General features: G+C 42.1%; 1 protein-coding gene across 1 annotated transcript; it reads left to right on the forward strand.

Moving 5' to 3' along the window:
- The first annotated feature begins 10,263 nt into the window (after window positions 1-10,263).
- On the forward strand, window positions 10,264-52,348 carry LOC114023183 (FXYD domain-containing ion transport regulator 6). Its single transcript, XM_027835726.1, has 8 exons — window positions 10,264-10,789; window positions 40,679-40,744; window positions 41,873-41,911; window positions 42,064-42,138; window positions 46,645-46,681; window positions 48,360-48,409; window positions 48,770-48,822; window positions 50,522-52,348. Exons 2-7 carry the CDS (start codon window positions 40,687-40,689, stop codon window positions 48,796-48,798), a joined length of 288 nt encoding a protein of 95 aa, XP_027691527.1. The 5' UTR covers window positions 10,264-10,789; window positions 40,679-40,686; the 3' UTR covers window positions 48,799-48,822; window positions 50,522-52,348.
- Window positions 52,349-72,089: the final 19,741 nt, after the last annotated feature.

The raw sequence follows: 72,089 nt of genomic DNA on the forward strand, positions 1-72,089 counted from the left end.
ATCAGGTTAGTACTGTGATCGAGAGGAATTTATGCATATGAGGAAAGCCAGGAAGCAGAGAGGGAAAGCATCTGGGTAAAGATCAATGGAGGCAGAAACAGAAGTGATATTGACATTGTTGTTATTCTGCTGTGTTCCATGGCAAAAAAACCACTGAAGGGGTTTGCCATTTCCTTCTCCAGTGGATTGCCTAGTGTCACACTTACCCAGGTGAATGTCTGAGGTTGGATTTGAATTCAGCTCTTCCTGACTCCAGGCCCAGCACTCCATCTACTGAGCCACCTAGCTGCTTCCAATGATATTGATGTTAGGATCTATTATAAACCTGGACAGGCCAGTTGAGGATTTTTGGAAATCGATCAAAAGCCAAGCTTGGCACAAAGATATGGTGTGTGTGTGTGTGTGTGTGTGTGTGTGTGTGTGCACATGCACATGTGTGTATATGATATAGGCGTTTATTGATACTCTCACTCAGCCAAAAGCAGGTTCACTAATATTTTTTTGACTTGCCTTAATGATAACTCCATTCATTGAAAGGTGGAAGAGCTAATGATAAGAACTGCTATTCTGGATCTGATTTAGATAGAAGTAATAATAACCTTGAAGGGAACATTCAATCTCAGAATTTATAATAGAGGAGAGATGAACACAGTCTGTTATGTACCCTAGGTTTTGGCAGAGATGATTTCAAAGGGTTGAGAGAAAGGATAATTAGGATCTTATGGGCTAACATTCTACAGAGGAAACCAGCCCAGGAGAAATGGAAACAAAACCTGATGATGTTTAAGAGGAGTTATATAAAAAGACCTAGATGGATTCATAAGGATTCCAACTTAGAGTTTTGGACAAAATATACAAACGATAGAAAAAAGAATATATATACATATATATATATAGATAGATAGATAGATAGATAGATACACACACCCACACATATATATGCAATATATATACACATATATACATACATATGCATATATGCACATGCACACAAATACAACTACATGCATATGTAGGTAGGTAGGTAGGTAGATAAATAGATACATAGATAGAGATAGATAGTTTTATACTGTTTTGTAAGGACAGTGTCAGGACAGAAGGAATACTACCACAGACACCAAAATACCAGTAGCAGCACTTTTTGTGGTAGAAAAGGACTAGAAACACATGAGATGGTCATTAATTAGGGAATGGTTGAAAAAATTGTGTTATATTAGTGTAATGGGGTTATTAATATGCTGTAAGAAGTGAGAACATGAACAATTCAGAGGAGCTTAGGAATACTTATGTGAACTGAGGCAGGGTGAAGTAAGCAAAACCGAGAAAATAATATCAGCAACAAAAATATAAATAGCTAGCCTTTACAGAGTGCTCGTAGGTTTGCAAAATACTTTGCAAATATTCTCATTCAGTCCTCACAAGCCTGGGAGATCGGTACTGTTACTATCTCCATTTTGCAGATGGAGAAATTGAGGCAGAGGTTAAATGACTTTCTCAGAGTCATACAACTAGTAAGAGTCTGAAGCTGGATTGGAACTCAGATCTTCCCAACTTCAGGTCCATCATTAATCATTAATAACTTCAGATCCAGGGCTTTATACCCGCTGCAGCAACTAGCTTTCTCACAATGACTACAACAACGCAAATGGTACAATAGCAACAACAACCAAAGCGTCAACAACCCCAAAATCAAATGCCCTGTAATTATAACGGACAAGTTTGCCCCCCTAAAAGAGATGAGAAAACACACCTTCCTCCCTTCTTCATGGGAGTTGGGTACTATGTCTGAAGCATTGCATATCTAATCAAATTCAGTTGATGTAGAACGGCTTTTTTTCCTTTCTTCTTTCTTCTTTCTTTCAAGGGATGTTTCGTTGGCTGGTGGGGGTGCGGGTGGGGGAGAGAGGTATGTATTAAGAAGCGAAAGTGATATTAAAACATATTCATAAAAATAAAGAAGCACAGGGAGTTCTAAAGCTCAGAATAATCTGCCTACTAGGGAAAGCAAAAGACAACTAAAAAATGTGTTATATTTTCTTTACCTATATTGCAGAAAAGAGAACTGAGCGGATGAGGTAATGATCACGGATGACAGAAAGAAGATAGAACTATTGGACTCTTGTTGTTTTTTCTCCTGAAGAGGATGGTCTTTGGACTAGTCAACACACAAAAAAGAGGCAGGGTCCCATTATTGAACTAATACCCAGGATAAGGAAGGAGATAGAGAATGCTCAGCTCTCTGATGAATTTAAGTAACCAGCCCCAAATAACCATATCCCATGAGACCGAAAGAAATGGGATACTGTCATTGCTGAGCCATTGTCAGGGATTGTGGAAACCAGGAAAGGTTCAGCAGGAGTGGAGAAAGGCAAAGGTTATCCCAATATTCCAAAAAGGGAAAAGTAGAATCTATAAATTCTAAGCCAGCCAGCTTAACTTGTATTTCTGGCAAAATTCCAGGACGTATTTATAGAGAGATAGTTAGTGAAACCTTCTGGAAAAGAAAGCAATAATAAAGGTGACAGAGTGGCTAGAATACCTGGCCTGGAGGCAAGAAGACTCCATCTTCTTGAGTTCAAATCTGACCTCAGACACTTACCAGCTGTGTGACCCCTAGGCAAGTCACTTAACTCTGTTTGCCTCAGTTTCCTCATCTGTCAAATGAGCTGGAGAAGAAAATGCCAAACCACTCCAGTGTCTTTGTGAAGGAAACCCCAAATGGAGTCATGAAGAGATAGACACATCTGAAACAACTGACCACCAACAACAAAGACTGGTAGATCAAGGGAACGCTACAGATAGAATCTAACCAAGATTTTAGCAAAGCATTTGATACAGACTTCTGTGATATTCTTGTGGACTAGAAATATGGACGAGGCTCCAACAGAACAGTTGAGTGCCTTTGAATCTAGTTGAAAGACTGGACAAAAGAATGGTTATTAATGGTTCAATGTCAACTTTGAAGGAAGGTTTCTAGTGATCTGTCCCAGCAATATGGGCTTAGCTCTGTCCTGCTAATATTTTTATCAGTAACTAAAAATTAATAGATGGCAGGATTATCAAATTTGGAAATGTCACAAAAGCTACTGTGGAATAATTAACACACTGGATAATAGAATCAGGATTTTAAAAGACTTGGATAGACAAGAACATTGGTCTGAGTCTAATATGATGACATTTAATAGGGTTAAATGTAAAGTCTTACACTTGGGTCCAAAAAAATCAAATTTTCAAATGATAGTTTTGGGAAGATGTGGCTAAACAGTTATTTGTCTGAAAAGGATTTGATGACTTCAGTGAATCATGAGCTCCATGTAAATCACTGGTTTAATATGGCAACCAAAAAAGCTAATGCAATCTTGGGCTCCTTTAGTAGAGGCATAATATCCAGGACTGAGAAAGTGAAAGTCCGGTTGTACTTCACTCTAGTCAGACCACACCTGGAGAATCATATTTAGTTCTGGTTGCTGAATTTTAGGAAGGACGTTGATTGAATAGGGAGCTAGGTGGCAATGTTTGGACTGTTTTTATTATCCAGTCTGATTCTTTCGTGATACCTTCTATAAGTCCCAAATTTCCATAATAAATATGGACAGTCTACTTTTTGTAACTTCCGCTTATCCTCTGGGGTCAAATAGAAAAAATCCTATCCTTCCACTAGCAGACAGATATCATCCCCTTACCACCCCCACCTCTCAATTAGTATTCTCTTCCCCAAAGTAAACATCACCCTTTCCTTCAACTGGTCCTCATATGGCATGACCCCTAAATGGGAAATAAGTGACTGGATAATAAAAACAATAAATTTGATTACCATGTGTTTTCAGTCAGGTAAGGAAGGTTGCATAGGCACAGAGGGAAGGTTGAAGGCTACAACCAGGGCAGCTGCTAACATGTCCAAACATTAGGTCAGGTCATACTCACATATCAGAGCCAAGGAAAGGATATAGCCCAGCAGGATGTCCAATGACAATTAAGGGCTGTGGATTTCATAAGGAAGGAGTAGGGGTCTCACTTCAATGCTTCTGATTGGGTACTTATCCTTAGTGTCACAAGAAGAAGGGCAGTCAGGATTAGCCATGGGAAGTCCCTTAGTGTACCAAGGATATGTTGAGGGGGAAGTGGGGTGCAAGGAAGATTCCAGTATAGAAATTCCCAGCAAAGGGCAGAAGGGCGTGCTACAAAAGAGGTTAGGACCCTAAAAGTAGAGAGAGAATTTGGACAATAGCACAAATTTAGGTTTTATTGTAAGGGAAAACTTTTTAACAATTAAAGCTTTCCACAAGTGGAATAGACAAACTCAGGAGTCAGCCTGTTCTTTCTTCTTAGGATTTTAAGGGATAGAGGACAGCCTGTTGAATATATGGGAGGGGAGGCTTTGGTTTCCACAGGGGTTGAACTCCAAGGTTCCTTCCAAATCTGAAGTTTTGTGATTTTGTAACAAAGCATTTTTCTCACAATAACCAGTTCCCCTATTATTCTCCTATTACAAATGAGGAAACTGAGTCTTAGAAAGTTTCAGAGACTTGTCCATGGTGGCAAGCCTAGAGGTCTTTCCACTATGACATGCTGCCTCCCTCAATCAATCAATCAATAATCAATCAATAAACATCTATTAAGTGCCTGTTACAGTCCTCCAAGGTTATAGCTGGAAGACTATATGGCAGAAATCCTGATAAGAAGATTCTCTGAAGAAAGGGAAAGTCAAGCTGGGGTAATTTAGATATAGTCAATGAGTCAGGGAGACAGTAACTGTCACTACATATCCTCTGTGCACAGAGCTCTGTCTTGGGGCTATGGGAAGAGAGTCCCAAGACAGAAGGTTCATACATAGAATGTTTAGAGCTGGAAGGGACATTACAGGTCATATAGTTCAATTTTGGGAGAGGAACTGGGAAGCAGAAATGTTAAGTAAAATACCTGAGGTCACAGAGGTAGTAAAGCAGACCTCAAATGTGAGTCTTTTGTTGTTCAGTCTTTTCAGGCTCTTTGTGACCCCATTTGGAGTTTTCTTGGCAAAGATACTGTAGTGGTTTTCCATTCCCTTCTCCAGTTCATTTTATAGATGAGGAAACCGAGGCAAACATGGTTAAGTGACTTGCCCAGGGTCACATATCTAGTAAGTATCTGAGGCTGGATTTGAACTCAGGAAGATGAGTCTTCCTGATTTCAAGCTCAGTGCTGTAGTCATTATGCAACCTAGCTGCCCAAATTTGAGCCTAGGTCCTTTGATTCTAAATCTAGTGCATTTTTTAGATACCATCCCTGCAGGTCTTTACGACTCTGCCCCAGTCTCACCAGCCCATGTGCTTGGCACTGAGCTCATGTCTGCCAGAGACACGGTACATCAAAAGATCTGTAGTTTCATAGTCCTCTCTTCACAGTCACACATCACATCCTTTTTATAACTATACACTATCTTCACAAGTTTCTGTGACCAAAAACAAATAAAAATCATGACTCAGGGGCTAGCCCAGATGCCTACCCAATCTCTGCACACCTAGCCTAGTCAGCCCTTGATCAGCAGGCGTACACGGTATCTGGGATCCTAGATTATAAAATTTTCCAGCTTGGTAGGCCCTGCATTTGTAGAAGTGCTCTGATGGTCTACCCTTCGAGAACTTGGCTCTCTCCTATACCAGAAGGAGACATCAAGCCATCCAGGCCTGTATGAAACGTCTGTTTGGAAACATTTTAGGTTCTCCCCTTGCAATTCCCAAGATTTCTAGATACCAGAAAAAAGGGCAGGAACTACAGAGTAGGAATTGATTTGGAAGCTGGGAGTGGGAATTAGTCCTGGCTAAGTGGAACTGTTAAAATATTGTCAAGTTCTATGGCGCCATGCCATGAGAGGCACATCTGAGAGACCATAGGTACTATGGACTTGCAGGCCAGGATTACCCCACCTTTAGATAGGTCTGTCTGTCTTTCTCTCTGTCTCTGTCTCTCTTATTCTTTGAACTGTCTCTCTGTCTCTGTCATCCTGAGGTTGGAGGCTGTGGCATGAACATGCCTGTGGAAGTCCAGCCAGAGAGGAAAACGGAGATGGAAAGGTCAAGGTGGGATTGGGAAGAAGCTCATAGTTTCTGTTATGGTCTAACTCCACTATCTATCCCTCTTTCCTACCCTATATACACTCTCAGGTTCATGTGAGCTATGCAAGTTAATTGAGAAGTAATACAAAGGGCACAAAGAATCTTAGTGCAATCAGGGAAGGCTTGCTAAAGGAGGTAATATTTGAATTAGGCTTTAAAGAATGGGTACAGATTCAACAGAGGTGGAGGGAGAGCATTCCAGTGTTAGAGAACTGCTGTTGTTGCTTGTCCTTCATTTTTGAAGCAGACCAGTGACATCACAAGGCAACTGCCTCGACTTGCGCTCGAATTGCATTTAAGTAAGTCTTCAGCCTTACTGTCTCTTCCAGAGTCATCCAAGTCCAGTAGCAGGACAAGAGTCAGGATGACCAGCAATGCCCTGGAATGCTCTGGGTGACCTTGGCATCTTCAATGCCTGACCAAGCTCTAGGTGCTCCACAGCACCTGCTTAGATAGACGATCTATCCCACACATTGGCCTTGGGATCTGAGCTCCTGTAATCACAGCCATTTTTATCCTCTCTTCCAATTTGGCATTGACTTTGACCTTTATTCTAATCTCTCTGTGATACGACTGCACACAGACAACTGATTCTGAAATGGCAGCTGTGCTCGTAATCACTTTCCTATGTGTAAAGACACTGTTGTGTTAGGATATCTCATTTTTTGGTGTAAGCCCTCTCCCAAAGTCCATTGGTATGGGACTCTCTCCTTATTGGTGGAGGTGAGGGGCAGGACGGAGTTAAGGACACAAGAAAGCTTTAGCTCTTATCCAGCTTTTTAAAAATCTTCTTCAAGCTTTGAGTTGTTTCGGGTACTTCTGGTGTCCAGCTTTGAGAAGGACAATGGAAGAGGCCAACTCCACTTCAGGGCACTAGAGGAAAAGACTTCAGGAAGAGAGGAGAGGAACTAGCAGTTTCCATTTATGTTCCTATCCCCAGCTGGCAACAGCAGAGACTTTGCGGAACTTCCTCTTGAGTAAAATCTAGGATTCTCTCCCTCTCTCTTCCTCCCTCTCTCTTCCTCTCTCTCCCTCTCTGTTTTTCTTTCTTCTCTCTCTCTGTCTCTCTGTCTCTCTCTGTCTCTCTGTCTCTCTCTGTCTCTCTGTCTCTCTCTCTCATTCAGTTAACCTCATTCCTATTATACTCTCCTATGTATACCTTCTCTGATAAATGGATTTCTTTGCTATTCACTATGTGTGTTCACAGAAGAACTGGTATTTGGTGGGAAAGACGTCAATTCTTGGATTTAGAGCTTGGGGTCCTCTTTTCCCCTAGTAATGACACAGCAATTATAAGTTAGATTGAACTTAATCATATTCCCCAGACTAAGAATATCCAAGGGAGCAGATAGATATAATTCTAGCCTGGTACCTCCTTTTTCTGAAGAGAGCAGAGTGGTTTCCTGTCCCAACTTCTTATTTCCCCTTCTGACAGGAATTAAAGTTTCCTTTGGAGAAGGGCAGGGGGAGAAAAGGCTAGAGAGGTCTGTCTCTTTGAGTCACACAAGGAGAGCCCTTGCAACATCTGGGGTTTCTCTACATTTGTAAGAAGTCTGTAAGATCCAGCACCTCCCCACTCCTTTCTTAAAGGAGAGAGAGACAGAGACAGAGAGAGAGAGAGAGAGAGAGAGAGAGAGAGAGAGAGAGAGAGAGAGAGAGAGAGAGAGAGAGAGAGAGAGAGAGAGAAGAGAGAAAGACAGAGAGGAAGAGAGAGAGAGGAAGAGAGAGAGAGAGAGAGAATCCTAGATTTTACTCAAGAGGAAGTTCTGCAAAGTCTCTGCTGTTGCCAGCTGGGGATAGGAACATAAAGGAGACTGCTAGTCCTCTCCTCTCTTCCTGAAGTCTTTTCCTCTAGCGTGTTGGTTCCTTTTGTTTATTTAATCATATTTTCCAAGAAAGCTTTCAATATCTTCTCCTATATCCACTTTCAAATGAAAATCAGCAAAATCAAAGTATATTTTGATTTAATTTGGAGGATCCAATCCAATCTATGCCAGGTGATTACTAATACTAATAATACTAATCATCAATTTCACACCAAATTTCTCCTAAAGCACTCAGTGTTGGAACAGGGTGGGGATCAGTTTAGGAACTTAGATAATTTCTAAGGTCTTTAAAAATCTTAGGCCCATTTCAGCTTTAACAGTCTATCATCTGTTCTCACAATTTTTTGTAGGGGAGAGTAAGGGCATTTCTTAGCCCAGTTGTTGTGTTCTATCAAAGCCAGGTGGGGCCTGCAGTGTTAGTCAAAGTGACCCTGAGAAGTGATTTGGCAAAGGACTTTGGAATTCTCATCATGAAAGGAGTTAGCACCAACAGGTGGTACTATTTCTAGCCTCTGATCCACTGGCAAATCCTCTCATACTCAGGTACTTGTACAGCCCAGATTTGATGAATCCTTCTTTGACAGAAGGTGTTCTGGAAAATGGCAGTAAGAGGTGCCCAGAATGCAGGCTTTAGGGTATGCCCAGAATAGAAAATGAAGAGAGAGATCATAGCCCAGAATGTATGGGTAGAAAGAATTCTGCACAGAAGGACTGAACAAGCTGTTCAAACATGGCATAGGTGATGGTCAGGTTTTGGATGTTGATTGGTTTGCCAAGACTTTAATTGCTTCCCTAAGAACATACAAATCTCTGTCCTGGCTCAGACCATGGATGCAGACAACCCTGTGTACTGTTGACAGGACAAGTGCTGGGAATTCAACTGCGCATTTAAGTACCTACTACGTACAAGACACTTTGCAAAGAGCTAGGGACACAAACACAAAATGAAACAATTCCTGCACTCCGAGGAGCTTCCATTCTAGTGAGGATACAAGGACAGAAATGAAACAGTTCTTTCCTCCAAGAAGCCTACATTCTACTAGGCGAACGGGATTGCCTGTTGACAAAAGTCCAGGATTATTTTCCCTGAAGTTACCTTAAAAATTAGTAACTTTTAATCCCTTAATAAAAGGATTTGACCTGTGAAGTTTGGATTCAGTCAAACGGCTGCACTTAAGGACCTAGAGGGCCACATGTGGCCTGTAGGTCACAGGTTCCCCACCCCTGGATTAGGCTGAGTTCTACCATGTCTTGGGAACCAAGTATGAGTCTATAATTCACTAATTGACTCAAATCCATTTTCAATCCATTTCTGTCTGTAGATATTAGTACCTCCTGGGGGTATCGAGTTCCCTAAGTGTATTATTACCTGTCATAGGGATTGGTGGCTTCCTTATGTGGGCCCTAAGCTTAACTCTCTAATGTTACAAAGGGTACACCTTCCGGGATTTGGTGAACAATGTCGCCTTCCTTTTTGGCACAATTACATTTGGGATTTCATTGTCTGGGATTTTATGGAATTCAGTCGCATGTCCTCTCAATCTTTGTCTTTCCATAAAGTACTTTGAGCATGATTGGGCAATGAGTTCTCACAGGAAGCTCAGACTATTATTATAATGCCTCTTCCCAGAACACCTCCCCCCCCCCACCAAGTCACAGAAGGTAAAATTCCTCCCTTCTCTAAAACCATGGTCCACTTGGCTGACTCCTGGTGAAGGAGTCCAGGCAGGCAAGGCCTGTGCTTTCAACTCAATCCCAAATCCACTCATCTGAGAGGTTTTGTTTACTCCTCTCTAATGGTCCCCAGAGTCCTGGGATTGTGGTGGTGGCAACAGTAATACTAACAACTCCTATTTAGAAAGTACTTTATGGTTTCCAGGAGAGAGGTTCCCACCTCGTCCTTGTTTTTTTCCACTTAAACTGCTATTGTTTTGTTGCTGTTTCTGGCAATGCTGGGGCTATATCTCTTGAGATTGAGTGCCTTGAGTCTTTGACATCCTGGGGTGAGGGGTGTGCTTGAAACCGTATAGGTATGTTGAACAGCGAACCTCTGGAGCCATCTGGCCATCCTGGCAAGGACCACTGTCATCCTTGGTCAGTTACAGCTGAAAATAAGATTTCTCCTAAACAAAGGCTGGGCTCCCTGTAACTCCAGTGCAGTCATTCATAATTTTAATTCATTTTTTCCCTTAATTACTGAGGTTCCTAATTAACGTGGGCTGTCTGAGTCTAGTACTGGGCTTTTAAGTGTTTCCATCCTTCCCTTCCCCTTCGTTTACTATTTCTGAGAGACAGAGTAGGAGGGGGAAAACACTAGGTCTTTCATTGTGTGTGCATGCCTCTCTCTCATCCACTCCTACCACAGAAAAACCAAAAAGCAACAGCTGACTGCAAATTCTTTCTTCCACCTCCGCACCCACTCTAAGGCAGGGCTCCTGTTGCTTGCTCCATGCTTGACTGGCCTTTTTATCTTTCTCCCTCCACCAGTCAGAGAGGAGAGGACTGTACATAGGACCATGGGGGGAGGGGAGAGGAAGGGGAGGGGGCATCTGTGTCTGAAGCTACCCAGAAGCCATTAGACAGCTGAGACGGATGCATCTGGGTCCCCAGACTTAGCAAGAGCAGCCCAGCCCTGCCACGCACACAAATACACACACACACACACACACACACACACACACAACACAACACATAGAGAACACTTTATTCCTGACTGCCTGGACTCCCACACAGAAGAAGAGAGACTTGGGGGAAAAAAGCAAACGCTTACGTGCAAACCCCCATTTTACCCCACCCCCATCACTTCTAGTAATCTGAGAGACTTCTTGGGCCTCCTTGGATTTTCTTGGAGACTGGGGTTCTATAAAGGTAAGTAGTAGTAGGGGTGGGCAGGGGAAAGACAGAGAAAGTTTTGTACTTGTTTCCGGGGAGGGGAAAGTGGCTTAGATGGAAGCCCCCTGGAGCCCAGGGATGGTTTGGAAATTGATTGACTTGCTGATGGCATAATTTGGATGGTTAGGTGAGATTCTCTCAGAGAAGGCTAGGGGTATGCTTTCAGTTGGGAAAATGACCTTAAGAGATAGGCGGGTTTTTTTTTTTGTGGTGGGGGGGTGGTTTAAGTGGAGATCTGAAGAAGAGGGAAAGGAGCTCATAGGGGAGACGAATTTTTGGAGGTATAATGGGGCCAGGGACAGGAGAGCTTACGACTGGGAAAGGTTTCTGTGGTTGTCTTGAACTTGGCATTTGAGTGGGGCTGGGGAGGATTTGTTCTGCTTCCCCTCACTCTTTTTTCTTTCAGAGAGATTTTTTTTCCTTTGTTACTCAGGGGCTGTATCAGTGGCGCAAGGGTACGAGTACGTCTGTGTATGGCTCGAGTGGATTTGGGAATGTGCCCTCGGATGTGTGCGTGCACACGAGTGTCTAAGTAATAAAGACGTGGATGTAGTTGGTTGTAAGGTGATGAGGTAGAGGCAGATTGAAGAGAATACTGGTGGTCTAGTGTATGGAAATGTAAAGCTTCCCTTCTCTTTAATCTATTTGGACCCAGGAGTGAATGCCTCCTCCTCCTCCTCCTGACTCCCATTTCCTTTCTCCAATACAGTTGGAGCAGGCAGAGCTGGGGGTATTGACCACTACAATCCTCATGAGTGCCTCTCATCCCTCTCCCCACATGGACAACTGGAGGAGTAAATAGGCTGTACAAGGTGGGGGAGAGGAATTTAGACACTGATGAGCTGTCTGGTGGGGTGTAGACACACCTGGGGAATGGGTATGTTTCAAAACATTCCCCCTCCTCCCTACCATTCCTCCTCCCTCCCTTTCCAGCTCTCAGGTATTAGGGGAACGACTATTGTACAATCGTCCGTTTATAGCTGCCGGCCGGTTTTCTCCTTCTTTGTCTCCCTGGGGTGGCAAGGCTGGACTGGGATGAGACTCGAAGGGCATTGGGGTGGATCTCCATGAGCAAGCTGGGTGTCTAGGCAATTCCTTTCCTGAATGGACCCCACCCAGGCTGGCCCTAGCCTCGCCTTGCCTTCCTCAAATTGTATATGTGTTTCTGCAACTTAGCTCTTTCTCACGTGACCTGCCTGGTAGTTGCCATGGAAACTCCTTTCCAGTACTCAGCTTCTCTTCTCCTGCCCACTCCCCACCTCTATTCCACCCCTGTCTCCTGCCCCCTCCTCTACACATGGTTGCCTAGATACTGGTTACCCCTGGCTTTTCTGGAGACTGTATTCTGGATACTCAACCCCCATCTCCAATTTGATGGCCCCCAAGTTCTCTCCTACCCCCTTCCCAGCATAGACCCAATTCTATCTGGGCTGAGGCTCTCCCCTTTTCTGACCTCATCACTGCCTTTTCCAATCCTCACACCAATTCCCTCCCTCTCCCTTAATAAACCTAGTTAAACCTGATAGCAACAGCCCTTGAATCTGTATTCAGCTGGAAATCAGAAGGGGATTATCCTGTCTCTTGAAAAACTGAGAGAAAAGAGAAGAAGACCAGGAGGGAATTGATGGTTGTCCAGGCTTTGGGAATCGGGGATAAGGGAGAATGGCAGAGCTGAGACAGACCTCGAGGCAGGAGGGCTAATATGGTTGTATTGGGTGATCTCCACGTTTGTTTGATTCTAGAAGAAGAGGTGAAGGTATAGGCATGGGTTTTGCTCACATAGCACCATGTAGGGATTTGGAGGGGGAGGTACACAAAGAAGCAGTATGTTATAGAGGATAGAATGCTGGGCTTGGGGTCAGGAAGACCTGGATTGAAATCCTGCCTTCATCAGGATTATTAGATGTGTGGGTGACCTCAGGTAAGTCATTTAGCCTCCGAACCTCAGTTTCCTCCTTTGTAAAATGAGGATCATAATACTAATAGTTATTTACCTCAAAGGGTACCTTAAATTCAAATGAGATCATGTAAATGAGTTGCTAGGTGGTGCAGTGGATAGAACACATTCATCTTCCTGAGTTCAAATCTGGCCTCAGACACTAGCTGTGAGAACCTGGGCAAGTCACTTATCCCTGTTTGCCTCAGTTTCCTCATCTGTAAAATGAGCTAGAGAAGGAAATGGCCATTCCAGTATCTTTGCCAAGAAAACGCCAAATGGGGTCATGAAGAGTCTAAATCGACAGAACAACATGTATCAGGCACTTTACAAATATTATTTTATTTGATCCCATTTTTTGCTGTCTTCCTCTTTCTCAGTTATAGAGAAAGCCACATGCTCAGTATCCCCTTCCTCTATATTCTTTGCTCCCTTTGACTCTGTAAAGAGGGAAAAGGAAAAGACTCCAGAGATGAGCCCCATCTACCTCAGCAATGGTGAGAGAGTTGGTTTCTGCTAAGGGAAGGAAAATGGAAAGGGAAGAAAATAGCCATTTTCCAGCTTCTTGGAAGATAGGCAGAATGGCTCCCTCCCTCTCTTCTCCCCCCTCTGTCCTCCCTCCCTCCCCTCTTCCCTCCCTCCACTTCTCTCACCTTCTCTTTCCTCTCCCTCCCTTCTCTCCCCCTCTCCCCCCTCTTCCTCTCTCTTCTCCTTCCCTCTTCTCCCTCCTCTTCCTCCCCCCTTTCTCCCCTCCCCCCCTTCCCTATTCTCTGTCTCCTCTTTTATAGCCTGCTTAGAACCTCAAAATGGAGCCTAATCCAGCCTAGGGAAGGAAGCTGCTGTGGTACAATGGGAAAAACATTGACTCTAGGATCTGGGGACCTGGGCTCAACTCCTGTCTCTGCCACTTGGGCAAGTCACTTCACCTCTTTGGGTCTCAGTTTCCTGAGTTGGGCTAAATGTCTCAGTTTTCTATGATTCTATGATCCTGAGGAGTGATTGCTTTTCTTTTGCTGTAGATGATGCCTTATGGTTAGGTTGCCTTGGTGTGATTCCTTCCAAGGGACTGGGGAAATAGCTACAGGAAAAAAAAAGATCATTATTATTTTTTGCATCCATAGACAGTTGAAAGGGTTCTTTTGCCTACCTTTCTTCTAACTCTGGAGAATAGATTATTTTGTTCTAGTCATGGCTCCTCTAAAGAATAGATGGTATTTTTTTCCAGGGGCCTGTGGGGGAACCCTATTTTCTAAACTTCAGCATGGTACAACAAATAGAATGCCGGACCTGTAGACAGGAAGGCCTGGGTTCAAACTTTGCCCTCTTGTAGCTGTGTAACCCTGGCCAACTCACCACATTTCTCTGGCTTTCAGTTTCCTCATGGGTAAAATGAGGAGGTTGAACTTAATGACCTTAACAATCCCCGTCAGCTCAAAATCTCTGATCCTGTGAGAAAGGCACAGATTGCTTCTGAGTACTTGCCTGTTTTTCTGGCCATCCAGGACCATGAGAATGTGGCCTTTTTCGGGGTGGGGGAGGCTGCCCTACTCTGTTCTCACCCCCAAATCAGAAGCCCTCAAAGTCTCTGATGATGAGGGCTGGTTGAGGTTAAGAGGGTAAGGCCCCACAGGTGCCAGCTGGTGAAGCATTTGTGCCAAGCACCCCTCAAAGACCTTCTGTCTAACAAATTGTCTATGAGACTGCCACAACTCCCTAGTGGAAACCAGCCAAATCACCGAATCTGGTCCCCAGGCAGCAGAAATGTGACTCTGATGGGCTGACATAGTCTGTCTAATGGAAAGAATCAGGAGATCTTGGGCCCTACCGCCAGCTTCTGCCATCTGTGAGCTATGTGACCTGAGGCCAGTTAATCAACCTCTCTGGGCCTCAGCTGCCTCCTCTGAAAAATGAAGGGGCTGGACTAGATGACATTTGAGATCCCTGTGCTGATAAACCATCATCAAAGACAGTTTGCTTCTAAGTACTTACCTGCTCATGCTTTTTCCAGATCCTAGATCATACATTTAAAGCTGAAAGGGATTTTAGAGGCCATCTGGTCCAACCCAGCCTCCCCATTTCACAGATGTGAAAATGGAGGCTCAGAAATGTCCGTGTCCAAGGTGACACAGCTAGTGATTTTCAGAAGTGGAATTTAGATCCAGATCTTCTGACTCCATAGTCAATGTAGGAAATTCACTAATTTTAGACATTCCCAGGTATTAGGCAAGAAACTCTTTCTCCAAATCCCCCTCAACCAACATCCCTATTATGAGATATCAACATATTTTTCCCCCCAGGGAGTGGAGTAGAAGGGGGTATTTCTGAGGAGTTTAGCTTAGATATTAAATATCATTTTCCCAGCCTATCTTTCTGGCCTCATTATGCATTCCTTCCCTTTCTGTACTTTACAGTCTAACCAAATTGGCCTTCTTTCTGTTCTTCCCACATAGTACTTCATTTCCCATCTCCTTGACCTTGCTTTTACTGTCCCCCATGAATGGAGTGCACTCTCTCCTCACCTCTGCCTCATGGAATTCCTTGCTTCCTTCAAGACTCAACCACCCAACATTTTATAGTCTTTCCTGATCCCTTACAATAGCTAGGCCCCTCCCTCCTTGACTACCTTGTATTTAACTAAGTTGTATTTGTTTTTTATTCACTTTTTAATATATTTATTCTGGATATGCTCTCTGTCTCTCTGTCTCTCTCTGTCTCTTTCTATCTCTCTGTCTCTCTGTCTCTCTCTATCTCTCTGTCTCTCTGTCTCTCTCTCTCTCCATTCCCTAACAGAATGCAAGCTTCATGACAGTAGGGACTGTTTGCTTCTGTGTCTTTATAACCCTAGAGCTTGGTACATAGTAAGTGTTTAATAAATGCTTATGAAATCATTGATTATTTGATTAGAGGTCATTTAGTTCTTTATTTTGTAAATAAGAAAACTGAAGCATAGAGAGATGAGGAGGCTTACTCAAAATCACACTGGTAGTAAGTGGTAAAGTCAGGGTTAGAAGCCAGGGACCTTGGACTCCAAACCTGATAGTCTTTCCCTATGTAACTTTCCCTCTATGGGTATGTATCCATTGCTCAGTGGCCCCCCCCCCCCCCCCAGTAGAATCTAAGCTCTTTAAGGTCAGAGAATGTTTCATCTTTGCCCATCCCTGGCACACAGTACCAACTTAAAAGTTGGATTGGATTGGATTGGAAGTGCTTAGGACCTTGCTTACTGACTAATTGGGCTGCTAAGAATGGTTTAGGAGAAGAAACTGAATGAGATGACTTTTCAGATCCTTAATAAGACTCTCTTGGAAATCTTTAAGAGGAGTGCTGAGACAGGTCAAAGATGGCTGTGATGTCAGGTTACCGCTCAGGAGAAAGCAGGTGGGACCCATACCCCTCTTCCTGATAACAATGTCACTATCAATGGCAAGATATCTCCTGTCAAGACATACATTGGCAGCATTCCCTTGCTAGGATGGGAAAATAGGAGTCTGGCTTGGAGGTGCAAGGTCAGGAAGGGACTATGGTCAGCTGAACCAGAGAACCCCATCTTTTGGGAGATTTCCTTCAGCCTCTTCTAATCCTGGATCTTGGGTCTGTAAAGATGGGGCTCCTCTCTCACTACTGCTGCACCAGCACTAGCCTAGCCTCCCCCGTACCTTTGTTTTCCTGACTTGGCCACAAAACTCTTTGTTCCCCTAATTTTACTTGAGAACAAAAGCTGAAGTTTTCCAGAAAGGAATTTTACTAGCAAAAAAGAAACATAAAATGAAGCAAGACATATGGTACAAATCTCGTGAGTTTCAGAGCATGAAAATTTTATCCTAAGATTTCCCTCGTGCTGGTCAAAGAGGCCCACGCAGGTTATAAAGGGGAGCTTCCAAATCTAATCTAACTTGTGTTTAATAGCTTGATGTTCTGACTGCCATTAACTTTAAGTGGGTCCCTTGCTCTAACTGTCCTCTGTGCCTGGCTGAGCTTTAACAAATGGCTGACCTCGACCAATAATACTTCTAACTAAGTCTTTTTCAGCTTTGAAATTTTGTTTTACCAGTTTCCATTCTCTAGCCTGAGGGTGAATTCAGAAGCATGCCTCAAATAGGTCTGGCAATTTCTGGGTTCAATTAGTATTTCACACAATGAAAGTGGGTGGGTGGGGCATTGGGCTTTGCCCCAGTGTGGGGGATTTTGAGGGTTCCAAAGGCATGGCTCTGGGAGTACTTCCTCTCCTACCCATCTCAGCCCATGTGGCAATAGCTACTGATGCTGTGGGCTCACCTGGAGGCATTTGTTCCTTAGTTAGCAAAACCCCAGGTGAATCTTTCCCCTTTCCCCTTCCATGATCTTCCTCCAGGTGCAGACCTTGTTAGTTAGGACTCATCCTCCAGGGGTGCAGAACCTGTGGCCTCGAGGCTACATGTGGCCCTCTAGGTCCTTAAGTGCGGCCCTTTGACTGAGTCCAATTGAGGACCTAGAGGGCCACATGTGGCCTCAAGGCCACAGGTTCCCCACCCCTGAGGCTGTGTTCTTAAAAGTGTTGATCATTTATCCTCAAGAATTATCCATACACATCTCTTTTATAATTTGTTGGACTACACAAATATTAACACATAAGTTACAAAAACATGTGATATTCACTAGTAATAAAGGATGGACTCCTTCGGTCTCACACACATACACACACTCACATCTGCACAAGTGTACCACCCAGTACACATACTTCCACATGCACACATTCTTATACACTGGAAGCCGCATAGAAAATAGCTTTTAAAAAATTATGAGAGCATTCCATGCCAGTAAGAAATCTGGGGTCTTGGCTGGCCGGAGTATTCTGGTTGTGGTCTATGGTCATCTATGGTTATGATTGCCCCCAAGGTGTTGGTTGCTTAATTGGGTGCTAGGGATGTCACTGAAGAGGAGGCGTGGGAGGACAGCCATTGACCCTGCTGTCACTTAGGAGAAGGAATAGTGAGACACCAGAAACTGAGGTCTTCAGTCTATTGCTCCATAAAAGCGGGGACTATGGCACTTCATAAAGGTTTGACTATCAGCAGAGACATGGAGTTACGTCATCCTTCCTCCTGAGCCATAGCCCACTCCAGGTGACTTCTCTTGAATTCAGAAAATCTGCATCAGGTTTTCTGATCTCCCTTCACTGTTCACTTACCTACCTTCTTTTGCCTCAAGACTAGTACTGGGGAGCCTGAGGTGATGACCTAAAGGGGGTTTCTCTTTTGACTAGGGAAAGTAACTCAAACCTAGGAACTAACACGACAGAACTGAAGAGGGAGAGGAGGGTAAAGAGTGTAAGAGTGTACCTACACACCCAGACCAAATGTAAATACATCCTCAGTGTTATACCTGTGTTCTCACATCTACATTTTGATATGGACTCTTCTGTAAAAACACACACAGACATACACCTCTAACAACACATGAATATATACCAGAGGTGTGATCTTAGACCACTTATAATATCTTCGGGCCTCAATTTTCTCATCTGTCAAATAAGGCTAATTATTCTTCTGCCATTACCTCCCCCAGAAGATTGTAAGGAAAGTGCTTGGTAAATTTTAAAATGCTATATAAATGTAGATTATTATTATTCCTCCCTGAGAGCCACATATCCTCGGTGCTTTGTAAACACATAGTTCACATGGTTGTACAGAGTCACTTTTTCTCAAACCTACATACCCTTGCTTGTTTTTTTTTTTTTAACCTTTTACTTTCACTTTTTTCCTGCTCTCTCATCTTCTGGGCTCTACTATCAAAAGCCCCTGGGGCTTAGTTTGAAGAGGTTAAAATTTAAATCCTGAGTGAGCTGATGTTTGGGAGCTACCCTAAGGGCTGGAGGTAAAGGAGGGGACCTGGGAGCTGGCATATGTGGGTTCTGATGACTGGGAGTTTACTGAGGCTGACAGATGAAGGAGAGAAGATGGGAGGGTAGTGGGGAGAGAAGGTTGCAATTCCTTCTCAGCTGTTCAATAATCCCCAGGCACTGAGCTGCCTTTGCAGGATGACTAAAAGAGCTAATAGGGATGAACTCATTAATTTAGAATGAACTAGAATTACCAGTAAAATTATGGGTAGGGTGTGATAGAAAGCAGGGTAGAAGGACCCTTAGAGACCATTAAAGGATGGGCTGATCCTTAAAAACAGAAATAATCTACCTTCACAGAGGTGGCAGCCTGGGCCAGGCTCTAGGTTATTAGCCTTGCTTTGGCTCAGGTTTGGTCTCCTTCCTACTTAGAAGACATAAACTTGACAGGTTTTCACCTCTTCTACATTTTCCATGGTTGGTTTCTCTCTTTTCTTCCTAGGCTTGTCCCCATTATTCTCAGGAAGGGTGGTACAACCCTCACATGTTTGCCAACGTCTTAAATGACTAGCCAATCTTAGACCCACAAAGGAAGGCGTGAAGAGGTGACACAGGTCAGCTGGGAGACAGGCAGGCCGACAACTGGCTTGGCCCTGGGTGTGGGACAAGCATGAGAGAGGGCTGTTGTTCCTGCCCTCCGGCTGGTGGTTAGGGTGAGCCTGAATAGTTCTTTGATGGGAACAAGTGGGAGGAGGCAGAAATTCAGTCACTGGACTGACTCTTGGCACCCGATCCATCTGCTTCTTGGGTCTCTGACTTCTCAGGCTAAGTATTGGGCTAGATAGTGGCTGTCCAGACTCCCAGGAACCACAAATGAAATTTTTTTTTGTGGTGCGGGTTGTTGTCTTTCTGTGGGAGGCTGTGGCAGAAAGATCCAAGTATTAGGAGTCACAGCCAAATTTGTGGCCTGTTTATGTGGACTGGCCCCTGGAAGCAGGGTCCTCTTCTTGTTTATCTAGCTTCCCTGGAGTATCGTAGTTGGTGTGCTTAATCAATGTTTACTGAATGAATAAACGGGGCTGAGATTCTGGTCCCAACTCCTGTCAATAACCCATTGTGACTTTAGACTACTCACTTCACTTGCTCTGCCTCAGTTTCTTTCTCTATTAAAAGGTCAGCTATTATTCTTCCATTTGTACTTTATTGTTTTAAGGGTTAAGTGAGATAAAGGATATGAAAGTGTTTTGAAAAACAGATGGGATTGAGAGATTGATTCTAGTGTTGGGGTATGTTAAGGGAACATTTAACCATAAAGGGGAAAGAAAGGTGACAAGCATTTATTAGGCACATACTATGTGCCAGATGCTGTGCTAAGCACTTTAAGGCAAATGTTATCTTCCATTTGATCCCCATACAAGCCTAGGAGGTGGGTACTATTATTATCCCCTTTTTACAATTGAGGAAACTGAGGCAGACAGAGGTTAAATGACTTGCCATGATCACATATCTAGTAAAGGTCTGAGGTTCGAAATTCATTTGAACTTAGGACTCCTTCCCCCAGGTTCAATGAGCCATCTAGCTGCCTCAAAAAGTTCTGAACTTAGAGGCAAACAAGATATGTTTGAATCCTGGTTTCTGTTATGAGACCTTAGGGGCAAGTACCTTCATCTCATTGCACGTGAGGTGAATTTCCTCATCTGTAGAGTGGGAAGGGGGATTAGACCACCTTTTGGTGCCTTTCCACTCTACGACTATGATCCTTTGACCTCTTTAGACCCCAGTTTCCTCCTTTGCAAAATGAGAGGATTGGGCTCCATGGTTCCCAAGGTAACTTTCATCTTTAGATCTGTGATTCCAATGAGCTGCTAAATCACAAAACCAGATATCTGTTGGCAATTCCTATATTGCAAATTTCCATGCCTAGGCCAGGGCTTCCTTTCTTCATCACCTCTTTCTCTACCATATTAGGCCTTGTTCTAATTGCTTGTGGTCCTTTACCCCAGAAGTAACTACCTATTAAGGATGACTACGTCTCCTCCTCTAAGGAGGATGGAAGAGAGGATGCTTTTACGTACAGCTGTTCTGTTTTCATGTTCTAGGTTTCAGGGAACACCTTGATCTCATCTAGAATTCTCTCAGAATCATGGTTAGATAAGTTTCTATGTCATACAGAATCAACACATTGGCTGGTCTCCGGGCTACTGATGGTGGCTCAGAAAAATGTTGCATTTGTTGGCTGACTCAGCTGCCAACTCCAAGATGGCGACGCTTCGCAGGAGCTGAGCTTTGGTGCCCAGGGAGAATGTGGGAGTGAAGCGTCTCTCTCCTCCATGCTCCATTGTAGTCTCACACATTCCTTGGAGCTCAAGGAGACAGGGAAATAATCATATCTTCAGCTCTACCTAATAGTCCCTTTAGGACTGGAACAGATCCAGTGGTAGAGTCAGGACTGGGAAGTCACAGGAGAAATAGGGCTTCTGTCTTACTTACAGGGTTGGTCAGTGGGACAGTCAAATAGGAGTTGGTAAGGGCTTATTAATGGGCAGGTGGGTATCCCAGTGGATAGATTGCTGGGCCTGGAGTCAGGAAGACTTATGTCACTTAACCCTGTTTGCCTCAGTTTCTTTTTTTTGGGGGGGGAATTTGAGGCAATAAGTGATTTGCCCAGGGTCACACAGCTAGTAAGTATCATGTCTGAGGCTGGATTTGAACTCAAGTCCACCTGACTCCAGGGTCAGTGCTCTATCCACTATACCACCTAGCTGCCCCAAGAGCCAGATTTTGAACCTAGGTCTGCTGATTCCAAATTCGGCACCCTTGTGTTTTCTCTATCCACACCCTAAGTTGCCTCAATTTCTTCATCTGTAAATGGAGCTGAAGAGGAAAATGGCAAACCACTTAAGTATATTTGCCAAGAAAGCTCCAAATGGCATCACAAAGAGTTATACACAACTCAACAACAACAACAAGGAGGGCTTCTTTAGACTCTGCAGGCATACACATATTGAATGCAGATTGTCTTACAGGCTGATGGTTATGACATTTTTGGGAACTAAAAATCAGGACTCCTAGACAGTGGCTTTAAAGCTGGAGACTTTAGAGGTTATACAATTTGGCCCCTTCATTTTAGAAAAAAGGAAACTGAGACCTAGAGAAGTAAATTAACTTGCCTAAGTTACTAAGTTACTCCACATGAGTAAGAAGTAGCACAGCCAGGATTTGAACTCTCTGATTCTAAACTCAGTGCTCACTGCCTCTCAACTTGGAAAAAAAAAAGCCTTGTTAAGAATACATTTTCTTCTCTTGAAATTGAGTCTGTTACAGAATAGGATTCTAGCCCTTTTAGACAATCCTTTTTCCTTCTGGTCTCCAAGCCTCATTCTGAATGAACTTGGTACAGTAGAGAAGAGAGAGTACTAGCTCTGAAGTCAGATGATCTGGGTGCAATCCCTCTTCTTCCATTTGTGTTACCTTGGACAAGTCCCTTGACCTCCCTGTGCCTCATACCTAAAATGAAGGGTTGGATTAGATGGCTCTGATATCCCCTCTAATTCTATGATCTTATGGCTTAGTCCCCATCAATTTTCCTGTATTTGCAAGGGCATCATCTGAATTTCAGGTCTCAGTTAATAAAAAAAACTTAAAAATCAATATTTAGTGGCATATTGAGGCTCTTAAAATGGAAGTGGTGAGATTGGTTACATTTTTTTTCTGAAGTCAGCATGGTCCAGGGGAAAGAGTTCTGGAGTCAGAGGACCTGAATTAAAATCCTGCCTCAGATGCTTCCTGCCTGTGTGACCTTGGGTCAAATCGTTTAACCTTCCTGGACCACAGTCTCTGCATCTACACAATGAGTGGTTTAGATTAAATGGTCTCCAAGGTCCCTTGTAACTCAATATTACAGTAGTTCAAACAAGAGCTGATGAGGTATGAACTAGGGAGGTGGTTGGGTGAGTGAATAGGAGGGAACCTTCATTTGATGTAATTGTTTCTTTTTGCTGGGAACCAAAATAAAAAATTAAAATATCTCCAGTCATGGATTTTCCCATCAACCTCCTGAAATGATTGCTAGGATGCATGCTGACAAGCTTCCTGTTGCTCTCTGGCTCCTAAGCATCCGCAGAGCAGTGACCTTCCTCTTTCTTGGTCCTGGCCCTTCTCCCATCCTTGAGTAGTGGGATCCTGACTGATTCCACAATGAGCTCATGAGTGTCATCATAAGTGTCTCTTCTAAGGGGCCGGGCCAGGCATTGGCAACTTGATCCATAAAGCAGCAAGGAAGATGGTTTTCAGTAGTCAGATGGGTTCACTGCCACAGCCCTTCGCAAAATTGTGAAGAATCACATTTCACTTACAGAATACTTCGTATTGGACAAAGCACTTTCGCAAGTTGTATTTTGAGTAACTTTTGTACTACCTGCCTCACAGGGTTGTTGTAAATGTCATTCCCATCTTACTTTGAGAATCCTGAGGCTCAGAAAGGTTCCGTGACTTATTTAATGTCCATAGCTAGTAAATGACAGAGCTAGGACCCATATCCAGGTGTCTGCTTTCCTCTACCATATTGCACAGATGAAATCTGTCTTGAGGAATTGGAGGAGGCTTTTTCAGGGGCAAGTGGCATTTGTGCAGAGTAAATGTTAGATTTTGACAGATGAAGATGTTGAGAGCATTTCAGATATAGGGAAAGGTATGAGCAAAAATATGGAGCTAAGAAAGTAATAAGCTATATTCAGGGAATGTGAGTAATAGATCTAGTAATTGACATTTATATAGTGTTTTAAAGGTCAAAAATGCTTACGTACAGTATAGCATTTGGGCCACATAACCCTGAGATGTGGTTACCACAAGTATTATCCATATTTTACAAATGAGGAAACTAAGGTTCCCCCATCTTTAAACATATCTTTATTTGACCCTGTCATATCCTCAAGCTATCACCCTATATGCCTCCTCCTTTTCATAGCCAAACTCTGAGAAAAAGTGTCATATACCTGTTTTTTTTTATATTTAAATCTTTCCCTGGTGTTTTGTATTCCCTCTAATATTTCCAATGGTATCTCCTGGTATTCTGTATTTCCAGTGGTATTTCCTCTCTTCCCACTTACTTCTTACCCCTTTGCAAACTGCCTTCCAATCTCACCACTCTATTGAAACTGCTTTCTCCAGGATAACCAATAAATTTTCAATCACTAAATCTGCTAGCCTCTTCTCAGTCCTCATCCTCCCTGATTTCTCTGTTGCATTTGCCACTTGTACATAGCAGGCTTTTGGTAAATGTTTGTTGGATCAGGTTGGATTTCCTAGGCAGAACTAGTAGGAAGAAAGAAAAAAAGACAGTGGAAACTGAGTGGCTTCTCATATGGAAGAAGCAGGGTGGGGTACTAGAAAGAGTCAAGTACTAGACTGGGAGTCAAAAGACCTGGGTCCGCCTTTGCTAGTCATTTGATATGTGACCTTGGGAAAGTAGTTTAAATGGTGATGCTACCTCCTTCCCTAACTCTCTTAGGGTTGTGAGGATTCTATGAGATCATTACATGAGATCATCTCCTATTTTAATCACCCTAAACAGAGCTTGATTAGGAATGGAAATACCATAGAAGGACAGAAATCATTAACATTCAAGAACATTAGAGAATCACAAGATTTCAGAATTAAAAGGAGATTCAGAGGACATCTAGTCTCATTCATACTTGAACAGTTATTCCTTCTACGATATCCTTAACAACTACTCATCCATCATCTTCTTGAAGGCCTTTAGTGATGGAGAACTCTCTTTTGCTTTTGAAAAGCTTTAATTCCTAAGATGTTTTCCTTTTTGTTGAACAAATATCTGCCTTCCTGTTCTGAGTTCTGCACATCAGAACCAAGCAGAACAAGCCTAATCTTTCTTTTATATAACAGCCTTTCAAAAACTATCAGTTTTTTTTCTCTTGGTTAAATGCCCCCAAATCTATCAACCTTGTTGACCTCCTGTGGACATGTATACTTTCAATGCCCTTCCTAAATTGTGGTGCCCACAGCTGAACAGATCTGGTTTCATCAGGGTAGGGTACAGAGTACCTACCTCTTTCTGGTTATTATATTTCTGTTATTCACTGGGTGATCCCTTTGGATCAGCAGTAATGGCCTTTCCTCTCAGACTGTTTTTGGCATTTTGCTATTTTACTTTGATGTAATTATTATGTAATATCATATAATTTAGCTCTCTTTGTTAATATCTTATCCCCTACTAGGTTATAAGATCTGTGAAGGCAGAGAGACCTTGGCTTGTCTAAATTTCATCTCCTTCCCAGCACTTCACTATGTTAAGGACGTTTGTCACACAGCAAGCTCTTTTTTTTTAAGCTAGGCAATGGGGTTAAGTGACTTACCCAGGGTCACACAGCTAGTAAGTGTTATGTGTGTGAGGTCGGATTTGAACTCAGGTCCTCCTGAATCCAGGACCGGTGCTCTATCCACTATACCATCTAGCTGCCCAACACAGTAAGCTCTTAATAAATGGTGGTAGTTCTAATGAATGCAGCCTGCACATTCCATTGTTTACTCTTAGTAACATTGAAGCCTACTAAAGCTCCTAGATCTTATACACGTGAATTTTTTTTAGCTATGCTTCCCTCATATGGTGTATATGAATTTTATTTTTGAACCAAAATGTAAAATGTTTAAGTTTATGCCTATTAAATCTGATCCTGGTAGATGTAGCCCACCATGCTATCCTATTGATCTGTGTTGATGCTGATTTTGTCATTTAATATGTTAGCAGATCATTCTTGGTTTCTTGTCATTTGCTAATTTTGTAGGTAAGTCATCTATATCTTCATGTAAGTTATGGGATCGTAATAGTATTTGGGCTCTTTATCAAAGGATCTTAGAAATAATCTATTCCAATATGGGAATGTTTTACATGATAGCACATAATGCAACTTATAAAGGGAGGGAAGGGAGAAAAATTTGGAATTCAAACTCTTGTAAAAATGAATGCTAAAAATTGTCTTTATATAAAATTGGATAAAAATAAAATACTATTAAAAATAATCTAGTCCAAACAACCTAGTTTACAGATGGGAACCAGAGAGGAAAAGTGACTGCCCAATGTTATATAGCTTGTAAGCAGTAGAGCCAAGATTTAAACCGACATCCTCTGACTACACATTCATTACTCTCTCAACTATTGCATGATGCCTCTTTTCATTGGTAAAAATATTGTATAAAACAAAACCAACAATGGAGCTCTGGAACACTACACTAGAGACTTCCTTCCAAATGACCATCTATAGTTAGTCTTTGGGACCATAGTTCTGACTCTGCCTAACAGAACCATTATCTAGCCCATGTATCTCCATCTTAAACATAAGGATATCATTTGTGACCTTTAGGGGAGAGATTGTTTCATTTGTGACTTTGTAGCGCCAGTGCCTAGCATTGTACCTGACATATATTAGATACTTAATAAATGCTTGCTGATTGATTTTGTCAAATGCTTTGCTGAAACCTCTTGCACATTATGTCTGAGGGATTCCTCTGATCTGCCAGTCGAGCATGCCAGGCCAAAAAAAGAAAGTGAGTTTAGTCTGGTATAATTTGAATCCAGGCTGTTTTTTAATGATTACTGCTTCCCTTTCCAAATGCTCACAAACCATCCCTCCAATATGTTCTAGAATGTTGACAGGACTCATCAGGCTCACTTGAAGCCTCTGTGTAGCCTTTTCCTCTTTTGAAAAGTGGAGCAACATTTGGCAGTGTTCCATCCTGGGCCCCTCTCCCATTTTTTCAAGGATCACAGATAGCAACTCAGCAAATACATCTGCTAATTGATTCAGCCATTTGGGATGCAAGTTGTCTGCTCTTAAATTTGGAACTAGGTACTTTCTTACCATCTCCCAACTAATTTGAGGTTCCAACCTCCTGTTTACCATCTTTTTAGATGATAGAATTAGAATACAAAAAAAAAACCAACAAAAAAAATCTCAAAAGGCTAGAATGATGGGCCACATGTAACAAAAGTTAATAAAAATAAATATAAATCCCCACATTTGGGTTAAAAAAAATAAATGTCATTAAAATAAGAGCAGGGAGGCATGGCATGAACAACATCTAGGAGTTTTAATGAATTGCAAACTCCACGTGAGTCAATGGAGTGCTGCTGTATTCAACTGAACAAACATTTCTTTAAGCACCTTCTAGGAGTAAAGGCATTGTGCTGGGTGGTGGTGATGCAAAGAGGAAAAAAAAATAAAAGAGTGCCTGCTCTCAATGAATTTACATCATACCAGGCAATATACTACGTATACAAGTAAGTAAAGAAAAAGTGAACAAAACATGCCCTGATCTGACATCTGGAGCACTGTGTTCAGTTTTGGACTCCACATTCTAGAAAGTATATTGATAAGCTGATGAGAGTCTAGAGGAGGGCACCCCTCCCTCCGTATCATGCCATAGAGGGATCTTTATTTGAATGCTACATGACTAATTGTCATCAGTGCCCTCCATAACATCCCCCAACAGAAGCAAGTTGCATTCTCTAAGGTACCTTCCAGTTTTGAGATGCACTGATTTTGTTCTATCTTTCGCTGGCCAAAGCACATTCTCCTTAGATAAGCCAAAAAGCATTTATCCAGCCTTTGCCCTCAAGGAACTCACAGTCCAATGGGGAGACAACACGCAAACTACTATGTATAAATAAGATATAGGTACAAGACAGGCTAAATTGGGAATGATCACTAGCACTACCATTAAGGGGGATTGGGAAAGTCAGTTAGTCTATATATATATATATATGTTTATTAAGCAACTACTAAGTGCCAGGCACTGTGCTAAGCACTAGGGATCCAAAGAAATGCAAAAGACAGTCTTTGTTCTCAAGCTCCTCATCTAATGGCGAAGCAACATGCAAACAACTATGCACAGATGAAATATAATCAGGGTAAATTGGAGATAATCAGCAGAGAGAAGATTTTCCTTATTAAAGACAAGAAGCAAAATAAGAGTTTGGGGAGACAGCAGGAAGAATGCTGTTGCAGTGAAGAAGCCTGTCCTTGGGCAGGAGTTCAGAGCCTTGGCTTGGGTTGGCTCCTCATAGGCTTGGTATCTGGATATCAGACTGCCCAGCTCCTTGTCCTTGGTGGCTAAATCTTGAAGACACCTAACCTCCTCATATTAAAAATGAGGAAGCTGGAATCCAGGGTGTTTAGGTGACTTGTTCAAGGTCATACAATTGGTTGGTAGCAGGCAGAACTAGACTGAATCTCCTGCACTCTTTGTATTACATCTCATTGATCAAACCAGGAAGAGTTCCCCCGAAGACCCTTAACCACATATCCCACTGTAGTTTGGCACCTCTCTTCTCCCTCATTTTGGAGGAAAGGGTTCCTGGGGATCATCCACAGCAGGAAGATGGTACTCTATGCTGACTTTTTGTAGATGGGGTAAAATGGGTGACTTAACAGCAGAGTGGGCTTTGCAGCTGAGATTTTTCATCATCACCAAGCTGATCTGTCGGGCAGCCAAGGAGAGGCGGGAGAGATTTTCTGCCCTGAACAGCAGCTGTCTTGACTTTTCCACACTCTACACATCCCCATGGTGCTGTTCCTTTGCTGGCCTCCAACTCGTCTCAATTTTAGAGTATTGCCAGGTCAACAACAGGCGCAGCAAAACAGGAAGGAGACAGAAGGTGCTGGGACAGTCAGAGACCAGAAAGGGGAACTGTCAGACTTGAATTTTTCCACTATAGCAGCTCTCCAACCCTTTCCCTTCTCCCCACTTTGACTTTCCCATTTCAGGGTCTTTCATCCTGTCTTTTGATTTGTATCTCTGACTCAGGCTTTCTCACTGCCCTTATATTTCTACCTTCCTAGCTTACTTTTTATCCCTTCCTTTAATTTCTCTGTCTTCCTCTGTATTTTGCTCTCTGTTTCTGGCTCTTTGTGGAGCTCTCCCTTTCTCAATCATTCATTCTGTCTCCCTCCATCTCTCTTCATTTGTCTTATTCTGCCCTACCTTTGTTTCTCTTGGGGACCCTCTCCTTTCAAATTCAGTTGGGGAAAATTCTCTTGCTCTCTGTGCCTCTGTCTGTCCATCTCTCTCTCTCTCTCTCTCTCTCTCTCTCTCTCTCTCTCTCTCTCTCTCTCTCTCTCTCACACACACACACACACACACACACACACACACACACACACACACGCACACACGAGCAGTGTCTCCTTCCAGCCCAGCTCCTCAGTCAGACATGTTCTTCCAAAGTTACAAAATTAACTGGAGCCTCAGATGACTCAGGTTGTTTTTCTCTAGAGGGAGAAATGTTGGCTTAGGGTGTCATTTTTTTTTTCACCAAGTCCTGCTCTGCTTGTGTCAGCTTCAGGCTAACCTTCTCTCTGCTCCTCAACACTAGAGTCACCGTGTAAAGAAGAGTCAAGTGTGATCCTGGCTAGGGAGAGGAGAACATATGGCAGCTCTCCCCCTTCCGTGGTCCCCTCCTGCTTTCCCTGGTCTCCCTGATTCTTCCTTTCTCGTCTTTCAAGGGAAGGTAATAGAGGGGTATGAAGCAAGAGGCAGCAGGTTGTGGGGAGGAGGAGGAAACTTACCAGTGACCCACAGAATGAGATCAATTGCCTGGGACTACTTCCCTGTGGTGAGGGGTAGGGTGTTGGGCAGGTGAGGTGTTTCCTGGACTAGGGAATGTAAGGTCATTTATAAGCTTGGCCAAACTAAGGTAAGGATTCCAGCTCTAATATTACAGATTGCAAGATGCCAGAGCCGAGCACAAGGCCTGTGCCCCTTTCCTGTTCACTCTTCCAAGGCCTCATAGGGTATCAGTCACAAGACAATAATTCTTTTCTCGATTTAATGTGGCTCTGCCACCCTGAATACAAATGAGACTTTATTTAGAGGATATCTTCAAGGCATCTTCATTCCTAGTCCAGGGATGCTTTACCCTTGGATTGGTGGTGGAGTGGTTCTCTTGCTACCCTCATACCCCATACATGGGGATTGTATACAGCAGTACCTGACAGGGAGCTGTCAGGGCTTAAAGGAAGTTATGGGTCTAATCTCTTGTAAACTTGATCAAAAATTCTTGCAATGAGGATTTCCAAGCGCACTTTCTCACAACTGCAGGACTAGAATTTCTGTCAGAAAGAGTCTGACATTAGAATTCATGTGTACACTTAAAGACCTACAGAGGAATTAGTATTATGTAGCTTCTCTCCTCCCTCCTCCATCTTCTACTCAGACACTATGGGCAAGATATTTCTCCCTTTTAACATTTCAACCTTCTATATTAGGTCCACCACATATCCTCTGAACCTAGTTTAAATAGTCCTTAATATCCTAAATGACTAGATCCATATGAGAAATGGGCTTGCAATGAAGTAGGAAAGATTTGAGCCAGACCTAAGAAGAAACTTCTTGTCATTGAGTCTTTGGAATACTGGAAAGGTTTAAGATTAGATTCCCCCCTCTCCATCCCCCACCTACAAAGAATTAGTTTCAGCTCCACAAGCTAGGAATGGACAAGCTGGCCTCTAGAGTAGGGGCTCTTGAACTTTTAAAAAAAATCTTAACTATTTTAGTATAATTACTTTCCTTTGTAGTCCTGTGTATTTTATTTCATGTATTCACAACATTCTAAAAAGGGGCTTAGAGTTCATAGAGTTAATCAGACTGCCAAAGGGGCCAGTGACACAAAGTTAGCAATAACTGCTGTAGAGAACCTTCAGAGCATGTAGGATTACAAAATGTCAGGGTTGGAAGGGACTGTTGAAGGCAACTAGTCTAAACAGTCCAAGAAGAGAAATATAGTTATCCCTTCCGCATTGCGATTTTCCACATCACAACTTTCCCCATTTGCAGTTTCTATATATCCTGGGTTGACATAAGAAATTAAATGGGAATTTTGGGGGAGTTTTGCAGAAGCCACAGATGACACACAAAGGCCAGCGGATGACATAGAAAAAGTTTAGAAACTCAGAAATGCATAAAATATATGTATGGTCTTGTATAATATAGCCTATGAGCAAATACTTAACTGAAATTTTACAAGGTACTGTAAACACCCCATAAAAGAAAAAGTAAAAGGGAAAAAATTCAGACTTCTTCTCTGGTACAAAGGGAGAGCCAAAAACTTTCACACAGATTTTCCAGGCCTTGGGGGAGCTGCAACCCTAACCCTAGCAATGTGGAAGGGGTAACTGTACTGTCTATAACATTCTCAGTAAGTCATTCATTATATAGGCCTCCAGGATAGCTTAAAACTCTTTGCAAACCTCAAAGCACCATACAAATGTGACTTCCGGCTATTTGTTATTGTCCTCTCCCAAGGCCACTCCTTCCACTTCGAGACAGCTCTGATTATTATCAGTAAGTACTTTTTCCTTACATGGAATTAAATCTACCCTGTAAAAGAAACCCTTCACTGCTTCCTCAGCAAAGTACTTGAGACTTAACTTAGGATGTTAGAACTAGAAGGGGCCTACTGGGGAGATAATCTGTTCATCCCTTTCATTTTACAGACTCTAGCGAGAGAATATGAATCATTTCTCAGGAGGGTAGGCAGACAGGTACCATATGAATATTTATGAGGCACAGTGGTGTTGCCCAGCTCATTTGGTAAATATTTAACCAGGAAGACTACCCCCTTCCCTCCACCTCCAGTCTGGCCCTCTTTTCCATGGGATGATTTTGGCATCTTAATTAAACCTTCATGGATGGGGAGGGGGTTGGTGGTAGAGGAGGGAGGGCTGACTGAGACAGGCAACAGGAGCTTAATAAGACTCAGGACTAATGAAGGAAGACCAGAGACAGGGGGCTGGGAGCCCACAGTTACTGTTCAGTCAGTGTGCAGACTGTGTGCATATGAGGAAGAACATGGGCATACCCCTTCCTCTGAAATGGAGGAGTGGAGTGGGAGGACGCTGGGAACTTTCTTCATGCACTCATAAGGGCTACATAATATCATTAGAAGCTGTCTTCCTCCAACGCTGTTTTCGTAACATTTTCTTCCCCTTGTTTGCAAACCCACTACAATTTCTTATCTCCTGTAGTGAGTCCCACTTCTGACCTGGGCTCCAATACTCCTCTCCCAGCTGACCCTGCCATGTGGGGCCTTCAGCCCCCATCCCTCCTGGCTGGATACTCTTAGCTTTGGGCAGCCCATTGTGCTCACAACCCCCAAGTAACCTACTCATTCTCCACCTTGAACCTAACTTTGTCAGCTAGAACACCTACTTCCTTTCAGATTCTACTCAGGATTCACTTTCTCCAGGTGGTTTTCCTAAAATAACTCCATTTGTCTCTAGGCCAATTTATGACCCCATATCCCTTTAGATCAGGAGATTTTAACTTAGGTTCCTTGAACTTATAAACATTTTTGATAAAAATGACTAATATGGAAATGTTTTACGTGATCACATGTATAACCTATATCTGATAGCTTACTGACTTAGGGAAGGGGAGGGCAGGGAGGGATAGAATTTGGAGCTTAAAACTTTTAAAAAATGTTAAAAAATTTTTTTAACATGTAATCGGGGAAAAGATAAAATATTATATCTTAAAATGTTTTTGATAATAGAATTTCAACATAATTGCTCCAGTTGCTATAATTGGACCTAACTCTTTTACATCCGATAAGTCATTCTTAGTGAAAGTCACTGACCTTCTTTGGGGCTCCTTTTCTTGTTTAGGTTTACTTCTTCTTACAGTCTAATAGAAGAATTTTAAATCCAAACACTTAATTACCCAATCTCTAAAATGAAGGAATTTTAGACCGGGGCATCTCTGAACTCCCCTTCAGCTTAATCATTCTGCAATTCTAAGCCCAAACAGTCCGAGCCCTACCTTAAACAAGTAGCACTAACACTACACCAAGAGAAAGAAGACCTTCTTTGGGATCTTGTCTCTCCCAGTGTCTCAGACAACTCTCTAAAACTATGTTACATATGAATTGCTGGTCTGTGTTGGTGGAAGGAATATCCTACACTACCAAAATGACAGGTCTAGACCCCTCTACCAAATACTATGAAAATCTAAATTCTTCTCTTCCTTTCTTTTCACTTTCTCTCTACTTTTCTTCTTTCCACGTCCCTTATTTATCTTTTCTCCCCTTTCCCTTTCTCTTTTCTTCCTTTCCCTCCTCCTTTCTTTTCCATCCCCACTCTCATTCCCTCCTCCTTTGGAATAGAAACCAGTTATAACATGACTCCTTATTACACGAACTTAGATACAGCTTGTGCCAGACTGATAACATGTAAGAGAAGGCCTAGTGAATCTAACAGTTGAATGTTAGTCTCATCCCCTGACAGAATCACAGAATCCTAAAGCCTTAGAATAGGAGAGAGGTCATCTAGCTCAGTCTGAACCTGACCAGAGATTCCCTGTTCTACATAGATTCTATGGCATTCACCCTTGTATGTATGTAAGTAGGTATGTTCTGCCTCAAAGGCAAGGTCTCTGTCTTCTCTGGCATCTGTGGTAACCCCAAGAGTGAGGTTGATGAGGGACTGAGAGCAAAAGATGAGAGCCAAGTGTACGAAATGTGGGGAAATAGGAAAGGAAGGCTATGGGAGAGGGGAGGAGAAAGAAGGGATGCTGTTTTGGCATAGTCTGGTACCTGAACACTGTAAGGGGAGGGCCAAATTATTTCCACAGCAGCAGTGAGGAGTTCTATTATAGCCTTGCTGGTGTGGGTTATAAAAAATACAACAGGTTGAGATTTCATCAAGTAGTAGCTTTTCTTTCTGTTTTTGTTGTTGTTCAGTTGTTTCAGACTCTTTGTGATCCCATTTGAGGTTTTCTTGGCAAAGATACTGGAGTGGTTTGCCATTTTTTTCTTCAGCTTATTGTAGAGATGGGGAAACTGAGGCAAATAAGGTTAAGTGACTTTCCCAGGGTCACACAGTTAGGAAATGTCTGAGGCCAGATTTGAATGCAGGTGTTCTGGACTCCCAGACTAGTGCTCTGAGCACTGTGCCAAGTTTCCTCTCCATACCCACATCACATAGGGAATAAATAAGAAGCAGAGATGGGATATGAACTCAAGTTCTCCAACTCTAAACCTAGCACTGTTCCTGCTATAATAGGCTGGAGTGACTGTCCTTACGATTCCAGGGAGCTAGGTGGCACAAAGGATAGTGTGCTGGACTTGGAGTCAAGCAGACTTGGGTGCAAATCCTGCCTCAGTCTCTTAATAGCTGTGTGACCCTGTGTAATCATGAAACCTCTCTCTACCTCAATTTCCTCATCTGCAAAATGGGGGAAATGATGGCACCTACCTCACAGGGTTGTTGTGAGGATAAAATTAAATTGTATTCCTTAAAGTGCTTTATAAATGATAGTAGTCATCATCATCACCACCACCACCACCATCATCATCATCATTATCATCAGGGCAGCTAGGTGGTGCAGTGGTTAGAGCACCAGCCCTGGATTCAGAGGACCTGAGTTCGAATCCGGCATCAGACACATAACACTTAAATACTAGCTGTGTGAGCCTGGGTAAGTCACTTAACCTCATTGCCTAACCCCCCCCCAAAATGAGGCATCATCATCATCATCACCATCATCATCATCATCATCACCATCATCATCATCATCATCACCATCATCATCATCATCACCACCATCATCATCATCATCCTCATCATCATCATCAGCATTCCAGGTCCTTGGGCAGAGAATCCAGTGGCTCAAGTCATTCCTGTACCTTTATGGTCTAGGAAATCCTTATCAGTTCCTCTTCAGGATGCAGTTGGGGAAATACCTGTTTATCTTCTGGAGGACGTTCTCCTGCTCTTACCTTGCCCTCTCTTTTTCAGAAGATCCCCTGGCTCATTTTGACCTTTTCCTCTTTACTTCTATTTTACTTAAAAGGGGAAACTGAACTCTGCAGAATTCCACTAAAGCCAGTCTGCTTTCTCTGCTTCGTTGCAGGGTGGTCTGCTCTAACACTATCCCTACTATGTGCAATACCGGGGACTCTTAGGCAGGTCAAACAAAAAAACCACCAGCCAAGTCAAAGGATTTTCCTTCACCTTTAGGCTCAGAGCAAGAACTTTCCACCAGTGAGAGCTAGCCACTCACTTACAAGCTGTCTTGGGAGGATTGCCACTTGCAGCATTCAGACAGCAGATAATGGGCTGGGATATGGTGCCACAGAGGGAAGTCTATGATTAGGTGGCAGGTTGGATTGGATGCCTCCAAGACCACGTCTAAGAGTAAGACGTTTACCTTAGAATACCTGCCCAGCACTGGAAGCCCCAGGATCTTAGTCATCAGCCAATAAGCCTTCATTACACATCTTCTATGTGTCAGGTGCTGTGATAAATGTTGGGGATTTTTTTTTGTCTATTAGACACATCTGACTCTTTGTGACCCCATTTGGGGTCTTCTTGGCAAAGATACTGCAGTGATTTGCCATTTCCTTCTCCAGCTCATTTTACAGATGAGGAAACTGAGGCAAACAGGGTTAAGTGACTTGCCCAGGGTCACACAGATAGTAAGTGTCTGAAGTTGAATTTGAACTCAGGTCCTCCTAACTCCAGAGTCAGCATACTATCCACTGTTCCACCTAGCTGCCAAATGTTAGGGATACAGAGACAAAAATAAAACAGTTCCTGTCCTTGAGGAGCTTATACTTTATCAGGGGAGAAAATATGTAAACAGATAAGTATTTGCGAAATATGAATAAAAAGGCAGTGTGGCGTCATAGATAGAGAGCTGGTCTTGGATTCAAGAAAACATGTGTCCTGACTCTGACACATGCTGGCTGTGTGACCCTGGGTAAGTCGCTGCACCTCTCAGTGTCCTGGGTGACATTTGTGTAAGACTATCCGAAGAGCATGTGTTGTTCTATTTTGGTGGAGGGAGTGTCCTCACTGGAAATTCCTGATACCAATGAAGTCAAAGGGTCTGGTCCCAAACCCTCCAAACCCCAAAACAAAGTAATTGGTGTGGGGGGTGGGGTGGGGAGGGGTGGTACCACGGCTTGGAAGATGGTCAAAAAATACTCCAGAGATGGCCCTGAACTATAGAGGTAGAAAGCACCTAAGAGATCTGCTACAACCTCCTTGTTTTATAGATAAGAAAATGAAATCCTCCCCTGAGGGAGGTCCAAGGTCACATGGGTAGTGAGCAGTAGAGCTGAGATTTGAACCCAGATATTCTGACTCCCATTTAGTATTCCTTCCTTCCTTCTGCTAAACTGTGTCCCCTTGTGAGGGTGAGTGACTTACCCAAGGTAAGACAGTGATTGATTTCCTTCTCAAAAGAGAGGATTTGAGAAGTCTACAGGGAAGATGGAGGACCAAGCTCTTTCCTCATCCCCTCCCAGGTTTCTCATGTCCCTCCTAGCACTGAGCCCCGGCCTTCATTGGCGTATTGATGTTGGAGTCTGGGTAAATCAACGTCTTTGGAAGATGTGGAAGTCCTTGGGCTGGGGAGGGGAGAGGACCGGCTTGGGGCAGTGGGTTTGCTCTGTCTCTTCTGGCATTCCTAGGACTTCAGGTGGCTTTGCCCTGAATAGATCTGAAAGGAGACACTCGCAGCCCCTTCTGTCTCCCTTGACTTCTGCCAGTCCCAGTTTCCTCATTTAAGGAGAGGAATGTGGGACAAAATGGGGGAGGGATGAGGTGTGAATGGTAGTTGTGTGTAGGGGCAAGATTCAGTTTCTTGGAAGGCAGAGGCAGACAAAGGTATTTTGTATCATCTAAGAGAAACTATGCTATGTTCCCTGCTAGCTGGGGGTGGGGACGGACAACCTGAATAGAAGCCTCTGTGTTTGGATCCTGAGTTCAGGGACACCAGGCTGGGAAGGCCCCAAGGCCTGCTGCTCTGCCTGGAGATGAACTGGGTCTAGGGTGTGGTCAGAAGCTAGTGTGCAGGGGGTGGAGTGGTGGTGGTGGTACGTGCACTTTACTGGCAGACCTCTGTGTGTGTGTGTGTTTGTGAATACAGCTATTGTGTTTGAGAATGCAGCTATTGGGTGTGTGTGTGTGTGTGCGTGCGCGCGTGTGAGTGTGTGTGTGTGAGAGTGTGTTTGTGAATACAGCTATTGTGTTTGAGAATACAGCTATTGGGGGTGTGTGTGTGTGTGTGTGTGTGTGTGTGTGTGTGTGTGTGTGTGTAGGGTGTAGGGCAGAAAGTTTTCCCAGCCCACAGAAATATCTGCCTTTAGGAAACCATATGACATTCTATCCTTTTTCGTGGCTTCCTACTCAAATGAGGAGAAAATTGACAAAATGGGCCAATTTCCCCTATTTTACATTTTCTGGTCTGGGTCAAATCTTAATGTAAAATTCAAGGTGGTAAAGAATTCACATAGGCCCAATTAAAAGCAAAATGACATGGATGTAGAACGTTGCCTACGTATTCAAATATTTTTCAGTCTTGCTTGGTTTTGCCTATTTTCTTCCCTATTTCCTTTTTTTCTTGAAAAAATATTGTTATATGAGCTAGCTCTTTGGAGGGAATGTGAAGGGATATATGAGGAAATTTAGGAATATAAAAACAATAATTAATAAAAATTAATTTTAGAAACCAGAGTAAGATGTATTTTGCTCAGTACTACTCACTGGTTTCTTACTTTTTGAATAGAATTACTAGAATACTTTTTGAATAGAAGATTTATTTGATGGAAAGGTCTTCCCATTGGATTTTTTCTTTAGGCTATGTACTTTTTCTCATTCATTGCATTCATTCAACAAGTATGGACCTAGCCTCAGACAAACTTGAGGGCTGTTAAACCTGAGGCCTGTTAAAAGGCCAAGGTCTCCCACTGCATCCAAGGCCATCTTTAGTCGTCCTAATCTATATGTTGCCACTGGACCCAGATGGCTCTGGAGGAGAGAGTGAGGCTGGTGACTTTGCACAGCCCTGCCTCACTTAAATCTGATTCACTTGCAAGTCATGACTTCACCTTCCTGATGTCATGGTCCTCTTTGAGAATGAAGGACCCCCCCCCCCCCCCCACCAAACAACAACAACAACTGCATCTTCCTAGAGGCGAGCCCTTCCTACTCACCTCTGAGTCAGAAGACCTCGTCAGTAGCTGGTGCAAAGCATTCTCCATTTTGCTGTACCTTTTGGTCTTTCCAGGATTATTGAAGATTATTCTTTGAACACCATGGTCCAAACAATCTAACCTAATTGTCATTTCCTGAATTCTGCATTCTACCTCACACCTCTGCGGTCTTTGTACCAATTACTCTCCATGCCTGGGATGTCCTGCCCACTTAGGAGTCCCCCTTAAGATGCCTGTCTTCTTCTAAAACTCAGGTCGTTTGTCTGCTCTTATAAGAAACCTTTCCTGATTTCCCTAGTTGTTAGTATAGTCTTCTTCAAATTACCTTAAGTAGAAAGATAGACATCTCTATATACATGATGCGTTCCTTTAGTAGAATGTAAGTTCCTTGAGAGCAGGAACTATTTTTCCTCTTGTCTTTGTATCACCAATGCTTAGGCCAAGGATAATTGTTTAATTAATTAATACTTATTGGATTGTAGTGATCCAATAGGGATCCAGTCAGGTCAGAGTTCTTATAAGCCCCACAGTATCAGCTCAGTAAGTACTTACTAAATTGAATGAAGGAGCGAGTCTTGGTTAATGCCTCAGGTGTCTTTCAAAATGCATTTACAAAAATCTTCTGTAGTTATTAGAGTAAAAGGCATTCCCTGGAGCAATGCTGACCCCTAGTGCCTTTCAGAGGAACTGGAGGATGTCTATTTTCTTTGGACCCACCAAGGACTTGAGACGAATTTCTAGAAGTTGGCCACCCTCCCTAGAGCGGGCTTAATCTTTTCCAGGGACCTCAGACCTTGAGACAGGAAGAGCATTTAGGTCCACAGGGCACCGCCAACCTTCCTCCGTCTAGAATACGAGGCAGTTTTCCCCAAAGCCCACTTTGTGTATTCTCCCTTCCCTCCCCTTTCCTTCTCTATCAAGTACTCTCCCCCCACCCCCTCTCCTAGTAATCATGTGTGGGGTGACCTAGGATTCCCCAGCTGAGGTCCCCTTGAAGTTCATCCAAGCCATTCTTCTACTTTTAGATAATAGGAATTTTGAATCATCCCAGAAACACGAGATGCCTCTAGTAGATTTCCATCAGACGACCTCCTTGTTTGGAAGATGTCCCAGTGTGGAGATTTTGCATCTTTGCTGGGGATTCTGCCCCTCATAGTCAGGACTTTGTCCCATAGGTTGCTCCCTTATAAGACATAGAGAATGGAGACAAGGCTGAAATCCTATTCATGCCTTAGTCCCAAGCTCAAATGTCACCTCCTTCTCAGAGATTTCACCTCCCTCCCCAGTCAGCAGTGTTCTTTCTTCCACAGATCTCACGTAGCACGCACTAATTTGTCTATGCATGTATGATGCTCTGTTTCTAAAATTAGAGTTTCTTGTATAAATGCCACCTGCCCCTTTACCCGATTGCGAGCTCACCAAGGGCAGAGATTGTGTGCGACTGCATTGGTGATGTAGTGGTGAGCATAACTGTTTTGCACATTGCAAGTTCTATGAGGGCAGGGACTGTATCTTATTTATCTTTATACTTCCCTCAGCACCCAACATTGTGCCTTATACATAACACGTGCTTAATGAATGTTGGTAACCCAAACCTTGTGGCTTCATGTGAATATAGCATTGTAAAGCATGAGAATCCTGACCAGTGAGTGTCCTCAGAGAATGCAAATCAATCAGAAAATGGTCAATCAACAAGCATCTAGGGGGCAGTGAGATGTTGCAGTGTATAGAATACTGAGTCTAGAGTTAGAAGGACCTGAATTCAAATCCTGCCTCAGATTTTTCTAGCTGTATCACCCTGGGCAAGTCACTTAACTTGTTTGCCTCAGTTTCCTCATCTGTAAAATGGAGATATCATCTACTTCCCAGGGCTGTCATGAGGTTCAAATGAGCAAAGCATTTAGCCCAGTGCCTGGCAAATAGTAAGCACCATATAAATATTAGCTATCATTATTTTATTAAGTGCCTATTACATTGTGGGTGCTCTGTTAGTCCTTGGTTACGAAAATAAATCATCTGCCTCTCCTTCCTTCACCATGCCACCCCCCCAGCCTTAGCAGGCAACTGCTCTATTCCCTCTGACTTTGGCCTAGTAGAACATAAACTGCCTCAGTTTCCCAACTAGGAGGTGTTTAGATTAGGTGATTTCTAAGGTTCCTTAAAGCTCTAGATCTCTCCTGTGATTAAGGTTGAATGGCCCAAGATTCCCCCCAATATGTTTTACCATTTGGGTCATTGACTTCCTTAATGGTCCTGGAAAACGATACTCCATCTCCTGACTCCTGGCTTTTTCACTGACTGTCTCCCATGTCTGGAATATTCTCCTTCTTTATCTCTGCCTTCAAGTCCCAGCCAAAACCCCCTCTTCTATAGGAAGCCTCTCCCAATCCTTTAATTCTAGTGTCTTCCCTCTGGCGATTATTTCTTATTGATCCTGTATGTAGCTTGTTTGTACATAGTTGTTTGCATGTCGCTTCACCCATCAGAATGCAGGGCAAGAGTGATCTTTTACCTTTTTTTGTATTCTAGTGCATGAAACATAGTAAGGTATTAACATTGTTTATTGGCTGATTGATCAACCATTCCTGCCTACTTGCTTTTGTTTATACCCTTCCCTCTTCCCCAGAACCTCTCACCTACTGTTTTCCCTTATCTCTTTCCATCTGGATCCTGCTCAGCTCAAAGCCCACTTCCTCCATGAAGTCTTCCCTGAATCCCCCAGTCCCCTCTGATCTTTCTCTCCTCTGAGCTTCCATAGCACTTATGGTCTGTATGACTTATTTAAAGCTTGGGAGGTGATACAGCACTTTAAGGGAATTGAGACCCAAGAGAGGTGAAGTGACTTGTCTGTGGTCACCCTACAGGTCAGTAGCATTTAAATCCAGGTGTCTTGACTCCAGGCCCAGATCTCTTGCCACCCCATCCTGGCTACTTTATATAATGTGTTTTTTTTTTCCATGTGTGAATGTTCTGTCTCTCCATCTGGACTGTAAATTCCTTGAAGGCAGGACCATGCCTTATTTTTCTTCCAGCTCTGCTGATGATCAACCTGGGTAGTCTTTAGTCTGAAGTCGCTTCTTTTCTTTGCTCTTTCCCCAGATACCACCATGGAGATGGTGCTGACCTTTCTATGCAGCCTGTTGGTTCCTCTGGTCCTCGCCAGTGGTAAGTGGACTCCTCCAGGACTGGGGTGGAAGAGGCAAGAACCTGCAATCCTTGTGTACCCCAGAGTTGCCTGCAGAGCTAGATGCTACCATGTGCAGCCTGGGGGTACTTCCCGCTGAGCAGGGGCTGGGAATAGAGTTCAGCTTCTATGATGAGACTCAGTGCTGGTCAACTTCAGTGGCCAGACCCCGGGTAGGATCTCTGACTCTGGGTTTTGTTTATGATAACTCGACATGCAGAGTTACAAAGAGGCAAATTTGTTGTAAGGAAACACTTCCAAAGAATCACAAAAACCCCAAATGGACCACCTTGACAGGTAGCAGGAGGTTCTCCTTTACTGCAGATCAAGTAGGGTCTGCGTGAGTTTGGCCCAGATGTTGTGGAGGAGATTCCTGGTCAGGTGTAGGCTATACTAGATTGGGGGTTCTTGGTTTTTAAATATTTGGGCAATTGTATTTCACTCTCATTGGTTTCATTATACATTTTAAACTACTATTCTGTGAAGAGGAAGAAAGGAAGAAAAAAAGGAAAGGAGAGGGAGAGAACAATGAAAGGAGGGAAGGAAGGAGAGAAGGGAAGAAGGACAAAGGAAGAGAAGAAGAAAAGGAACGAAGGAGAGAGGGATGAAGGAAGGGAGAGAGGAAAAGGAAGGGAAAGAGGGATGGAGGGAGGGAAGAAGGAAGGGAGGAAGGAAGGAAGGAAATGAGAAGCGAAGGAAGGAAGAAAGGGAAAGAAGTAAGGGATCCATGAGGAAAAAAAAAAGGTTAAGAACCCCTGGATCAGTGGGGCAGCTAGGTGACACAGTGGATAGAGCATAGCCCTGGAGTCTAGAGGACCTGAGTTCAAATCCAGCCTCAGACACATGATACTAGCTGTGTGACCCTGTTGAGGTGATTGCCTCACCAAAAAAAAAGAACCCCTGGACTAAATGATAACCCTGAAATCTCTTCCAATCCTCATGTTCTGTGATCACAGATCAGAAATACCTCTTCCTGTTTACAGCACAGGCCTGACACAAGGATCACATAAGATAATGTCTGTGAAATGCTGTGTAACCATAAGTGCTCTATAAATGAATTGTCCTCCCCCCTGCCCCTCCTCATGGCCTTGCTTGTGTTATGTTTCTAGCTGCTGATCAGAAGAAAGAGCAAGATCCTTTTCATTATGGTGAGCGCTGGCAACCCTTTGGGAGGGGTAAGGGGTGTAAGGGGGGATGAGGGAAGGTTTTTTTGGGGGGGTGACTTGCCTGAAGGGGTTTGGGAATGCCTGCCTGTGTCTCACCCTCCCTTCTCATTCATACCCGGCCTCTCCCTCTGCAGATTACCAGAGTCTGAGGATTGGAGGCTTGGTGTTTGCCGTGGTCCTGTTTTCAGTTGGGATCCTCCTTATCCTGAGTAAGTGATAAAGGGAAAGAGAGAAAAATAAGACTCCCCCTGTAATGGGTCCCCTTTTAGAACTCAAGGCTCAGCTGTTTCCTAACCGGGGTGGGTCTGTAGGGTCTGATCTAAGGGAATGGTGTTGCCCTGCAACAAAGAGGATTCTAAGGCAAAGACCCCTTCTCTGAGAACTCACTTGCCCACTGTCAGATCCCTCTAAGAGAAGCCTTGTGCTATTCTGGAAAGAGCGTTGGACTTACAGTCAAGGAGGGCTGAGGTTCCTTCCTATAACACTTACTAGCTCTGTGACCACAGGCAAATCACTTACTTCCCTGAGCCTCAATATTCTTATCTGTAAAAGAGGCATAATAATGCCAGTAGGACATACTTCACTGGGCTAGTACCATCAAGTGAAATAATGTTTGTAAAGTACTTTGCAGGCCTTAAAATTTCTTATGAGTTTCAGCTATTATTATAATAACTAGCATTTAAAGCACTTTATATGTGCTATCTTGTTTCATCCTCATAGTAACACTATGAGGCAAGTGCTATTATTTTCATCCCCATTTTATAAATGAGGAAATTGAGACTGAGAAATGCAAAGTGTCATGCCCAGGATTCAACAGCTAGTAACTATCTGGGGCAGAATTTGAACTCAGGCCTTTCTGACACCAAGTCCAGGGCTCTATCCATTGGACCACCTAGCTGCTTTTTAAAATTGTTATTGTTGTTATTATTATCCCCACCATTTGAACAGGCCTCCTCCTGTAGTTGAAAATGTCTTATATTCTTTTCTACATCTGTTGAAATCCTCCTCATCCCTCCAGGCCCAGCTCAAGTCTGACTGAGTCTTGTGAAGCCTTCCCTGATCACTGATCATGCCAGCCTGCAGGGTTTTCTCCCTCTTCTGAACTCCTCTAGTTTTAATGGTCTAGGACAGTGGTTCCCAAACTCTTGGAATATGGGGAAGCCTATTGAACATTTAAAAAGCCATGTAGCTCCATGTGAAAACAATTGTTTCTTAGCATCCGATAATTGAGAAAACACAAAATGGCAAAAAGCTGCCCTGAGCTCAGTAACTCACAAAATGAATGTGCTGCATTCATCACAGCAGCATCTAGACACATATAAAAAATAGGATGCTCTTGTATGTGATATGAGCAGCTAGATGGCACAGTGGGTAGAGTGCTAAGCCTTCTGTCATGAAGACTCATCTTCCTGAGTTCAAATATGGCCTCAGACACTTCCTACCTGTGTGACCCAGGGCAAGTCACTTAACCCTGTTTGCCTCAGTTCCTCATCTGTAAAATGAGCTGGAGAAGGAAATGACAAACCACTCCAGTATCTTTGTCAAGAAAACCCCAAAAGGGGTTACAAAGAGTCAGACACGACTGAAATGACTCAACAACAACAATACTCCTCCCTTTTCCGACTACATATCTATGTGAGACCAGATTTTCTTCATTTACCTCAACCCAAATAACAGACGGCAACAGATTGACTGGAAGAACAGACCTAAGAATCCAGATATCTTCTAGCAAGGCAGACGTTAGAGATTTGCAAAAATATGCAAAACAATGCCACTTGAATTTTTTTGTTTTGGAAAGTGTAGTTATTTTTATATGTAGTTACATAAGTATAATTATTTTCATAAAATACATCATTTATGTTAACATGTAATAGATTTATTATTATTTTACATTAATAAATAAGTACTTTAAAATGTATCAGTTTCAATGTTCAATACTATAAATATGGATAGATATAACCCAAATAAATAAAAACTATTTGGTGCCCTTAATAATTTTTAAGAGTGTAAAGGAGTCCTGAAACCAAAAAAGCTTAAGAACCAATGCTGTAGAGTAGAGGTATCAAATAGGCAGCCCTGTAACACTCTGGAGGGTGGCCTGAACTGGATTAAAATGTCATTGGGCAATATTTAACAAAATAACTAAAAATACAGTAGAACATAGGTGATGTTAATATGTGGTTTTCTAAGTCAGTAAGTGGCCATCCAAGATCCTTCTGTATGGTTTAGTGGTCCTTGTTTTTATTTGAGTTTGAGATTGCTGGAGTGGAAAGACAACCACAAAAAACTGGGTTCAAGTTCTGCCTTTGATACCTACTGGCTGTGTTACCTTGGGCAAAGTAATTAACCTCTTAGTGCTCTTGGCAATTCTAATATTATAAATTTTGGAGAAAGCATTTCCTCATCTGGGAATTTCTATACTAATGAAATCAGAAGTCCAGTCCCTAACTGGGGATTGTTTTGTTTTGGATTAAACCTGTGAATTCACTGGGATAAGGCATGCCCAGTGAGGATACCCATCGTCAATGCAAATCAGCACCTTTCCTGTGACTATAACTCTTTGAGGAGTTGGCTGGGCCCCTGGCGTAGGCCACAGAGTATAGACAAAGGCAAAACCTGAAGCCAGGTCTTCCTGAATCAGAAGCCAGTTATTTGTGGATTCAGAGGCTCCTTGCTATTACTCCTTGGCTTCCAGGTTGCCTTACCTTATACTCTTAGTTAGCTTTTCATGTCCTAATATGTGTAAGATGCATTGTAAACCCTAAGACTTTAGTCTCATATAAATGTTAGTTATCACCATCACCATCGTCAATCTTGTCTTCTCAACTGGAGTCTCAGTATTTGGTGTCTAGCATATTGTAGATATTAAATACATATTTATTGGTTACTTGATTGAGTTAGATCATAGGATTTGGAATATGAAGTAACCCTAGAAATTCCCTAACCAAGACATTTAATTTTACAGATATAGAAAAGAAATTAAGTGACCAAGTGTGGGTAGCAGAATGAACACTGGATGTAGCATCAGAAGGTCAAGGTTCAAATCTCAGCACTCCCCTAGCTACCTGTGTGGCCTCAGACAATTCACTTCACCTCTCCTGGCCTCACTTGCCTATTTGTAAAATAAAAGAGTTTGAAATGGATGGCTTCTTCTGGCCCTTCCAGCTCTAAATCTATGATTCTGTGAATTAAAAGTGACTTGCCCAGAGTCATACAGAAGGTGACTAACCAGGAGTTAACGTGAAATCCAGTGTTTTTATCAGTACACTTTGCTGCCTCTACATTTAAATGGCCTAGCACTTAAGTGGGATAGGATGGAACAAGGGTTGAGAAACACCAGGTGAACTAAAACAAGAAGACATGTGCCATTCTTCACATCTGTGTATAGATGGCATGTACTTGTTTTTATTTTTCTAACAGTGGCAGTGGTTTGTACTAAGCCTTACAGAATTTCTCTTGCTTTATTCCCCATAATGAACAGTGGCGCATATATATATATATGTATGTATATATATAAATGTATGTTATGTATGTGTATATATGTATGTGTATATATACACACACGTGTGTATGTATACACAGATATACATTTTTATGTATACACATGCATGCATGTATATACATACATGTGTATATATATGTGTGTGTTTATATATATATATATATAGGCTTATAAGAGAATGGAACCCATTTGTGCCCTTAGCCTCAAAAATATTATTCTTAAGCCAATGAGGAAGGCAGTATGTTGTAATGGAAAGAATATTGAACCAGGAAGTTTGGCGTGGGTTCTAGACCCAACTCTGATATGTGCCCTGGTACAAGTCACTTCTCTCTGGGCACTAGTTTCCTTGAATGTAAGATGGAGTTAGACTAGGGGAACTCTAAAGCCCCTCCGAATTCTAACATTATATAGTTTTATGAACTAAAGCCAAAACAACAGAATCACAGAGTCTCAGAGTTGGAAGGGACTCCAGAAGTCATTGAATCCAACTCATACCTGAACAGGAATCACCTTTTTGATATAGCTAGTGGTCATTCAAACTCAGTTGGAAGACTTTCTGTAAAAGGGAAACTCACTGCCTTCCTAGGCAATGCATTCCACTTTTAGTCAACTTCAAATATTAGCAGAATTGTTTTTTTTTTAAGCAATTGAAATCTGTAACTTCTATCCATTACTTCAGGTTCTGCCTCCTGGGGCCAAGCATAATAAGTCTAATACAGGGGTGGGGAACCTGTGACCTTGAGGCCACATGTAGCCTTGTAGGTCCTTGGGTGCCGTCTTTTGACTGAGTCCAAGTTTTACAGAACAAATCCTTTCATTAAGGGGATTTGTTCTGTGAAGTTTGGATTCAGTCAAAGGGCCACATTCAAGGACCTAGGCCACATGTGGCCTCAAGGTCACAGGTTCCCCACCCTTGGTCTAATCTCTCTTTGATACTACAGTCTTTTAAATACTTGAAGAGAGCTATGTCTCCCTTAATTCTTCTCAAAGCTAAAAATCTCTAGTTCCTTCCATTTGTTCTCATGTTACATGGCTTTAGTTCCCTCACTGTCCTGGTTGCCCCTTCTATGGATGCACTCTTTTCTTAAATGTTATAACCACAACCATGCACAATAATACAGTTGTGGCCTCATGGGACAGGGTACGTTGGGAGTCTCATCTACCACAATCTGAAACTTGGATGATTTTGGATTTTTTGTCTATTTCCTCTTAGGTCGGAGATGCAAATGCAGCTTCAATCAGAAGCCCAGGTAATGCATGCACTGGGATGGTGAAACCTGAAATGATTGGGAAGAAGCCTGGTATATTTGGATTGATCCCAAAGCTGTCAAGTCCTTCTACCCTTCTAAGTCAGACCCAGGCAGGGGAGTGGGCGGAAGTGCTTAGTGAAGATGGGGAGAGCAAAGAACTTCAGCCTATGAAAAGTAACAAGATCTGCTACCGTCTTGAAGCTAGAGGATACAGGACAATGCAACTTACAGACAGGAGAGTGGAATAGTTTTAAAGATTCTCTCTACCTCCATTCTTGCCAATCTCCCTTCTCCTTGGCTTGGGGTGCTTTCTTAGAGGAACACCACCAAATTTCAGGGACCTTAGCCTCCTTGAGATGTAAGGAACCTGGGAGACTATTTCAAAGAGCTATGTTCCTCTCTGCTCTTCCTTAGACAGACTAGGTTTTCAGATCAGCCAAATGAAGACCCAAGAGGGTGAGCCTGTCAAATCCTGTTTTTGTAAGCCTGCAATATACTCTCCTGTGCATCTAACAGCAGGAAAATTGTTGGGCATCTGTGCTAGGAAAAATAAGTGGTTACAGAGAGGAGATAGATGTGTCTAGAGAGGATAGGACTAGTTAGGAATTCCCTTAGAAATGTGGTGAGTTAATGTAATAAAGAGACACTGAGGTACAGACTCTGAGCTAAATCAGCTTATTAACAGTGATAGGTGTAATTGTGAACAAAGAGGGTCACTCTGGCAACTTCAGCAAAGCCAGCAACCCCAGAGAAGGAGGGGATCTTCTTTATTAACACATAACAAAGAAAGGGTCTTGTTAGGAGTGGAGAAAAGGTTGTAGGGGTGGGGCAAGAACATTATTAGGATGGTCAATTGAGAAAGGTGGGCTAGCATTCAGGTAAGGCTAATCACTCCCCTCTCCAACTATTGAGAAATGTTAATTGCTTTATGGGGTCCATGTGTATCTTGAAGTCTTTGCTCGCGGATCACAACTAACAGACTTGCTGTCTCCTTGGTTTAAAAACTCCCCTAACGACCCAAAAACAGGAAAGGACAGACAGCTTATCTTTTGGGGATGGCAATTTTGAGGGGCTAAACAAACAAATATCTGTGAAGTATCCTAGGGGATACCAGCATGAGACAGAACAACTTTTCTTTATGGCTCAGCTGCATTCCTGAACTCAGCTGGAGCCAGGTGGATGCAGACCCAATTATAAAGTTATTGTAGCATGAATCAGTTACATTGTAGAATCAATACAGTAGAAATCAATACAGAAGAAATTAGAGGTAATATTAATTTTGATCTTTTCATAGAAAGTAGCAATAAAAGAGAGTGCCTTTCAAGTACGAGGACTGTTTGTTGTTTTTTGTGACCCCAGTACCCCACAAAATGCCTTACGTGTTGTAAGTGCTTAATAAATGCCTGTTGACTGGCTGACTTTGAAAGTTCTTGACCAGGTATGTTCTATAGTCTTTGCTCTGTATTTGAAAAACATCTGTGTCTGGTCTGACAGACTCTATCAGTTTGCTTTCAGTGCTCACTCTCTCTTGGGCTCCAGGAGGGATTTGTTCAGTGCCCTTAGATGACCACCACATTCTGCTCTTAAGTGCCTCTGTTGGAGGATCTGTAGGTTGAGGAAGGGGTGCCTGGAGAACCTATCTTGGGACAACGGACCGATGTTATGACTTCTCTTTCAGAGCTCCTGGAGATGAGGAAGCCCAGGCGGAGAACCTGATCACTTCAAATGGTAACTTTTCATAGCTATCTGATCACAGTGAGGAGGGAAGGGGTAGAAAAGAGCAAGAAGAACACGGTAAAAATAAAACAAAAAACCCTAAGAGTTTTGTATATAGCAAGTCACTGTGAGGTGTGTATGGAGGGGGTGGGACAGGGACACCCTCCCCAGAGCCGGCTGGGTGTGTCTCCACAATGCCAGTCACCAGCAGCATCTCTACTGCCTCAAGTCACTTTTGCTCTCTCTTGTCCCCCTCCCCGCCATTGAAAGCCAAAACAGGTCTCCTGCAGTCAGACATTGGCAGAAGCTGGCAGTACCTCCCTGCTGTTCGGTCTCTTCTGTGTTATGCTTTAAGTTCTTTTTTCTTTTTAGCCACAGAACCACAGAAAGTCGAGAACTGAGGTGTACAGACGTCAGATAAGAAGGTGAGCCCCCTTCCCACCTTTCATTCCAGCCTGTGATGGCATTGAGGCAGGACTAGTCAGCTAGGCAGGGAATGTTAAAGTAGACCCCTGGAGAGATACAGTCTTAAACTAGTATCTGGGAGAGTTGGGGGGAGGGGGATGGATACAGAGAGTGGAGCTAGAGTTAGTCCTGCCCTGAGAGAACTCTGAGTCTGAGAAGAAAGGATAAGTGGCAGACACCGAAAATTACTAAAATTTGTGAATACTGTAAACTCTCTAGCATCATATAAGTAGGGTACTCTAGATAATCCATTATGTTATTTCATGGGGAGTTAGCAATGATTCTGTAGATTTATCATTTTTTGAAGTCTTAGAATGCAATGCCACGTCTAATACTGAAGCAATGCTGAAAACAATTTAACCTTTCTTCGAAGATTCAGGAGGCACTTTGGGTGGGTTCTCAGAGTCACCTCAGAGCTAATTGTAGTAGACTGGAAGAATGCGGAACAGGAGATCTGGATTTGAGCCCTGTCTCTAACACTAACTATGGAACCACAGACGAATCTCAGTTTCTTCACTAGTAAAATATGAATAATGTTCATCATATAGTAATCTGTCCTTTATATGGTACAGAGCTGCATACATGAGACTTTCTACTTTTACAACATTAAGTAAACCAACTTTTATTACAACTAAAAATGCCATATAGTTATCAAAATTCACTTATTTAAAAATAACATCCATTGTCTCCCCACAATTCCATAAGGTTGGCAGGGATCACAAATACCCATTTTATAGATGAGGAAACTGAAGCCTAGGAAGGCTGAGTGATTGCAGATCCATAACTAGGGAAAAAGTTTTGCCCCAAGGTGCCAACATCCTGGGGGGGATGTGCACTTTCTCCCCATATGCAGACATGCATATGATCCTTCACCCTGCCTTGGACTGAAACATCCTGTGTTGTGCTGTGCTGGATCTCCTCACCCGGGACCTGCTTTCCTCCACACTATCATTGCATACACTACCTCTCTCCCTATTTATCACTTCTCTCTTCCAACTCCTCTCAGGGGTCAGGAGTTTGGGGGTCAGTCATCAGCCATGCACAGATCAGACTCTCTTGGAATAGGCCACTCACTGTTGGTACAACCGCACCCAACCAGGGCAGAATGCTCAGGGTAATCGTGAAGCTCAAATTAGATAATAAATATATAAAGTGCTTTGCAAACTTAAAGTGCAATATTATGTGCTGTTGTTGCTGTTCAGTCATTTTTTAGTTGTGTCAAACTCTTTGTGACCCCATTTGGGGTTTTATTGGCTAAGATACTAGAGTGGTTTGCCATTTCCTTTCATTTTACAGATGAAGAAACTGAGGCAAACAGGTTAAGTGACTTGACCAGGGTCATAGCTAGTGAGTGTCTGAGGCCAGATTTGAACTCACAAAGATGAGTCTTCCTGACTTCCCCTGGCACCCTATCCATTGTGCCACTTAGCTGCTCTTAATATACATACTATTATTACTAATATACTAATTACTTACTATACTATTATTTTAATATACATACTATTATTACCAATATACTAATCACTAATATACTATATGTATATTACTAATATCCATATTATTATTATTATTATTATTATTATTATTATTATTATTATTATTGTTATTATTATTATCTTATAAAGTCAAAAGAAGTCTTTTTCTCCTCTCTTTTTACAGCCACCAATCCCTAACGACCACTGCGCAACCCCATAGATACCAACGTTGATGCTTAAAAAACCTGGAAACCACAGCAACAAAACCTTTCCCAGGAGAAGCCAAGAAGTCATGTGTCCATTCCCGTCCATTTCCTCCCAAACCGGTCCATGACTTTGCCAGACAAATTGATGCTCGTGCCCTCGTTAGCCCATTGTCCTGTCTAACTCGTGTGATGTGTCCGTGTGTGGGTGATCAGCATGGTCTTTGTGGCTCGATGTTTGTGGACGATATCATGTCCCTAGTAAAACTTGGACTAACTTCCCCCAGGGTCAGAAGCTGGGTCATCCATCCATCACCATGGTCTCCTCCTGTTTCCCAAGGGATCAAGCGGTTCTTTGTCTTGATTTGTATGGATAAAGAAGGGCGGGAGATACCTTTCTGTCTAGTTTAAGTCTCCCAGAGGATGGAAGGGTGGGTGATATATGCAGTGCTCTTACTTTGTGGCCTTTCACCTCTCATGCTTCTTCCCCACCTGTACAGCTCAGTATTCTGCCCTTGGGCCTGGTCTGAGAATGCCTAAGTGCTGGTCACAAGCCCAAGGCAAACTCGGAGCTGCAGCTCTTGCCTCTGGGGAAGAATGGTCCCACTTTCCCTTTTCTCAGAATCCTAGACATTGAGATGTCATCTAGCTAACCCCTTAACTAGTGCAATAATTCTCCCTACAACAGTCCTGACATGTGGTCTATCATCTAACCCTGCATGAGCACCTTGAGTGCTGGGAAACTAGCAACTGTTCCAGGCAGGCTGTGCCATTACTGGATTGTTTTAATTGTTAGAAAGCTTTCCCTCATATTTTGAATCAAAGTCAACTCACCTCGACTCCATCATGGGTCTGGCCTTTATCTCCCCTTTTTTTTCCTTGCTGGCAACTCCTATCATGGTCCTGCATTTGCCACGCCCCAAGCTGGGAAAAGCCAGAGTGTCACAGTGACATTTAGACAAAGCCTGTCTTTCCTCCCCGACCCCCACACCCCACCCCAATCAAAAAGAAAGTGGAGGTTTTGAGATTCTGTGGATAGTTTCTTGTCTTGATTTTCAGAATCTCAGCAATAGCCCAGCATCTCTGAAGCCAACACTATTCCCAAATCCAAATCTTGCTCTTGGGACTCCAATTTTCTTCTCCTGGTTTCAGCTAAACTCAGAACTTCTGTCCCTTGTTTAGTGTGAAACAGGGGTTGTGGCAGGAATTGATTATTGTGGTTTACTGGGGGCACTTGGTCTCCCCGACCTATGGAGGCTATCTGTTCCCCGTTATCATCTTCTCTGCTGTGAATGAGCAGTGCTAGAGTGAAAGCTAGAGCTGGGGAAAGAGAAAATGTGGGGGTCAGGGGAGATAGAGAGGAAGAGAAGAGAAGAGAAGAGAAGAGAAGAGAAGAGAAGAGAAGAGAAGAGAAGAGAAGAGAAGAGAAAGAGGGTCTCCTATCCCACCAATCACCCTGACTTTGATCAAGGCACCTTCCGATGCCTTTTTCTTAGTATCAGCCCTTCTATGTTTGCTGTGCACACTGCCTCCTGTACTCAGAATGGTGGTGGTGGTGGTAGCTTAGGTGGAGACTGCATGAGGTGGCTGTTTTTGTTCTCTCAAAAGTCTAGTCATTATTGCCCAAATATGTGTCATAACTGGTGAGACCCTGAGTGTTGTAATGTGAATGGGAAAAAAAAGCCACAATCTGCCTCCCCACCACCCTTGTGTTCTTGTGGAAATTGAGCAAACCGTTGTATTCTGTATTGTGATCTAGATTCTCCTGAAGAAAAAAAAAGAATAAAATATCATTTCTATCCAAGAAACCTCAGACCTTTTTATTTTATTTTATTTTATTTTATGTTATAGAAGAAGGTACTCATGTATTGGGAAATATTTTGCTTAAAATGCCAATAGGTCTTTGCCTAGGAAAGAACTTAATAAATGTGATTGCTGAGCTACTATCAAGAGAGGTGTGGTATGGAACTGGAACTGGGCAAATGCTTCAAAAAGGATAAGAAGATTCTTCAGACCATGAACTGATGAATCTGCCTTCCAATTCCCAACAAAATTTTAGAATGTACTATTAAGAGGATGGATTATGACCATTTTGAAAGAGAAGAATTGGTCACTAAAAGCCAGTGTGAATTCATCTAGGACAGGTTACACTAGAAGAACCTCATTATTTTTAGATATGGTTATTCAACTAGTATACCAGGGGAAATGACATAACCATAGTATATTTGTGTTTCATCAAGGTATTTAATAAATACTCTCAGAATGTTCTTTTGGACAAGAAAAAGAGATGTGAGGTAGACAATAGTAGAGTTGGGTGGGCTCTAAACTGATTGAATCAGAGTGTTCTGGTGGATGAGGAGAGATATTAACCTCCTCTTCATCAATAACAATTATCATGAAAAAAAAACCAATTATCCTGAATTCTAGTGATAAATACAGTGGATCATATTTTCTGGATTTATAATATTTACCTTGATATTTAAACTGTCTCTATTGCCTAATTTCAGCTGATCCAGTTGCTTTTTCTTCAATTATGTATTTGTCCATCAAAAACAGCTATTATTTTACTTTTAAAAAATTAACAATGATGGAAATTTCATTGTTATAAAATTTAAACATTTATCTGAGTTATTTCAAATGTTTTAAAAGTTGCAGGTTGTAGAAAGTATTATATCGTAGGTAACAAGGTGAATTATGTTTTTCTTTTCTTTTTAAAATGAATCTATTTCTCCCACTACCTCCTTCCCATTAGGCAAATGACAAAAACAAATCCCCAAAATAAAGCTCTCAAATACATAGCTGCCTAGTCCTGCCAAACAAATCCCCAAATTGTCCATGCCTGAATATGTATGTCTCTTTATGCATCTTGAGTTCATCATCTCTCTGCCAGGAGAAGAGTGGGATGTCTCCTCTTCACTCTTTTGGATTCACGGTTCACTGTTCTGCTGATCAGAGTTCCACAGTCTTTCAAAGTGGTTTTTTGCTATTGTGCGGTCATGATATAAATTCTACTTCTGCTCATTTCTCTCTGCATTGGCTCAGAGACATCTTCCCAGTTGTCTCTGGAACTGTCCATTTCATATGGCACAATAGTATTCCATTAGATTAATAAACCATAATATTTTTGGTCTTTCCCCAGTAGAACAGCCCCTCAGTTTTCATTTTGAAGCTATCATGAAAAGAGTTACTAACTATGACTATTTCTTAACAAATAGGCCCTTTTCCTCTTTTTTTGATTTCGTAGGAGTAGGGGGTGGTGTTGGGCCTAACATTGGTATAGCTGGTTCAGAGGTTAGGCACAGTTTGGTAACTTTCTGAGCATAATTTCAGATTGCTTTCCAGGATGGTTAAACCATTTCAAAGTTCCACAAAAGGTGCACCATTTCTTGTACCATTTTTCTAGCAATCCCTCCAACATTTGTCATTTTTGACAGTCTGATGAATATAATGTGAAACCTCAAAGTTAATTTTAATTTGCATTTCTCTGGTTGTTGATGATTTAGAACATTTTGGAAAATGGGGTCATAGGTAACTTGGATTTCTTCCTTTGAAAACTGCTTGTGCATATCCTTTAGTCACTTTTCTAATGAGGAATGACTCTAAGTCTTAAATTTTGAATCAGCTTCTTATATAACTTGGAAACAAGACTTTTATGAGAGAAATTTGTTACAAAGATTTTCCCCAGTTGCCTATCTCTTTTCTAATTTTTAGTGCAATTTTCCAATTGTTTGTGCAAAAACTTAATTTTTATAGTCAAAATTGTCTATTTGATCTTGTATGATCTTCTTCATTGTTTGTTTAGTCATGAGATTTTTTCCCCTCTCTATAGATGCAAAAGTAATTTCTTTCTTGCTTCTCTGATTTGTTTGTGATGAAGCCTTTTATTTCTAGGTTATGAATCCACAGGGAGTTTATCTTGGAGTATGGTGTGAAATGTCAGTCTAAACTTAATTTCTCCAAAGCCACTGTCCAGTTTTTCCAGAAACTTTTGAAAAGACAATTAGTCTTTCCTCCAATAACTGTGGTCTTTAAAGGTTTATTGATCAATGCTAATGTGCTTATTTGTTTCTGTTATATTGTGTAGTTAATCTGTTTTATTGGCTTCTTTCTTTTTCAGTCTATACCATATTGTTTTAGTAATTAAGGAGGAGAACATTTACAGACTGCTCTTTCTGGACAGCTATTTGATGCCAGTCCTACAACCTCTAAAGGCTTTTCCCTCTATGTCACATTAGAAAAGAAGTCCCACACTAATGCACTGTTGGTGGAATTGTGATGTAATCCAACCATTCTGGAGGATAATTTGGAACTATGCCCAAAGGGCTATAAAACTGTGCATACCCTTTGACCCAACAATACCACTTGTAGGTCTATATCCCCAAGACATCCAAAAAAGGGAAAAAGACTTATTTGTACAAAAATATTTATAGTAGCTCTTTTTGTGGTGGCTAAGAACTGGAAATCAAAGGGATGCCCATCAATTGGAGATTGGCTAAACAAACAGTTGTATATGACTGTAATGGAATATCATTGTGCTATAAGAAATTTCAAGCAGGATGATTTCAGAAAAACCTGGAAAGACTTACATGAACTGATACATAGTGAAGTGAACAGAACCAGGAGAACACTGTACATAGTAACAGCAATATTGTTCGATGAAGAACTGAGAATGACTTAGCTATTCTCTACAATACAATGATCCAAGACAATTCCAACAGACTCATGGTGAAGCATACATCCACCTCCAGAGAAAAAACTGATGCTTACTGAATACAGACTGATGCATGCTATTTTTCACTTTCATTTTTTTCTTTTATTTGAAACTTCTCATACAAAATGACTAATATGTTTTACATAATTGAAAAAAAAAGAAAGCAAAAAAGAGAAAAGAAGTCCTGGGTATGGCTTGAGATTCAAGGGCTGGGAGCAGCTGGAGGTCTCTTAGGTACCTGGACTTGGCTGAGGATTTTGGAGAAGAGGGGCCAATCTCTTCTGGCATCTTATTCTTCTTTAACTTGGGCTTTCTTGGGATATCGGGTTGCTCTTCCATGCAACCCTGCAAGACTTTGAAAGGAAACACACCCAGTCCCTTCGGCCTCCTCTGCCTTCCACCAGCCCCAGTGACTCCCCAGCTTAAGGAGGGGAATGTAAAACAAAATGGGGAGGGTTGTGATGTGAATGGTAGTTCTGTTTGTGTGGAGAAGATTCAGTTTCTTGGGAGGCAGAGGCTGACAAAGGTATTTTTTAATCATCTAACAGAAGCTATGTTGTGTTCCCTGTTGGAGATGGGTGGGGAGGGAACAAAAACCTCTTTGTTTGGTACCTGAAGACAGGGCAGGGCTGCTGCTCTGTCAGAATCAGTTTGGAAGGGGTGTGTGTGTGTGTGTGTGTGTGTGTGTGTGTGTGTGTGTGTGTGTGTATGTGTGTATGTGGAGAGAGAGAGAGAGAGAGAGAGAGAGAGGTACTCTCCAGTAAAATTAACAGTTTTTTTGGAATGAGGATTTCTTTCAGAATTTTGTACATAAAATTTAATTTACATATCATGAACTTACATAAAGTGAGAACTGTTTGTGTATCATTTGACACAAAGAGCCAGTATGTTACCAAAGAGCTACTTCTTTGTTACCCATAGGACGAGTAAAATGAAGTTATTCTCTAAATCACCTAATAAGCAGGGAGGATTGCAGAGCAGGGCAATAGGAATGATGGTTTAGGGAAGTAGAAAAGTGAGACCTAACAATAACCAATCCGGTATGAAACTGAAAAGGTAGACAAGAGTCATCTCAGTTAAATCATTTCTCACAGGTCAACAATACTGTCACCAGAACTGAGCTCTCCCAGTGCTCATCATCCTGATCAAAGCTCTCCCATCCAGTGCATGTATATGGATATTAAAGGAATTAGTGAACTGGTGCTGGATACATTGGAGCATCCATTGGATTATGGCTATGCCTCTCATACAGAAGGCCTGGGTTTGGAAGGCACTTCAGGTCCACCCATTCAGATGTTCAGGTGACAGAATCTGCCTGCTGCCGAAGTTAGTTGCTGTTGCTGCTTTTGGTTGAATGAAGTCCAGGAAGGAGTTCAGAATTGTTGGTCCCACAGCTATGTACCTGACGGAAAGAACAGAAACACAAAAGAGTCCCTGTGAAAAGTGGGATAACCTTCATAGTGCTGCCTGGACCTGGTTGCCTCCATCCTATGATGATAGCCAAGGTTGAAGGTCAAGGAGAAATCAAACAGGCCAACAGGTACAATATGAAGAGTTATAGAATCTAAATTAATTCCTACCCATGGAAATAAAACAAAAAAGGGTGTAGGTTAGTGCCTAGGGTTCTCCCTACCAGTTCACATCCTCCCTATCTCATTTTCCTTTTCACCAGCCTTTAGGTAGACTGTTCAGTGGAAAGTATTCACAATGTATTAGGGGCTTCAGGGCCAGGAGCTTATTCCTGGTGTTCTTGGGGATGTCTCTCTGGGTTCCTGCTGTTTGTGCCCCTAGAAACTTGTCTTGTTGGGACAGTTCTTGTACCTGCTGGGTTAATTGCTCACCCATTTTTTCCAATTGGTCACTCAGAGTGGTCAGGGCGGTGCTCTCTTTTGTTGTTCCCACTTTCAGTTGTTCCCACTATAATAATATCATCAATATAGTGGAGAACATGTCAGAGTCAAGTTGAAGCTTGACCAATGTCCATTCCACATATTTGTACCAAATGCCAATTCTATTAAGATATCCTTAGTGCAAGACAGAAAAGAGCAGTATGTTCCCCGCCAAGTGAAAGCAAGTTGAACTTTATCCTCTTCCCTTACGGGAAATAGAAAAGAAGGCTCTGGCCAGGCCCACCATTCACCAAGTGTGGCCACCAGAGTTTCAGTCACAGTCACTATGTCTGATACAGAAAGGGCAAAGGTGTCCACAACTTGATTTAGCTATTAACAGTCTAAAATTAGTCATCAAACACCAATGGTTTTTTCCACTGGCCATACCAGGCTATCGAACTGAGAAATAGTCCAGAATTTGATTTCAGCATTCAGTTGTTCTTTTTTTAGGGTGGTTCCCACTTGGAATTCTATATTGCTTGAATTGGATCACTTTGTTGGAAAAAAGGCAACCAAAGGGGAGATCACAAGCAGCTACTTGTCCCATAGGAAGTGGGAGGAGATGGGCGATGGTTGTAGATTGTGGCCAACCAGTATGTAAGTCTGATCCTGAAAGGCAATTCAGCAGGTCTAAGCCTGATATATTTTCAGTGGGAGTTGCCACTACATTACTTTTGATAGTCTGGATCAGGGGTAGGGAACCAGTGGCCTTGAGGCTGCAGTTTCCCCACCCCTGGTCTGGAACAGTATCCCCAGAACTGTGGAAAGTCACTTGAGTGTCCCGTAAGGTGAGACCTTGGCAAATTTAGGGTTAGGGACTTTAGAGAATTTTATATTTGATCTTGGAAGTGAAAGGAAGGCATTGCAATTTATTGAGTAGAGGGATGACATGGTCAGATCTGTGCTTTAGTAAAATCACTTTGGCAATTGAATGGAAGATAGATTGGCATATGGAACGACTCGAGCAGGCACACCAATCAACAGGTTATTACAAAAGTCCAGGTCTAAACAGATGAGGACCTGGACTAAAATGGTGGCAGTTCGAGAGGAAAGAAGGGGCTGTATTTGAGAGACGTTACAAAGGCAAAATGTACAGGTCTTGGCAACAAAATGGGTATAGGAGGCAAGAGATAATGAGGAGTTGAGGATGACACCTAGATTGGGAAACTGAGGGACTAGGAGGATGGTCATGTGCTCAAGAGTAAACGAGAAGTTTGAAAGTGGGGAGAATTGGGGAGAGGGGGAGCATAATAAATTCGGTTTTGGATATGTTGAGTTTGAGATGTCTGTGAGACAGTTCTAGATGTCCAATAGGTAGCTGGGGTTGGAGAAGGAAGGTCAGCAGGAGAGGTTAGTTAAAACCGGAAAGTAAATTTGAGAACAATCAACATAGAGATAGTAATTAAACCAATTGTAGCTGATGAGATCACCAAGTGAAATAGTACAGAGGGGAAGATAAAGGGAGCCAGGACAGAACTCTACGGGACATCATCCGTGCCCTGAATCTAGCAAAGAAGACTGAGAGAGAGTGAAGATTCACAATCCATACCACACTGATAATTACTTGATTAATTCTGTCTTATAATCAAGGCATCTCAGCTGGATCAGGAGGTCTGTGATAACAGCTTCCGTGTCACACTTCTTTGTATCTCTGATAGTGGCAGCAGAGTGCTGGACACAATATCAGCCCAGTAAATGCTTGCTAAATTGAATGAGGGAATGAGACTTCGTAATACCTTAGGTTCCTTCCAATAGCAATTTCTCCAATTATTCTGCTAGAATTCCTGGAGCAATGCTGACCTCCAGTGGTTGGTAGAAAAATTGGAGGATGGCTATTCTCTCTGGATATACCAAGGATTCGGGGAGAGTTTCTGGATGTTGGATACCCTTCCTCAGACTGGCTTGGGATGCTCCAGGGACTTTACACCACAAGACAGAAAGAACTTTTAGGTCCCCAGATCGCTGCTAGCCTTCCACCACTTAGAAAACTATATAGGCTTCCCCATAGATTGTTCAGCAGAAGCCTTTCTACTCTGAGAGTCAGTTGCACCTTGTTGTGCAACCTCTCTCATTCCTTTTCTTTTTAGCCATCATGCCCTTTTTTCTGAGCCAAGGTGGAATATCTTATGATTCTTATGATTCTAGAACTGAGGCTCTCTTAGAAGTCTTATGCCTCAATCAACTTCTAGATAATATGATTTTTCTAGAGAAATGAGATGCCTCCAATAGATTCTCATCAAGAATCACTCGATTTTTTTTTTTATTTGCAAGAATGGAGACTTTTCATTATTATTGGAGATCCTACCCCTGACACTTGGGAAACTGTCTAGAAGTTTCTATTTTAAGAAATAGAGAATGGGTAAAGGATTGATATCCATCCTTTAATATCAAGCTCCAATGTTACCTCCTCCTTAATGCCTTCACTTCCCTCCCCATTCAGAAATGACATTTCTTCCTCAGACCTCACATAGCACATCTTAATTTATCTATGTGTACATAATGTTCAATTTTTTTAAATTAGAGGTTCTTGTGAAGGTGCCACATGCCCCTTACCAGAAAGCAAGCCTGCCTAGAGCAGAGATTATACAGAACTATAGTAGTGGTATAATGGTGACCAGAGTTGCCTTTTGATTACAAGCTTTGAGAGTGGGGATTGTGTTTTTATTTGTCCCTGAGCACCTAGCACAATGCCTCTTCTGTAGGAGGTGTTTAATGAATATTAGTGGAATCTCATTTAGCCTAAACCTCATAGTTTCATATGACTAGTGGCATTGTAAAGCACTAGGATCCTGACTAGTAAGCGTTATCAGAAAACTGGATCCTATAGTGGTCAATCAACAAACATCTATTAAGTGCCTACTGTATGCCAGGCACTGTGCTAGGCTCTTGGTACAAAGACAAATGGCCTCTCACTCTTTTCTTTTGCATGGTGCTCTAGTTTTAGGAGGCACCTGCTCTGGTCACTCTGACTTTGGCCTAGTGGAACATAAACTGTCTCAGTTTCCCCATCTGCCAAAGGACAGGTTTGGCCTAGAGGATCTCTGAGTTCCCTTCAAACTCTAGATCTTTGATCTAATGATCAAGATTGAACCTCTACTGTTCCCCCAATATATTTGACCATTCTTGCCTGCCTGCCTTGTTTATACCCTTCCCTCTTTCCCAGAATTACTCTCCCTCTGTTCTCCCTTTTCTCTTTTCATGTGGATCTTGTCTGGCTCAAAGCCCATCTTCTCCATGAAATCTTCCCTGATTCCTCATAATCCATGATGATAACTCTTTCTTCTGAGCTTCCATAATACTGATGATCCGTTTGACTCTTTGATGCTTGGTAGGGGCAGCTGGGTAGCACCATAATGCATAGATGCTGGGCCTGGAGTCAGGAAGACTTGAGCACAAATCCAGCCCCAGACACTTAGTAGCTGTGTGACTGTGGGCAAGTCACTTTACTTCTGTTTGCCTCAATTTCTTCAACTGTAAAATGGGGGTAACAACAGCACTTCCCTCAAAAGGTTGTTGTGAGGATCAAACAAGATATTTGTAAAGAGCTTAGCACAGTGCCTGGCAAATAGCAAACGCTATATAAATATTTACAATTCCCTGCTCCCTCCAGTGTCCCTAATCGTTCCCAGTGTTTAGCAATCTCATTGATTTGTTGGGGGGGCGGGGTGGGATTTAGTAGAATGAGGGTGAAGAGGGAGTAGAATTCCCTTACACTGAGTTGTCATTGAGTGTAGGTCTTTTTGCTTTTACACCTACTTTAAAACTCTTTCTCACCACCCCCACCCCATTCTACTCTAATTCCCCAAGAAAAAATATAGCACAATGTTTTCTTCTTTTCCTAGATGCATTTGGTTTAGACAGCCCCTCAGTTTTCCAAGGTATCCCCCAGCTAGCCTCCCAAGAAGCCATTTCTCAAGCCCTCAGAACAAAGAATGTCCCAGAGATTTTATTTTTACTAATTAGAGAGGTGATTAATTTGTCTATGGTCACAATACTGGTCAGTAGCAAGACTACTGGTTCTTTATTTTAAGGTGGATGGTCACAGATCTGGAGCAACAAGGAAGGTCCCCATACTCACTCATCAAGTCCCCTTATTTCACAGGTGGGTAAACTGAGTGAGGTCCAGGGGACTTCCCCTGCCCCTGCCCCTAACTCACACAAATTGCAAAGGATGTCTTCCTTTTTTAAAAAATTCATTCTTATTTAATTTTCAATTCTATGTTCTCTCCTTCCCACTTTCCCCTCTTCTATCCACTAAGGACACAAGAAAAACAAAACCATTGCAAATATGTATAGCCAATCAAAACAAACTCCTGCATTAGCCATATCTATAATTAAAAATATGTTTCAATCTACACTCGAGTCTGTCCATTGTGGATAGCAAATTTCCTGATCATTGTATTGATCAGAACTTCAAAGACTTTCAAAGTTGTTAGTATTTGCAATATTATTAGCCTAAAAACTGTTCTCCTAGTTCTGCCTACTTTACTCTGCATCAGTTCATACAAGTCTTCCCAGATTCCTCCAAAACATTTCCTTTTGTCATTTCTTAAAGTACAAGTACAGGCAGTTCTGCTATCATACATATGACATACGCACTCCCCAAAAGCACCATGACATGCAAAATCGAGCAATAAAAAGCACAGAGCTTATGGGAAAAATGGGGGAGTCAGGGGCACAAAAGTCAAAATCTTCATTAATGACTCATAAAAACAGAGGAACATAATAAAAATGGTATCACAGTTTTATACATGTTAAATAGTCAAGAAATACATAATCACCACAGTATGGAAGGGCAACCCCCCTAGGCAGCTTGCTGCTCTATCTGATGAAGCCAGTTGGTCAAGCCCCTACTCTGGGACTGTGACTGGGGCAAAGGCCATGGCAGGAGGGTGGAGGTGGGAGTGGGGGTGGAGCCCTCTTCAGCCCAGACAATAATTATGGCATTTTACTTTGACAAAGACCTGAAATTTGTTTATGGAAGTGTTTTCTGTTTGTAAGTGTTTATTAAGTGGTGCAGTTTTCTGTGTTGTCTTGATATTTTTCTTAGAAGAAACTGTGCAGAAGCAAACTCGAAATTCTAGTTATACTCAAAATATTCCCTTACACATCAATCAAGGTGAAACAAATTTGAAATTTCAAAACTAGTGTTCTAGTTAGAACTGACTTTAGCAGTATGGTAATGGGCACCTCTTCAGTTTCCAGTTCTTTGTCACCACAAAAAGAGTTGCTACAAATACTTTTGTATATATTTTTGTAACTATTATTGAGGTCTTTTTCCTTTCTCTTTGATCTGTTTAGGTTCTACACTAAGTAGTGGTATCACTGAGTCAAGAGGCATGCACAGTTTAATAGCTTTTTGGGGATAATTTTAAATTTCTTTCCTGAATGGCTGGACTGGTTTATGATTGAGCTGGATCTGGAGCAGCTAGGTGAAGTAGTGGACACAGCACTGGGCCTGGAGTCAGGAAGACCTGAGTTCAAACTTGGCCTCAGACACTTAGTAACTGTGTGACCCTAGGCAAGTTACTTAATCCTTTTTGCCTCAGTTTCCTCATCTGTAAAATGAGTCAGAGAAGTAAATGGCAAACCATTCCAGTATCTTTCCCAAGAAATCCCAGGGTCACTAAGAGTCAGACATGACAGAACAACAACGGTGCTTTAATGTACTTGTTTTCCCATAGCCCCTCCAGCATATCTTTTTTTCCCAACTTTGCCAATATTATGGGTTGCTGAGTTGGTACTTTAAAATTGTTTTAATTTATATTTCTCTAATTATTAGTGATTTAGAATATTTTTTCATATATCTATTGATAGCTTGGAATTCTTCCTCTGAAATCAGCCTGTTAATATCTTTGACCATTTGTCAGTTGGTGAATGGTTCTTGTTCTTATAAATTTGACTCAATTCCCTTTATATTTAAGAAAGAAGGTTTTTATCAGAGAGACTTGCTCTGAAGGTGTTTTTTTCTTTTCAATTCACCATTCACCAACTGAGGTAAATTTGGGGTATCTGAGGTAAAATTGTGTTGTATTACCCAACTGTAGTCTAAGCCAACATAAAAAAAAGACAGTATTATCTAAATTGATTTACTTATTCAGTGCCATGCTAATCAAACAGACAAAAGATTACTCAGTCGAGCTAGAAAAAATAGTACCAAAATTCATCTGGAGAGATAAAAAGGTCAAGAAATAATATCAAATGAATTCAGAGGTGAAGCTTTTTGAGCAGAGGTTAGAATACTTAGAATAAAGGAATACAACAGAGACAAAATGCTTTCCAAAGTATCTCGCCATTTCAAAGCCTATGGTGCTCAATGGAAGTCTGCTGAAATAAGTGCAACTGTATTATCACTCCTTCTGGAAAAAAGCAAGAATTGTGGGACCAGAGAACAAAGAGGCTGGAATCTCGAATTTGACTGGCACAGCTGTCAACTACTGCACATGTAGTATAGTAACTGTGAGCTCTTGCACCTGCACCTGCCTCCCCTTCTGCCTCAAGGTGTGGCACCATCTTCTCTCTCTGAAGGGCACTGACACTTCAGTGTTTTCCTCGGATGATGATACTGCTGCCCTTATTGTTGATAATGACTCTGGAATGTGCAAAGCTGCCTTTGCAGGACATGATGCTGTATTTTCCTCCACTGTGGAGCACCCCAGATGTTATTGTATAACTGTGGGTACAAGCCAGAAAGACAGCTTTGTGGGGAATGAGACTCAGAGCAAGATTCTGACCCTGAAGTATCTCCAAACATGGTTTTGTCACGTATTGGGTCAACATAGAAAAGATCTAGCACCACAGTTTCTACTAGAAGCTCTTTGTCACCCCTGAAAAGAACCCTATGCTACTCACAGAAGCCCTTCTGAGCCCCAAAGCCAACAGAGAAAAGATGTTTAAGGCTTTCAACACCCTAACCATGTATGTGGCCACCCAGGTTGTGCTGGCCCTCTGTGCCTCTGATTGTACCACCGGTATTTTGATGGACTACAGAAATGGTGGGACTATGCCTGTGTATGAATATATGCTCTTCTCCATGTCATCATCCATCTGGAACTGACTGGCTGTGACCTGAGGGACTAACTCATGAAGGTGCTACTGAAAGACATGATAACTATACTATCATAGTTGAGAGGGAAATTTTGCATGACATCCAGGAGAACAGCTGTATTACATTGCCCTAGACTTCAAGCAGGAGAAGGCCACAGCTGCATTGTACTATTCTCTAGATAAGAATAACCAGTTCTCTGATGGCCAGGTTATCACTTGTAATGAGAAGTTCAGGTGTTCCACAACCTCTTGTCCAACCATCTTTCTTATGGATGGAATCCTGCTTCAAATTCAAGAAACTACCTTCAACTCAATCATGAAGTGTGATATTGATACCCATGAGGATCTCTATGCCAATACCATATTGTCTGGTGGTACAATTCTGTACCCAGGCATTGCTGACATGGTGCAAGAAGAGATTACAATCCTAGCCCTAGCACTACGAAAAATTGAGATCACTGCCCTACCTGAGCACAAATATTATGTGTGGATTGGAGACTCTAGATGAATCTGAGCCCTTCCTTGTCCTTTGCAAATGTTTCTAAATGTAATGTTGGTTTTTGTTGTTTCTGTCAAAGGGTGTTACATATTTGCTCCCCAAAAAGAAATGAGATTGGCAAGGCTTTTTGGTTGGTTGGTTTTGGGTGGTTGACTCAGGATATTAAAACGAAGTTTTTAAACTTAAATGAGCATTCTGTAGATGTTAGAGGCAAATAGCCCCAAAGTTTACGTGTATCTCCAGGACACTTGATTGTACTTTTTTTTTTTTTAAAGATTCATTTTAAATGTTATATAACACACAGTTATGGGATGTTACTTGCCTCTATGAAGTCTGCCATCCTGTACACAAAGAAGCCATTCAAGAAACGCAGAGAAAGGGCTGGGTGGAGGAGGGGTAAAGAGCAGGGAAGGGAGTAGTATTGCTTTCATGTAAATTATGTAATCCTTAAAAAATTTTTTTTTGTAGATTCTACCTTAATACTTGTTTCTTTTTAAAAAAAATTTCAGAGTTGTAATGGCACCCTCTCCCAATATAAATGGGAATGAAAGCCTTTTATAGTTTCCCCAGGAGCTCTATGAGATTGCTGTCAGTACTTGGGGGAGGAGAGGAGCCTTACAAGTAGACAAATTTAAGATTGGTTCAAATAAATGTGCACACATTAAAGGAAAAAAAAACCTCAAATGTAAAATTGATGACATATGCATGTGGGGCAAACTTAAAAGGGAAATGCAAAATTGGTTGAGCAGAAGCTTATGACCAAAGGACCTAGGCTGGGGAAATGAAGCCATTCATTCAGGTATCAGAGTCCCTCCACAGTCTATAGATCCTGTCGCTGGCATCATGAAAATGTGCACTTTGTTACACTGAAACCATCCTCCTCAACTTGGTGGTTTGTGGATAAATGGCAGAAGAAATGGCGGATAGAGAGCTGCCAGAATGCATCAGAGTCATCGATCCTTGGGCTTGGCCCTCGGGATCTCCTGCTCCATTCCCCAAAGAGGATGCTTGACTATTAAAAGACCAACCAGGAAGCAGAGCCAGGATAGTAGAGAAAGCACTACATATGAACTCTGCCAACATTCTCCTCCAAACAACTTTAAAGTTATACCTCAAATTGAATTCTGGAGTGGCAGAACCAACAAAAGGTCAAGGTGAGACGCTTTTCTAGCCCAAGACAACTTAAAAGGTAAGAAGGAGGGGTCTGTGACACTGGGTGGGGAGAACTGCCCTGGAGCCCCTGTGATAGCAACACATAGGTCTTGGGAGTGGGTAATAGCAGCAGCAGCAGCAGCAGAAGCAGCTTTGAGAGCTCCCCAGCCAAAGACAGTATGGGGATCAGCAAATGATCAGAAAGACATTATAGGGGACCCCTCTGCTAACACTGGGTGCAGGATTCGGTGCTGTTTGGCAACTCCATGGCTTATACACACTTCCAGGTCACAGTTCCAGAGAGGAAAAGAGCACTTTTAGTGCCAAGGGGGCAAGGGCCCTGAGGAGCTATAGTACTTGAGGCTATAAAGGATGAGGGGCTCTTCCTGGGTAAGGACTGGATCCAGACCGGGAGAGCAGTAACCACACCTTTCTTCAGATAACATCACCTTGAAAGTAACTTCCAACTCCCTAGAAGTAACTCTGAAAACAGCAGCACAAAAAGCCTGAAGCTTGGCACAGTGCTCACCTCCATCCTGGGAACAGAGCCCAACTTTAACATAAAGTTCAAATTCAAGAAATAGGCTGGAAAAAATGAGCAAACAACAACAAAAAATAGAATCTGACCATAATAGGCTACTATAATGACAAGGAATATCAAGACACAAACTCAGAAGAAAATTATGTCATAACAGCTTCAAGCAAAGCCTCAAAGCAAAAAAATAAGTGAATTGGACACAAACCCAACAAGAATTCCTGGAAAAAGCTAAAAAAAAATTTTCAAAAATCAAATAAGAGTGGTAGAGGAAAATTTGGGAAAAGAAACCAGAGCATTGTAAGAAAATTATGAAAAATTGTGGGAAAAGAGGCACAAGCATACAAGAAGAAAATGACACCTTAAACAGAGTTAACCAAATGGTAAAAGATGTAAAAGTCCACTGATGAAAACAACTCCGTAAAAAGCATACTTGACAGAATTGAAAAAGAGGTTAAAAAGTTCACTGAAGAAAGCAATTCTGTTAAAATTAGAATTGGATAAATGTGTACTAATGACTGCAAGAGACATCAAGAAATATAAAAAAGCCAAAAGAATGAAAAGAAAAATGTGAAGTATATTACCAGAAAAAAAACAACTTACCTGAAAAATAGATCAAGGAGAGATAACCTAAGAATTATTGGACTAACTAAAAGCATGATAACATTTCAAGCAATAATAGAAGAGAATCACCAATGTGGATGTTGGAAAATAGAATATGATATTATAGTGTGGAACAGATTTCATTCATGAAAACAAAAAAATGATGCTTAAGTTTGTTGCTACAATCTCTCAGGAGAGAGAGAGTTCTGAGAAACCTTACTGTGTGAGGAAGACGAGAGAAGACCATTGGAAAGTGACTTCACATCAAATTATAGAAAGACTTAAAAAACAGGCCAGTTTTGTTTATAGTTGGCTTAGAGAATGCTTTTTATGTCGCTATTCAGTCTTTTCAGCAGTGTATGACTCCGTGACTCCACTTGGACTTTTCTTGGCAGAGATACTGGAGTGGTTTGCCATTTCCTTCTCCACCTCACTTTATAGATGGGGAAACTAAGGCAAACAGGGTCAAGTAACTTTCGAAGGGTCACACAGCTAATAAGTGTCTGGATTTGAATTCAGGCCTTCCTGATTTTAGGCCTGGAGTTCTATCCATTGTGCCACCTAGTTGCCAGACAATGTTAGGGACCCCCAAAATTAATTCATCGAAATAATCTATAACTCAACTTCTCATTAAGCAAAAGGAGAGGGAAAAAATAGCAAGTTGGATCCTTAGGAGAAGAGCCAGCTTACCTGTCTAGATTTTCTGAGGAAGATGAAGATTTTTGAGTGGTACTACCTTCTTCAGGGTCAAGGAATTCAAATCACTCCAGTTCCAAGGAGACCTGGGTATAGACAATGTAGAATAGTGGAGCCCAGAGCTATCCCCTTCCTGACCATTATTCCAGCAGAGGAAACCCTTGAGGAATAGTAAGGTGACTTACAGAGGTTGGGTCATATACAAGTATAAGGTGGGAATGTGAAAGGAGCAAGCCGATGCATGATAATTTTGAGGGGACTTGTGTTTTCTTCTAACTCTGCATACTTATCTTTTCTGCTTTTGATTCTATAATGAGTATACTGTTCTTGGGATCCGGTCATGTTTACAACATACCAATATCATGTGACTATGTGAAGTACACTTGTAAGTTCAGTATAATTGTAAATAAGGTGTATGTTAATTTCTAATTTTTTTTCATGGTAGTGATAGATATCAGAAATATATTTATGGTTATCCCATGTAACTTGACAGGTGTTAATTTTCTCCCCTTAAGGGACAGCAGTGAAAGAAGGCAGAAAAAAGACATGGTAGGAAGAGAATGACTGCTATCAAGAGCTCTAGATCTCTCTCTCTCTCTCTCTCTCTCTCTCTCTCTCTCTGATAGAGACTTACTGATCAGGGCACTGTCAGGAAATAAGGGAACAAACAAAAGGCAATTTTTGGCCCAGTCCTAGCACCTCAGCTAAAGGGTATAGCTGAGGGATGGAAGGAGCCTGAAAGAACCTAGGACAGACTTGGGGTTCTAGGTTCTCCAAAGAAGAGCCAACACGGCTTTTGAACCACAGCTATTCCCAGTAGATAGTGTGGTTGTTTAAAAGAGCTGGTGAATAACTAGGAACCATAGGATCCCTGGTGGATGCTGTACAGGGAAATCAGGTAGCCCTCAAGATAGCCAGAGTTGAGGAACAGCTAGAGTGAAGAAAAACACCTGGGTACAGTGGGGGCACCCCAGGGAAAGAGGGCAGCAAGTAGACCAGGAGGAGAAACATGGCCAGGAAACTTCAAGGTGGGTCAGTCCCAAAGAGAAGTCATATGATCTCTCTAAGAAATGCACTGTTTTCTAGTAACCAGAAAATGACTTAGGCCTGCATGCATATTTCTTTTTTCTTTTTTCTTTTTTTGCCTTCAAGGAGTTGACATTCTTTTTTTAAAAAATCATATATTTATTTATTTTTAGTTTTTAACATTCACTTCCATAAGATTTTGAGTTTCAAACTTTCTCCCCCTCCCTCCCCAAGATGGAGTGCAATCCAATACAGGCTCTACTTATACATTTATATTAAATATATTTTCACATTGGTTATGATATAAAGAAGAATTAGAACTAATGGGAGGAACCACGAGAAAGAAGAAACAAAAGAAAACAACAAAAGAAAAGGAGAGTGAATAGTATGCTTCCACCTGCATTCAGACTCCAAAGTTCTTTCTTTGGATGTGGATAGCATTTTCCATTGAGTTTTCCAGAGTTGTCTTAGATTCTTGCATTGTTGAGAAGAGCTAAGTCTATCAAAATCAGTTATCACCCAATGTGCTTGTTACTATGTACAGCGTTCTCCTGGTTCTGCTCATTTCACTCAGTATCAGTTCATATAAATCTTTCTAGGTTTTTCTGAAGTCTGCCTGCTCATCATTTTTTATAGCACACTAGTACTCCATTACATTCATATACCACAACTTGTTCAGCCATTCCCCAGTTGATGGACATCCCCTCAATTTTCAATTCTTTTCCACCACAAAAAGAGCTGCTGTAAATGTTTTTGTACACGTGGATCCTTCTCCCAATTTTATGATCTCTTTGAAACGCAGACCTAGAAGTGGTATCTTCATGCATATTTCTTGAAGAGATGCATGAGCATCTTTGCCACAAAAGTTCTTCCTATGACCAGATATCTGCTTACATTTTTGTTCTATCCCCTCATCCCTCTGTCTCTCTGGATAGTGAACCAAAATTGTATTGTGGGGGTCTAGGGGCAGAACAAAAATTATGTCAAATGTTATGATTTAATTAAAACATTTTCCTTATATAATAAGTGTATTGTATGATAATCCTGCTCCAAATCATATCAGAGGAGGCTCTCAGCCATATAGTTTGGAGAGAATTAAGGCCCCACGAATAGTTAGCACCTTCCCGTGGGAGAAGAGGACGCATGGGTTTCCGAGGGCAGCGAGAACCCAAGGTGGTGTGGAGACAAGCAGAGGTAAGACAACCTGCCCATAGCAGTGGCCAGAAGTCAGGAAGAAGACAGGCTGGGCCTCTGTGAGGGAGCTATAGGGGAGGAGATATTAAGAAGGGACACAGGCACTTAAAGGTTGTTGATTACTCACAGGCATGTCAGTAGGGGTGGTGCACCCACAGGAACACAGTGACGATAGTGGTTTGGGTGCACAGCAGCCTTCCTACTCAGATTGTAGAGCCCAGTTGTCCTGGATCTCTGCCATTATGTCTGAGGGTTTTGATGGGAACTGAGTGAGGGAAGGGAGCAGGAGCAATTCATCAGCGTGTATGGTCTTCTGCTCCGCTTATCCCTAAAGACACTGATTAGTAACATTTCTTAACCTGACACACCTGTTTTAGTGGGAATGCGTTAAGCCAATAGCCTGCTAACCTATCCTTCCTAAGCCTCAGTGTAGCTGACTCAGCCTGTACGTAGCTGGGTACAAAGGAACTTCACAGTGTAGAAGGGAGTCAGTCGGTTGCTGTTGTTGTGGTTGTGGTTTGACCTTTGTTCTTGAAGAGGACCATGACGTAAGGAAGATGACGCCTCGACTTGCAAGGGAATTGGATTTACGTGAGGCAGGACTGTGCAAAGTCACCAGCCTCACTTTCTCCTTCGGAGTCTTCTGGGTCCGGTGGCCAGATACAGATCAGGACGACTGGAGAAGGCCCAGGGGGTCAGACAGTGGTCAACCAGGGAAGCGCTATCGCTAGCTAGGGCGTAGCAATAGGTGAATGCTCACAGCCTCATGACTCGGGACAATGGGACCCCGGCCATGAGACATCGCTTCCACTGGACGTCGCTCCATTCATCAATGTATATTTCCAAGAATGAGATGTAGCAGAAAAAAAGATAAATGTGATAACTTGAAAAGGAGATAAAACAGGGAGCTCAGTGTTGAGGCTTATTCATGTAGGATTCGAAGAATAAAGGAACAGCAAGGAAAGAAAGAAAAAAGCATTAAGCTCCTACGTGTCAGGCACTGTGCTAAGAAAGCACTTTACAAATATCTCATTTGACCCTTACAACAATCCTGGAAAATAATTGCTATTATCTCCATTTTACAGTTGAGAAAACTGAGGCAAATAGTTTAAATGACTCACCAAGGTCCTCATGTCTGAAATCCTATTTGAACTCATCTTCCTGAATCAAGGCTTAGCAACAGATCCACTGTGCCACCTTAGGGTATAAAATTCATGAAATGGAGAATAAAATTCAGCAGAAACTAGAAAGGAAGCCAAAAACACAAAGGAAAACTTCTTATAAAAGGGTACGGCCACAAAGTTTTATTTAAGAGGGTAGGGTGAGAAAGAGAAGGTTTGAAAGTGGGAGAAAAAAGAGTGTAGGTAAAGGCAAAAAAAGAAAAAAAAAACAAAAAAACAAAACCAAAAAACAACCAAACAGCCAAGGAGGAAACATGGGAGGAGGCTTCTGGGAACAGATTACCATCTAAATATACTAGAAGCAAAATGAATTACAGTATTCCAGTAAGGGACAGGATGAACACCCACGCCAGGGAGAGAAATGGTGACAAATACTGGCCTAATGATCATAAACTTAAAAGCAAACAAATTAAGCAATGTGACTTTTAAAAAGTTGCAGAAAATCTAACAATTTGCCACATAAAGAAACATCTGAAAAATGAAGACATACTTAGATTGAAAACCAGAGACCTGGAAAAAATATCTTATGTATGAGGTGAGATTCCTCACCCCCCTCCCAAAAAAAAACAACAACAACACATTTTTAGATAAAGCACATTTGACCAATAAACAAGGACACTACATTTTGCTTGAAAGCAATACAGGCAATGAAAAACATCAGTGCTAAATATACATGCTCCAAAGAACCTAGAATCTAAATTTATAAGGAGAAATTGAACTGAATTGCCCCTTCACCCAATCATAACATCACCAGGGTAGTAGAATCTAAACATCCTCTCTCAAAGCTGGATAAACCTAAAAGAGAAAGAAAAATAAAAGTATAGGTGTGAGATGATTATTGGAGATGTTAAGTTTGAAAGACTTGTGCTCATATTTTCTGAATCATTAATTCTATTAAAGAATAGACATCAGAAGCACATCATGGTACCTTTACAAAAAACAAGGGAATTGGGATGTTCTGAATAAATAGATTTGAAAAAAAGGCATGTTAAATACATCCTTCTCATACGATAACA

This window comes from Vombatus ursinus, unplaced genomic scaffold (genome assembly GCF_900497805.2).
Source record: "Vombatus ursinus unplaced genomic scaffold, bare-nosed wombat genome assembly UNPS02014816.1, whole genome shotgun sequence".
Classification (NCBI taxonomy): Eukaryota; Metazoa; Chordata; class Mammalia; order Diprotodontia; family Vombatidae; genus Vombatus; species Vombatus ursinus.

Bases quoted from the DNA above. Each gene is read 5' to 3' on its own strand.
- LOC114023183 (XM_027835726.1), top strand. From the start codon at position 40,687: ATGGAGATGGTGCTGACCTTTCTATGCAGCCTGTTGGTTCCTCTGGTC. The intron at 40,745-41,872 runs GTAAGTGGACTC...TTATGTTTCTAG, and splicing joins TCCTCTGGTCCTCGCCAGTG to CTGCTGATCAGAAGAAAGAG. The intron at 48,410-48,769 runs GTAACTTTTCAT...TTTTCTTTTTAG, and splicing joins GAACCTGATCACTTCAAATG to CCACAGAACCACAGAAAGTC.